The sequence below is a fragment of the Primulina huaijiensis genome, chromosome 14 (genome assembly GCF_012295235.1).
Source record: "Primulina huaijiensis isolate GDHJ02 chromosome 14, ASM1229523v2, whole genome shotgun sequence".
In the NCBI taxonomy this organism is placed as follows: Eukaryota; Viridiplantae; Streptophyta; class Magnoliopsida; order Lamiales; family Gesneriaceae; genus Primulina; species Primulina huaijiensis.
In genome coordinates, this window is record NC_133319.1 from 1086604 (window position 1) to 1138989 (window position 52386).

Sequence of the window (52386 nt, forward strand, 5' to 3'; positions counted from 1 at the left end):
TAAGAAGTCGAATTCAACTCGTTCACAAAGTTGGGCCGCGCTACCTGTCTCACAAAAAGTTCACATTCATATTTACTTCATGTATGAGAAAAAGAGGGATACTTTCTAACGATTGAAGGAGTCGTGTTTTGATATAATTTGGAATTTAATGCAATTGCATCGACGGCTACTTGTCTCAGATGAATTATTTGTTACTGTGTGTTATTTGGACAACTGAAAATAAAATGTCGGATAATGTCCCAAAATGGTATTAAATTGGATAAAAAAAAATTCATATACCCCATTATATAAAAACAAATAAAATAAAATAAAATAAAATGTTGGATAAAAGTACAAACACAGAAATAATGTAAGCGCATAAAAATACAGTCAAGACGATTGAAGTCAAGCTCAACATAGCTACATCAAGTACTGTCGAAGAAACTGACAACAAAAAACACGCAACCACACGCAAATGCTACTCAAAGCCAACTTAAGGGGCATTCTTGAGTCAATACCCGAACCACCGCCCACCACGGCCTACCAAGCAAGAAAGCAAGACGATGGTAGAGCCTGCAGGTGTTTCGACACTTGGTTCGTTCTTGACTCGATCAACCCCCCTAAATCGTGACCGGAGGATATACACATTTTAAACACCACACCGAATTAACGAAGTTCACATCGGAATCAAGGCTCGCATTGAAGGGAAGCCTTGATTTTCTGCACTGTGCACGATATGAGATTATTGACGGTCTCCACGGACTCAAGGGTGAGCTTGGACGAGGGGAGGCTATTCACCAAGATTTGAAATGCCACGGTCAGAAGTGACCCGTTCACTCTACCGGCTACGATGGCGAACCCAGAGGGAAGCAGCGCCACGTAAGCAGGATCTCCACCGTTGAGCACCACGTGCATTGCCGGGTTGTCCACTGGCGCGTACACCACAAGCGACCCCGCTGCGTCTATGCATGTCTCCTGGAGTATCAACATGTTGCTCTGGTCTGCGTTTATTGCCTGAGTGGAAATTACAGAAAACCCCTTCAGTATTACGCAGAGCTTTGTCACGGGAGTCAACTCAACAGTTGACTTTTACTTCATTGACGTCGGCGAAGGCGTTGACATTTGTTTGACAAAAAATCTACTTCTCTAATATATTATTTGTAAAGAAACTGAATTTAATACGTAGACACAAGGTGTAATAAAATATTTAACAACGTAATTCTTTTGACCGATCATGGTAATATATCCACTAAATTCTGAATATAATATTAAAACAAACCACCCAAAAAGTTGTTATTTTTAGATCAAGTTTGGGGGACTTACACTTGCACGTAGAAGGGAAACGCAGTTGCCATGATCCTGTCCTTTGGCAATGTGCGCCATTTCTTGCATTGGTCCACCATTTGAGAGGATATCCCACTCGCACCTAAACCCTACATTTCTAAGGAAATCGAACAGTCTCTGAGGCGACACCGGCAGCCACACGGAAGTCGAGGCACTAAGCACGATACCAGGTGGCTCACCAGGGTCATCGATGCTCTTCCGAGTCATGACTCGGACATCTTCGCCCACACTGTCAGTACGTAGTTTGTTCCATTTGTGAACTGTGGAAGCGCACACACCAGCGCAGAAGTTGGTGGTCATGCGCTGTGCTAGCTTCAGCATGCTCCTCCGCCCCGCACCACTTACTGCTGCATGTGGAATTAATGTCACATTCATTACAAGAAACATGTTAGGCCGTTGTACAAGATAATCTTAAAAAACAAGTACGTGGTTTCCAAATTATCTAATAATATAAAATATAAATAATCGGTTGACTTTAATAATTTTGGTAATATTAATATAGGCTTTTATAATTTGGTTTTAAAAATAAAAGTTAAAGAAATGAGATTATCATAAAGATATGATGATTAAAAAGTATTTTGTTTTGATAATTTTCTAAATAAGAACAATCAATTACAGAGTAAAAGTTTAGCTTCTTTCAAATCTGTATCTTACTTTTATATCGCAATAAATATTTGATAGAAATTTATCGTGCCAGCTTACCAGCTTGATCCCTAGAGGGAGCGGCGGAAGACATGAGGATGGCGAGACACTCGCATTGGCGTTGCAGGGTGGCGACCCAACGTTGCGAACCAAAGCCCATCCCGGCGCTGATGAAAGTCCGATAAAGCTGGTGAACAGCGCTCTCATCATATTCAGTATGCTCCACCCATGTAACCTACACAATAGCAAGCCATTAATCTACTACGCTTAATTTCTTGAAACATAAATAAACTGACTTGGCATGAGTGGCATTATTTTATTTTTAACTGTCACAATCCCAAGAATCACAATATAAAACGAGAAATTATAAATAAAAACTTTATATTTTTTTCTTTTCGCTGGATGCAAATGCAACTGTCCCGTCCCGCCTCTAGTTGTAACTAATTGGGTCCACCAATACATATAACAGAAGCCTATATGTAGATAGGGTACACAAAATTATGACAAATTTAGAGGCACGAGGCTGAGAGATCCGGACAAGGGTTTGATTGATTAGAGAAACAAGTACATTACGGAGCTGGAAACAGGTAATAGACAGTTCCATAAATAAATTATTACAGCCTTTAATACAAAATCATATGATATTAATGTAACCCAAGACGTAAAAATAGCAGGAGGCTTATATTATTTATCAACTATTGTTTATATCAAGTGTTGGGATTTACCTCAATTATCCCATGTGGATCTACTTCATTTTAATATAATCTTACGAGAGCCCAGGTCAAAAATAATCATTAAACTAACTAGATTAAACAAACAATAGTCATGCCACAAGGGAAACATCTCATTGTATTTAACTTTGACCTAAACATGGGAGCTAAATACACACACCATTAAGATTTGACGAGTCAAGCTATTCGTGAGTAAAAGTCGTTATTTCTTGAATCTCAAATAACAATGAAGACATGGTCTCTTGAATCAAGAAAATGCACGATTTGTTAATGGGGGTAGAGGTATTCAAAATTTATTGTTCTCAACTAAGTCCCAAAGGTGCAGTTGTTTCAACAAACTTATTTAACACAATAAGGTGAGAGGTACCAACCTATGTGAGGCTCAATAAATGTCAAGATAACAAGTATTGAGCTGTGTGCAATAAGTAACAAGCCAACAAAATAAGCCATACATGCATGTACTAGGAGAAAGAAATAATTACCTTAGAATAGCCATTGGGCATATCCTGCACCACACATCCAGAGGGAAGTCTCCGGCAGTTCTGCATCTGCGAATTTTCTCCGACGGTGTCGATCGAAACATCAACAACCGCCCACACACCCTCGGCGTGTTGCTTGCAGAACCGAAGAAAGTTGACCTCTCGAACCGGAACTAATGGTGACAGAACTTGGACTTCAGCTTGCATCTAATACATAATAATGAAGTAACAAAATTTCAAGAATCAGTCATTCGGATGCACAAAGGAAGCATAAAAATGGTGTGCCAACCAGAATGAACGTTACCAGTTGAAGAGCACCGTTCCTTGTTCCGCCCATACCGTTTGATATAACATCCAACGTCGTGGTCCTGGCGACTATACAAGGAAACATCTCTGCCCATTTGTTCTATCAGATATGAGGAAACCTCAATTACTCACAAATCGAGAAACATGAACCATATATCATAACATCATCGTAAAGAAAAAGTTTTCAACTCCAAAAAATTACATCGGTTACTTTCAAGCTAAGTGATGCATTATGGACATTTTAACAAGAGTGCTCACCGAGTCCATTAACGTCTCAACTAGAGCCAAACTGTTTATGATCACCAAACCGGTCTCCCTCGAGGCCTCAGATACAAAACCAGTCGGTTTCATGCCAATGCAAGGAGTAAAAGTTCTTAAATATTCCTCATGATTGAGCACTTCCCTCCCACCTTCCAATGTTCTAACCCAAAGGGGCTCATCTGATTGAGCCTTTTTCACCAATTCATCCATAGCAGCCAAAGCAAGCTCCAAGTACATTGATCTCTCCAAAGATCTTTCGATTGGGGCAACATTCATACTTGCTTTAGCTGAAGGCACTGAAGGGAAAGGGTTCGAAATCCCAACACAAAAATCAGGGGAGCCTAATGGTAGCGACGAAGGCACGGCATTTAAGACACCAAAACCATTGTTCCCAACTCCAAGTTCCAAACTAGAATTAGGCATTGGCGGCACCATGGACACAGTCATAGAAGAAATGGGACGGCCTAAAAACTTTCCGGCAAGCACACATACACGATCCAGTTCATCCTTTAGCCTAGCATTTTCGATTCTGAGGTGTTGCTCCTCCAGGGATATGTCACCAATTATAGCCGGACCGCCACAGTTGGTGCACATTGGGTTTCTCATTGCGTCCCTTATCGACATGTTTTCGGCGCGGAGCTTGTCGTTCTCTTGCCTGAGCAGCGAATTGTCATGGCGTTCGAGTTGTGTCTGGTCGAATCAAGAACTCAAATTTCAATCAAACCTAATTGGAAACAAAGAGACTCCAAAAAATACACATCGAATTAAAGAGGCGAAGAGGCTTTTCCTGATACCTTCATTTGAGTTCTTCTATTCTGAAACCAAAACTTGACTTGTCTAGAATCCAAGCAAAGCCGTTTGCTGAGCTCCGTTCTTTGCTTTTCATCAGGGTGAGGACACTCCTTGAAGAGACTGAAGAGACATCCGAAAACAAAAGATCAATAAAAAATACATACAAAAGCAACATCAAAAGCGATAAATAATCGATACCCCTCAAGTTCTTGGATTTGCTGAGGAGTGTGTCGGTGGTATCTTTTCTTCCTCGGCGGTTTGTCCGCGGCATCTTGTTCATCTCCGGAGGCTCCCTCCATATTATCACTCCCAGATCTACTTTCGTGCTCTTCATCTCTAATTTTCCTGACATTACCAAATTCAAAAGTTTCCCCCATTCTCGCCACCGCTCCTTGACTAGCTCCGGCACCTGTTTCCTGCCCAACAAAAACAATAGCCCAGGCCAAGAAAACCATTAAAAAGATATAAAACCTTCCCCACTAGTATATACAATTACATAAACGAAAAAAGAGTGTACAAGGGCTAGAGAGAGGCCGGCAGAATTGAACACTGGCTTGGCGGGGAGAGAATGAGACAGAAGGCGGGGCTGAGCAACGGCACCAGTGGGCATGCTGTTGATATTGCTTGTTAAAGTGATGGTTTTAATATTGGTGCTGTCGCTATAGGGTATGTCCGCTGCAATTCTTGCACCGCCACCACCACAAGAATTGTTATCGAGAAAATCTCCAAAATTCATGAATTAATACGCGCTTTAATTAGTCTCTTTTCTTTTTTATTCCCCTCACTCACTCTTTCTAGTTTTGGCTCTTGCCTTTTCACCTCCCTATATTCCTTCTGGAGTGGCTCTTCACTTCTCTCACCACAAGATTCAGAAGCAGCATTAAAACTACCGAGAAACTTGGTATATCAGGCGGCAGGACTTCAGTTGTTCCAAACGTAATTAATACAATGTTTTATTTTTCAAAATCAAACACCAAAAACACGAGAAATCTGCTTGGACAATAATCACAAGCAGAAGAGGGACAAAAAAGAGATGAAAAATAAAGGAGAGGTAGAGGAGACACAAGGCCTAAATCCAAATGTCTCCAACTCCCTCTCTCATAAAATCAAGCCTTCTGCTTTGATATGAACCAAAAAAACTGAGAGAAAGAGAGACAAAAAAAGGCAAGCGAAAAAACTTTCTGTTTCGTCGCTTACCCCTTCCTTCTCTATCCCCTCCCTCTTCTCCCCCAACCCAAATCTCTCAAAAAATCCAAACTTTTTTAAGAGAAAAACGGGGGGTCCCTTTGCCTCAAGAAAACCCTAGTCTGGAGGACCTCTCTTTCTTTTCTATTCATTCATATATCTGCATGCTTGACTTGCAAAAAGATAGTTGTCATGTCCTAAAAAAGCAGAAAAACAAAAGAAATAGAGAGAAAAAACCGTGAATGGCTAAAAAGGTTCGTATAATTTCCTCGCTGAGAGAGGAGAGAGGGGGAAAACGCCAACAAAAAAAGCAAGAAAATTGAAGAAAACGAAGATAATACCGCTACACTATGTGGAGTATTCGAAGTCCACATATACATGCGCCTAAAAACGCAGAGAAAAAGGCGCAGTTGACTCTCTCGCATACAGACAGTAGAAATGGACTTTTCTGATTTCTCTCCTTTGAAAAAAATTTTCTTTGTCCCCTTTTGAGTACCTCTTTACGTTGTAAAACAGTAAAAGTACGCGAAATTGAACAAGATATTTTATTTTTACAGTTTGTCCAGGCTTCAAAATGTTGTGTAAATTTCGTCCTTCGTCCCCCTTCCCCACTCATACGCATTTAGTGCACCTGTTTGGCCCACGGATTTATTACAGACAGATAACAATATTGCACAACATTTTGAAGCCTAGACAAACTATAAAAACAAAAATATAAGATAGATATATGTGTGTGTATATATATATATGTATATGTGTAGTTTAATTTTATTAAAAATGACTGGAGTAATATATGCACGTAAATTTGTGGAGCAAAAACAATTGGTTTTATTATTAAATTAAAGACTATAAAATAGAATGTTTTTTCCATAACTAATGATTTTTGGAAGTAATTTAGAGTCTATTTGTGAAGTTTTTATTGTTTGTGGAGAATTTATCCCTGGGATAAAATGTATACAATTGTGAAATAATTTGATTTTTTGGATCCATTTTTATGGTTGAAAATTGAAATTAGGGCTAGTCTGGGTGAGATACACTTGACAATTAAGTGTATATAAAAATCTGTTTCGCTCTTGGTTTATCGCTACCTTCTTTCGAACAAATGTTTTACCTTTTTTTCCCCACCAGCTTTCTTACTCAGTGCTGATATGATTGTAGTAGTATAGAAGTGAACGGTTCCACAATTCTATCAACAAAATCATATATAATAAAATTTATAAATGATTCCAAAATAATAAGCTAGTATATATATGCTAATTATATATTCGAATCGAATGAATCCCAATCGAATGAATCCCAATCATAGATACATATAGTGTAAACATTTGATATAGTAAAGGTATTACTCCATGATAGGACTTACTGATCGTTATAAAATCAGTTGTTTTCACAAAATCTATAACTCGAGTAAATAAGCATAGTTAATGAACTAAATCAATCCAGAACCGATCTGAATTCTGTCCGATTATGCCTACACAGTTCTATCAACAATACCATAATTAATAAATGATCCCATATTAATAAGGTGTTGTGTGTGTGTGTGCGCGCGCGCGCGCGTATTATATATTCGAATCCCGATCATAGATACATATGTTGTGAATAGTTGACTTTTGTAACTGTTGTAAAATCGGATCTGTAATGTGGGTAATATTTCAACGACAGGATCTCACTAACCGTTATAAAATCAATTGATCTCCTCAAATATATAACCCATGTAAATAAGCATGGTTAACAGATTGAACCAATACGCAATCGATCTGAATTCAGACCGATCACGGTTCCACAATTCTATCTGTAATGATGGTAATATCCCCACGTCAAGATCTCACTAACCGTTACAAAATCAATCGATCTCCGCTAAATCTGTAGGTCATGTAAATAAACATGGGTAACGGATTGAATCAATACGAAAATGATCCGAATTCGGTTCAATAATTCTATCAACAATACCATAATTAAATTTATCAGTGATTCCAAATTAACAAACTAGTATATATATGCTAATTATATATTCGAATCGAATCTCGATCATAGATACACGTGTTGTAAATAGTTGAATTCAATTACAGTTTATAAAATCACATTTGTAGTGATGGTAACACCCTCACAACATGATCCCTCTAACATTTATAAATCACTTGATCTCTTCTAAATCTATATTAATTAACGTAAATAAACATCGTTAACATATTGAATCAATCTGAAATCGATCCGCATGCCCAATTCAACCTGAAACCTATATAATTGGTTATGAGTTGAATCAAATTCAACATCAATAATAAATTGTATTATATTAAATTGCTTCAAAATGAATCAGAACTATGTTAATCTGGTATCAAAACTGGTTCCGGATCGATTTCACATAGTTATATTAGATGACATGTGTACTTTCTTTTTCTCATGGGGGGTAATGCCCTCTAGTCTTCCTAAAAATGTTAAAAACATATGGATTAAGTTCCAACAGGCTAATCCACATTTTGATGGAATGACCGCCATGATCCAATTCGCTATAAATTATAATGTTCCCTGGATTATAAGATGGGAATATGGACTTCAAGACATGAATAAAGAGAAGTTTGAAATTAATTTTTCCTCTACTATCTTAATCAGAAAAATTTTAATAAAATGGTGGGGCAAAGAGGACTTTTTCGGAGAAGGAAAAGTCTATGATAGACAGGGGGTAATAGCTCTTGGACCGGCCAGAGAAACTATGAGAAAAATGAATCATGATACCCCAACTCAGACCACATTATTCAAAGAACTTTTCCAACATTTGGATAAAGATACCATTACTTCTATGTTTTCAGAAGTATTCGGTGAAAAATCAAATTTATCTACACAAGCATCTTCCTCCTCAAAAGGAAAAGAGAAAATGGAAGAAGACACAACTATGACAGAAAATGATGATCAAGATCAAGATGCCCAGGACCCATATGATTGGGATGATCTTTTCGCATTACTAAATGCATAAGCCAGTAGAGAATGAGCTGGATATCACCACCGATTAAAAGTCTTTTGTCAAAAAGGTTTATATTATTGGGTTACATTATTGTGTTTGTAACCTTATCTTTTATTGTAAGTGTCTTTATTGTATTTGTTTAATAGTGGGTGTACTGTTTGCTTTTTATGTCTATAAGAGGAGTGGTTGCCCTCTGTGAACCACACACCGAAAACCCTTTAGCTTCTCTCTAAATAAAAGAAGTTTGCGAGCAATCTCTTAATCTCTTCAAGTTCTAGTTTCATCTTTCCGATTCCAGAATTTCAATATGTAAGTATATGTCTTACGATTACATTTATGATCCTCCCTTCGATTATATCATGCCATCTGCAAATTATTTTATAATTTAAAAAAAGAAAATTAAATTAATAAAAACTCAAATTGAAGTTCTTGAAAATCGTTTAAAAGATCCAGAAGTAAATCCTGTTTATAAACAGTGGTTTGTTTATCCACATCTGGAAAGATCCAGAATTACCTTAAAAGCTTACGAAAAACAGAGCTCACAGTTAGCTGCTTAAAGGAGAAGATTTGAAGATCTCCTGTTAAACTTTAAATTAAGGTTGATTAGTTATAATAAGCCTTAAAGGCTACTTTGTGCTTCGTTGTAGTTATAATAAGCCTTAAAGGCTACTTTGTGTTTCATTGTAGTGGTATCAGAGCCATTGTAATTGAAGAAATTATTCTATAAAGATTTTATTTTTATTATAGATATGAATTTCTTTATTCTGCAAAGAAATTAGTAGTTATACCCGGGAGAAATCCTTAAGTCAGGTTCCGTAAATCCTGTAAGGCCAAAGAGCAAGGTAGGTGTAAATCCTTGACAGTATCTACTAAAATTCTGATGGATAAATTAATAAGATCTTTTACTAATAATAAATCTTCAAGTAGTAATACTAAAAAATAAAAATAAAAAATTGATTATTTCCGAAAATTTCGAAAAAAATATTCAAACTGGAAAATACCAGCATCTTCTAATATGAAGATTTATAGATCTAATGGATTTAATTTTAAATCTGATTATATAATTAAAACTATAGAAGAAGCGATTCCTTTAAAAGGAGGATACGACTCATTTAGTCTATTATCTCAAAATCTTGTTAATATTCACAAGCAATCTTACAAATTTATGCATCTGGAAATGATACAAGTAGGTTTAAAACCTCTTACCAGATTAGGCTTAAATACTTCAGCTTTAATCCTAGTGCGAGATCAAAGACATAATAAATTCGAAGATTCCTTATAAGGAATAATAGAGTCCTCATTATGCGAAGGACCAATACATTTTAGTTGTTTTTCTAATTTTCCGATTTCTCTTTCTGATCCAAATATCATGAAAGCCCTCACTCTAAATATAAAGACTGAAGGTTTTGACATAATAGATGGTACAGAAAATGTTGTTCTATTATATAGAATTTGTTATAAAGTTATGAATTCAACAATATCTAATTTTAGAATCAATACTAATCAAATTAGTTCAAAAAGAGGAGAAACTACTCTTTTTATAAATGATATTACTAAAAGCAATATCATGATTCCTAGAACAATTAATTGGAGTCAAGTTACTTTACCAGAAATCTGGAAAATGGAGAATATAGCTCATTCTCTAAAAGAAGAATCTAGAAAACTAGAAAGTATAATTCAATATGTTGATGGAGATGTTGAAATAAAATTTTCATCACAAAGACATCTACGAATTAAACTTCCTGAAGAAAGTAGAAATTTTACTTCTTCTATATCTGATTTTGAAAAAATTAGTATATCTGATATTCAAAAGACAAATGATAATGTTTCTCATCCTGAATACAAAGTTGATATTCCTCAATCAAGTACTTCTCGATTTCAACAAAGTTATTCTGTTAATAATAGAAAATCTAACTCTCCTACTTTTTCTGATATGGGATATAATGTTATGATTATTAATAATAACGATTCTATTCAGAAAAGTTTAGAAAAGATTAAAAATCTAAATAAGAAAAAATGGTTTTTAAGTTGTTTAAATTCAAAACAACAAACTTTATATTCTTCAAGATATTTAGATTGGGTTAAAGAAACTAACTCAAATTTAGATATTTTCAAATGGTTAGAAAATTTATATTTTCCAGTAAGAAATAAAATATTTTCAAATTTTACAGATGAGTCTTTCATAAACACTCTTGAATCAACATATAAATTATATGTTCATGAAACTGGAGAAGAATATTTTGATATTCATCCTCCATTCACTACTTTACAAATTAAAAAAGGTAATAAAGAAATTTACGCTGCTCCTATAAAATCAGAACTAGGACAGAGTAATTTTGATCATATAATTCAACATAATAATTTTACTAATCTTACTTTACTTTTAATATACAAATACAAATTACTTTTTATCTTTCGGTAATATGAACGTGCCGATGAAAATGAAACCACCCCGAATAAGAACCGAAGAAAACGGCCGTATCTATGAATAGGTCCTAATTGGGCTGCGCATTAGGTTTACTGGGACTAACATTTTACCCAACCTAAGGTGAGCTAACACTGCACGTTAGGACATAGACTAATTCGATTTTTTGTTAGTTAATTAACTAATTAATTTACTATAAATCACATGCTAAATTTTTATTACAAAAAATAGTTAAATAAACTGAATAATTGCATAAAGATGTTTATTTTTATTATTTCAAATTGCATAAATATATTGTTCCAAAATAAATGGTGATTCTATGTTATATTCTAAAAAAACTATTTTTATGCAATCAAAGCATATAATCATATCACATATAAATTTTTTATGTTGAACTAATTAAACTATTTTTCTAGAAAGAATTGAATTAAAATTAAATCAAACTTCATTAAAGTGATGTTAAGCAGCATGCGATTAGTAGGGACGTAGATATGGGTTGAGTCTGTTGGGTTGATCAACCCTGCCAAATAATTTAAGTGAATTGTGTTGAAATTTTACTAATTTATTTAAAGACGAGCCTAAACAGGCCGACCCATGTGGGTTGCAGGTTGATCCACCAGCTAAGAAGGAAAAAAAAGATATATATGTTTTTTTTGGTAGTAAAAGTTGTGAATTCATTGTATTTATTACTTTGGCTAACAAGTAGAATTATAAAATCAAGAACTACATTTATTAAGGTTTTTATAGAAAATTTTATTTTAAAATGATCAGATTCAATGAATTATACACATGCTGGCCGCTTAACCTGCAGCCCGCATTGGGTTGAATTGGACTGAGGATTTCTCAACCTGTCAAGACGGCTTGCCTGGGCGGCCAGCCCGCCAAATTATGATTTTGTTGAGCCGGCCGGCCCACCCACCACGAGTTGCCCCGTCAGATAATTAGTCACACAGAAAAAGAAGTAATATAATATAGTTTCTAGCTAAAATTAAGAGATCATGCATTAAAAGATGTTCTATAACATTTAATAATAGTTATACAATCCCCTAGTTAATTAGTACCTTAACGCAAAATATTTATAACTAGTTTTTTTTATATTACAACTACAAATATTAATATCCAATTAAATGTATCGATTTAATACATTTTTATCGGTTATATATTTAATACTTACAAGTTAAATGCATGATTTGTATTGTTGGTTTTAAATTATTTGACTCGATATTTTTAATTATTTTTCAGCTTTCATTTCTTGCACCATTAGTACACTCACTTGATCATATTAATTACTCGATAAAATTCAAATGATTGAAAACTTCCAGATTTAAGATCCTATAAATTAAAACTTATTAATGTCCCATAAATAATCCCGAATTAATTAAGATTCGATATATGTAAAATATTAAAAATAATATATACAGTAACTTTTGCGATTAATGAATTATAATTTATTAACTAGAGCTTATCGACAACTCTCTTAATATATGACCTAATGCAATAGCTTGATTCGTAAAAAAAATTAATGTTCTAATATTGTTTTCTAAATAGCATTTCGTAATTTATTTAACTTACAATAAAAATATGAAATATTATTAAAAATAAATCTAAAAAGTGTTTGCAAATTGTATATTTAAAACGCAATTGCGCGACAATATATATAAATTTTTTTAGAGATGTATTTCTTTGGCATAGGAAATTGCATTTTTGGTATTTTATGTTCGTTTTTTTTTTTTGGTGATTTTAAGAATCTGTATTATCAAATTTCAGTTTTAACCTTATATCTTATTATTATTATTTTTGGCTATTTTAGCCCATTTTCATTGGAAGCATTTGTGTCATATAAACACCACGTCAGAAGAGAACTAAAATTGAAAAAAATAAAATAAAGACAATGGACTAAGACTGAACTTGACAACATAAAAAACCAAAATCACAAATAGAAAACGTACATGACAAAAATGCAATTTTCTTACTTTTGGCATACTTAAAATTTTAATGCGTACACGTTGAAGACTTATGACTTGTTCGATTGATGTCTAAGTTAATTCCGCACTACTTTTCAAACCGTTGATTATTTATCTAAATTTTGGTCTAAATTCAATCAATTTACATGACCTTATCGATCACTGAAGTGTACAACTCCAGTTAATATAAAGATTATTTGTCTGCTTTTTTTTTTTTTTTTTTTTTTTTNTTTTTTTTTTTTTTTTTTTTTTTTTTTTTTTTTTTTAATTTGTTTACTTGCAATCTAATATATTATGAGCGTAGAAAATTCATTTTTTTAATATACAAAAATACTTACATATCAAAACTTTAAAAAATTCCTCATTTGATTAACATTACTCATTCTTACAATTTTTGGAGTGCCCAAGTTTCTTCAACTAATTAATACCCAAGTTAGTGGTTGCTGTCAACCCCATTTCCCCGGAAGTTTCATGTATTGATTTAAAAGTGCTTGAGAGTAAACCCTAATCAATAATTCTGTATGCATTGACTAGATGAGATAGTTTTATATCGGGAAAACAATTTTTTTCTCTATATTATCTCGTTCAATTTGGTGCTTTTCGTTTATTAAGTTTTCAAAGTTTGTTTTTGATACATTATCTTTTAATTTTCAACTATTTTGATCCAATTGCTTACGTGACAGTGTAAAATAGACGAAAGTTAAAAGGATTTCAAATTGTTATTGCGATTTTCAAATGCATCGATTATGTTTCGATGGAAAATATTTGATTCAGAATAAATGATTTGATTTGAGTAATTGATTTGAACAAGAGATTTTAAATTAAAAGAGACTATGTTGGATAAAAAGAAATCCTTTACAACTAGTACTACTAAACTGAAAAGTGATGGATTTAAAACTCCCTCGACTAAATATAGGCAAATAGCCATGATTTATTGAAATCCATTATTTCAAATGAAAGCTTATTTCTTCGGCCTATTATATTGTACACTATTAGGATGACATATATACTTGAGACTAGGGGTGTTCAAACTTCGGATAAACCGAAAAAACCGAAAATCCAAATCGAAAAAACCGAACACCGAACCGAAAGCCGAATTTTGTAATCCGGATATAAATGTTAAAACCGAAGTTCATTTGGTTCGGTTTCGGATTATATATGTCAAAACCGAACAAACCGAAAAAACCGAAATTTCATTAAATTAATAAATTTTTTATATTTTTATTTATATTATATATTTTGATATGATATTTAGTGAATGAAAAACTATTTTGAACAAATTTTAGTTAATTGTTGTTTGTTTAATTAATTTAGACATTATATTTAAATATTTTACTAAGAAAACATGCAGAAAGTTAACATATTATATTTTACAATATATTTATATTATTAATTTAAATAATTATACCAAAACCGAATTAACCGACCGAAATAACCGAACCGTTTTGGTAGAAAACCGAACCGAACCGAAGAAAAATGGTTCGGATATCGGATTATATATTTCTAAAACCGAAAACCGAAAAAAAAAACAGAAAACCGAACCGAACCGACCGATGAACACCCCTACTTTCTACAAATCGATTTTTTTTTAAAAATAATTTGAAATGGTAACTAACGACCACAAAAGCTAATTAATGCATGAATCATGTGGCAAGACATACGTTTTAGCCGCACGCATAATTATTTATGAATATATATCAAGAGAACCATATGTGTATATATACATATAGAATACGCCGAAACACGCCATAAACGATCGAGAATCATCCTTATTTGAGATCCAAAAATCCAATAATTAAACTGAACTTGGTTTTAAGTTAGAACCAAATAATTTAGCTCCATTTGCGATTTAAAGAACATGGTTCAAATCGTTCGAAAGCGAACGGATCGGATTGAACCATACCGAATTGAAATCACAAATAACGTACGAACGACTCTAGTTTTTACACTAAATGACGTTGTTTTAATTCCATTCCTATGGATGTATCATGCATGCTGACTTTAATAGATATTTTAACTTTGGTTGGACTTAATTATAAACGACATAATATAATAAAAATTAATTATTTACAATCGGCTTCGTCTTTGATTTATCTTATTGTATAATGGAAAATTGACTAATTTTTTTTTATTGAGATTTGAGAAGAAAAAGAGGAGCAGTCGTAGTTCAATTTTGGGTTAAAAAGATAAATAATTCAATAATTTAAAAACCCAAATCTCCACCAGATAGAAACTATGTATATTGTATTTGTAGTACACCTTGGCTTATAAATTCCTCGTGAAACTTTACTCCTTTCTGTGCTATAATAAACTCTCACTAATCTGCATCTTAACAACCTAATAAATTGTATAAACTTCTATCGTATTCGGTTCCTGATTATAAGTAGCAATCTTTGTGGGATTTCTTGCGGCCTCGTAGAATATACGTAGTCGTACGTTTTCGAGATTTTGTATGAATGGGTTCGTTGTTGCTTCCATTAATATTAGTTATTCTTGTCATGCTACCTCTTCGTGCTGCACGAAGTTCCAGTAACAGCGGCGCAGTTGATTTTCAAGTCGGTGCTATTCTTGATTCTAATTCTCCCGTGGGGCGTATAGGTAGGAGCTGCCTATCCATGGCTTTTGCAGACTTTTATTCGGTTCATAAAGACTATAAAACTAGGCTGGTTCTCCATTTCAGAGATTCAAATGAAAGTGTCGTTGGTGCAGCTGCTGCTGGTAAGTTTTTATAGTCAAACCTATTTTTTTGAGTCATCATTTTAGAATACATCTCGAATATATATGTTGTACTAGGGATGACTGGCCATGGTGTGGCAGCTTGTTTTCTCGGATCTCAACTCAACGATCATATATATGGTTACAAACAATTTCGCGCATTTAGAACAAATCTGAGTATCTAACTAATGCGTTTCTCTATTTTTATGCGCTATTCCCTTCTCAGCTCTTGATCTTCTGCAACATGTTAGCGTGGATGCCATTATTGGTCCTCAAAAATCGGCACAGGTCAACTTTGTGATGAATCTAGGAGAAAGAGCCCATGTACCGCTCATTTCTTTTACTGCAACGAGCCCTTCTCTTGTTCCGCGAGCTCCTTTTTTGGTTCAGACATCACAAAGCGATGCTTATCAAGTCCAGGCTATTGCTTCGATCATTGAGGCCTTTAAATGGAACCAAGTTGTCGTTATTAATGAAGACACGGATTATGGTAATGACATTGTCCCTCATCTGTCCAATGCTTTAAACGATGTCAATGCTCGAATTTTATATCGAAGCGTGGTTCCAGAATCAGCGTCCGATGATTTCATAAGCGAATAACTGTACAAAATGATGGGTATGCATACTCGAGTGTTCGTGGTGCACGCGTCTCAGCCACTTGGAATAAGGCTGTTTCTAAAGTTAAGAGAATTAGGAATGATCAGTCCTGGATATGCTTGGATTATCACGAGTGGACTAACGGAACTATTTCATTTGATGGATTTCGAAGTTGTTGATTCCATGCAAGGTTTTCTTGGGGTTAAACCTTTAGTACTCCCCAATTCGGATTTGAAAGTCGCTGAGACAAGTATATTTGGTCTTTGGGCGTATGATACTTTGTGGGCTCTAGCTATTGCAGCGGAAAGCGTTGGAAGCTCAAAACAAAATCTGGTTAAGAACAAAAACCATGACAATGCTGCTAATCCATTTGCTTTTGAAAGTTCGAACACGGGTCCTAAACTTCTCGAAGCATTGTTAGAAACAAGGTTTACTGGTCTTGCTGGAGAGTTTAAGCTCGTAAAGAGACAGTTGGAACCGACAACGTATCAGATAGTTAATTTTGATGGCAATCATGAGAGACAGGTAGCCACCTGGAAACCATCTGTTGAAAATCATAAGAAAGGAAACTTGAATAAAACCAATTCTAACTTTACTTCAAAGGTAAAGTTCAGAAGTACTATCATATGGCCTGGGAATTTAACGGTTGCTCCGAAGGGATGGCAAATCCCAGTAAGTGGCAAACACCTGCGAGTCGGGGTGCCGCAAAAACCAGGATTTAACGAATTCTTGAGAGTGGAAAACGATCCTACAACTAATGCAGTGCAAGTTAGCGGATACTATAAACACGTGTTTGAGTCTGTCATGGCCGCGTTACCATATGCTGTAATTCTTGAATATATCCCCTACCGATTCTTCAATACAAATGGTTCAGCAGCCGAGAATTATGACGATCTCGTGTATCAAGTATATTTACAGGTGATTTTTGTCCTAAACTTTGAGTTTTCTACTAAGAATTGTAATTATTGTACTCAAGGTTTCGTTTCATCTTTGTTTTTTCTTTTTTCCGGGGATGATAGGAAAAATTCGACGCTGCCTTGGGGGATATTACAATTACTTATAACCGATCATTATATGCAGCATTCACCATGCCATATGCAGAAGGAGGAGTGAATTGTGTAGTCCCGATTATGTATGAAGATCAGAATAACGAGTTTACCATTTTTAAGCTTCTGAGTAAACAATTGTGGATAACCGCTGCTGTCTTTTATCTTTCTAATGCTCTGGCCATTTGGATCCTTGGAAGCAGGATTGTCTCTGACGCCAGGGAATCACCTGGTCAGCATCCTGGCATGATTTGCTACTTCCCATGTTTTCCTGGTGAAATATTTCCCTCTTTTTTAACATTGTCCTTGGTCTAATTTCTCAATTCTTTCACGTGATGATGGGTTTATTGCGAATGTAGGACAAGGACTCGATGCCAATTTACTTTGTCTGATTTTGGTGGCATGGTCTTCTGTATCGAGCCTGCTGAGCTCGACTTTTACCGCCAGCTTATCATCAACACTAGTCGCACAGAAGCTTCGACCTACTGTGCCAGATGTGAATCCACTTATAGCGAAGGGATACCCCGTTGGGTGCCAAGAAGGGTCGTTTGTGCTTGGTTTGTTGAAAAATTTAGGCTTCCACGAATCAAATATAAGGAATTATAGTTCTATAGATGACGTTAATTTATCATTGGGAAGTAAAAATCGAAGCATATCAGCATATTGTGATGTTGTGCCCCACATTAGGTTCTTGTTGTTGAAATACTGTGGCAGATACATGACGATTGAGCCAACTTATCGAACCGAAGGCTTCGGTTTTGTAAGCATCTCTGGCTCAAGAAGATTCGTTTAGAGTTTGCATCAACATATTGTTCACATCTTGTTTTTGTTTGTCATGGGCAGGCGTTTCCCATTGGTTCCCCCTTAGTTTCTGATGTCTCGCGTGCCATAATTCAATTGACAGAAAATGGGACCATTCGGGATATCGAGAAAAACTTGACTGGTAATGCAAGATGTTCTGATCCAGATACTAGCCCCCCCGCCCCAACTACAATCACAGCGAAAACCTTTGCGGTGCCTTTTGTTTTCTCAGGTTTTGTTACATTGGCATGCCTGCTAGTTTCAGAACTCGTGAATCTACAACATAAGAAGGGAGTTTTGCTTCAGAAGATGTCAGGTTTTAAGGCTAATGTCAACTCAAGAATTCATGCATTTCACTTTGCTCTGAAGCGAAGCAACTCTAAACTTGTTCCAATACTGCAAAATCAAGAGGTTGCACTTCAAGTTGTTAACGAAGATGGTGTTTGTGCCATAAAAAGTGCTGCTCATCCATAATCTTCACCAATTTCTTGTATTACTCAAAAGAAAGTTTCCTTTTCGCTAATGCACGAAGAAAGTGAAGGAAACAACAATATTCGTGTACTGAAACTAGCTTTTATTCCTGAAGCTATGAAACATATAAACAACATCACTCGAATAAAATGGCCTAGATATATTGTCCTGTCTAGTTGTTAAGCAAACAATGGCCTAGATTGTCCTGTCTAGCTGTTTATGCGGCAGAAAGCTCAAACCTTGACATTTAGGCCACTGCATAACTAAAAGATAGAAGTTGTGTCGTTATCATCACCAATTACTTCGTACATATATAACAGTAAGTGCTTGGTTATATTAATCTTTACACCAAAAATCTTTACACAAATCTATATATAGCAATATGCATGGGGAATCAGCATGCTGCCCATCTTATGTCGCAAAATACGAATGAAACTTTATTTATTTTTTCCAAGTTGAGTTAATCTTATAGATTATGTATGATTCATTACACAATGTATATAACATGTCTGAGACCTATTTTATCATTATATAATAGGTAAATCCATTTGTTCTTATTCAATCTTTCCTTGCTATATACAATGGGCTCTATTAACAATTTAGATGCCCATTTTCTGTAACTCAACCACATTCTAGATGCCTCCTCTCATGCAAGTGGCTTAATAGTTTCTTTTTTTTATTTAAATTTTATAAAAACTCATGTAAGGTTGTCTCGTGATCAATTTTATGAAACAGATCGTCGACCTCAATCAACTCATGAAAAAGTAACTTATATTTTTCATGACAAAAGTACAACTTTCATGATACGTATGAATCATGTTCTTCCGTTTCATAGGTACAGTCTATGAGACTGCTTCCTATTCTTTAAATTTTTGAATAAATGGCTTTAATAGTTGAGATGAGAACTAAGACCGAGGCAATGGCATCGGAGACCGACTCTGAATCCTATCCAAAAGTCTTAATTAACTTGTTAGAAATCTTGACTGGCTTAAGCACTCATGAAAGCAACTTTCGAATCCCGGCCAGATGAGAACTAAGCATCGGAGACCGACTCTGAATCCTATCCAAAAGTCTTTAACTTGTTAGAAATCTTGACTGGCTTAAGCACTGAAAGCAACTTTCAAATCCCAATTTATTGTAAGGAGGAAACTACAAATTACGCGCTTAAAATTGCTGATAGATACGCCTAATTTCTTGTGATGGAGCAGAATCAATAAGTTTCAAAGTTGTGGTTTTTTTTAATTAATTTGATTTATATTAAAATTGAGATGATATCGTAATCATAGAATTAGCGAGTGACTTCAATTTAAGATAAGCAATATTCCAGAAAATAATTTAAAAGTGGCGGTCACATGAGACACCAGAATTAATTAATGACACACATCTCATATAATAGATAATAGATAATTGGAAAGAAGGATTATTCTTGCAAGACAAAAATTTGTGTGAGACGGTCTCACGAGTCGTATTTGTGAGACGGATCTCTTATTTGGGTCATCCATGAAAAATGATTACTTTTTATGCTAATATTATTACTTTTTATTGTGAATATGAGTAGGGTTGACTCGTCACATGAGAGTCACTTTTCTTGCAATTGTGATATGTTGCTGCCAATCCCAATTGCTGGGAAGTTTCTTATCTTTTAAAATATTTTGATTTGATTAATTGATATCTTAATTGCCGTCAACGTCATTTTCTCAACTTGGGGTGTAGTTTGACTAGGGTTAGGGTTGACTTTAACTAAGCTTAATGTGTGTATATATATAATTGTGTATTTTAGGAATTTTATTCATTGTCTATATTTTTATACATAGATTTATATGAGTTTTAAATAATCTAATATTTGAATTTATTTTATATCTATATGATTATCTTAATTTATATATTTACTCAATCTAATTCTACATTTTGTATGTATTTGTGTTGATCTAATTATATTTACATAAATATTTTGAATAAACTAAAAATATATAAATATTAAATAATAAACAAATTAAGAGATGGTTATTAAAGTAAAAAAAAATATTTAAATGAATAATGTCATCTATACTTTCAGTTTATTTACTTTTCACATTAATATGCAACAATTGAGATTATTTTAAAATTATTTTCACAAATATTCAAGCAAAATATCTTCGTCTAATTGTTATGCTTCGGGTTCAGGTCTGTATAAGAACGAATGCACAACAGTATTCAAGTTAGTTTTATAAATAGTTTAACTCAATTGTTATAGGATCGGAGTCAAATACCCGATAAAGTCATCCGGTGAGATGGTTTATCTTGCCACAAAGTCAGAATTATATCTAAAAGAAATTTAAAGTAAAAGAAACCAATTATTAAACTCTACGGAAATCGAACTCCGATGACCCAGAAAACTAAATAAACCAATTATAAAATTATTTTCCGTTATATTTCCTATTTTAGGAGCTAGGTTTTTATCCTTGTTGAGAAGTGACGGAATTATAAAAATATAAATAATTTACGCGTATTCAACGTTTGATTCTTCTTAATTTTATTTAGACAGACCGACCGAACCAAATTTAATAATTTGCTTTTATATGCCGTGAGATCCAAGCAGATAATATCAAATTAAAATGGATGTCTAACATAGTTGAATCAATCCCCCTTGGCTCGTTAAATAAATTTATAAGTCGTGGACGTGACATAGGTAGCTACTTTAAAATTTCACCAATTGGAATTCTAAATTTTTTTTTTTCTGTTTGAAATGGTAAAGTATAATTTGAGAAGAAGAATGAGTTCTGAGAAATAAAAAGGGACAAAAAGGGAAAATTCCAAGTTATACCAGCTTCGGTTTTTTTTGTAGATATTTTAAAAAGAGAGAAAACTGGTTTTTTTTTTTTGGTCTCGTATGTTTGTATTTTGAATTTTTTTTGTTATTTATGTTGCCGATTTTTACTTTTAGTCCGTCAAATCTTTGTTTTTTGGGTATTTTTTTTAGTCATTTTATGATGCAATGATGCTGATGTGATACCATTGAAGCACATGTGTGAGGCTGATGTCTTTAGTGTCACGTTAGTATTTTTGATGAAAAATATTAAAATTACCGAAAATCGAAAGATACATGATTGAAATTGAAATGTAATAATATAAGTGAGCAAAATTGCAAAATGATTTTCCCTAAAACTCTTTTGCATGAATCGATACATAAAAGTTGGAAATCACCCAAGTCTGCCTTGGTTATGAACTACGAGACATATATGTCCTAGTTTCAAAATTTTATGTTACATCCCTTCTATGATCTATCTTATTCAGTTCCTGAAAAGTAGCAACCTTTTTTTTTTTTTGTGGGATTTATGGTATAAATACAATTAGTAGTTGCTTAATTCCCGAGGTTTAGTGGCAAGATTGTTTTGCATGAATGGATTCGTTGTTACTTAAATTGTTCATTATAAGTCTTCTCATACTTCCTCTTCGTGCTGCACAAAGTTCCAGCAACAGCAGCACAGTTGATTTTCACGTTGGTGTCATTCTTGATTTGAATTCTACCGTGGGGCGTATAGGTGAGAGATGCATATCCATGGCTCTTACCGATTTTTATTCGGTTCACAAAGACTTTAAGACTAGGCTGGTTCTCCATTTCAAAGACTCAAATGAAAGTGTCGTTGATGCTGCTGCTGCTGGTAAGTTTCAGCCATCGCATTAAAAATCTTGAATCTTGAACTACAGTGGATTGATTTCTTGGATCTTAAATCCACGATCATATATATATATATATATGGTTTTAACTTTTAAATACGCTCACACATTTAGAACGGTCTAACTAATGTGCTTTGTACCTTTATCCGAACCCTTCTCAGCTATTGATCTTCTGCAACATGTTAGAGTGGATGCCGTTATTGGTCCACAAAACTCGGCACAGGTCAACTTTGTGATGAATCTCGGAGATAGAGCTCGTGTGCCCATTATTTCTTTTTCTGCTACGAGTCCTTCTCTTGTTCCTCGAGCTCCTTTTTTCGTTCAGACATCACAAAGCGATGCTTATCAAGTCCAGGCTATTGCTTCGATCATTGAGGCCTTTAAATGGAACCAAGTTGTCGTTATTAATGAAGACACGGATTATGGTAATGGCATCGTCCCTTATCTGTCGAATGCCTTGAACGATGTCCATGCTCGAATTTCGTATCGAAGCGTGATTCCGAAATCAGCGTCTGATGATTTCATAAGCCAAGAACTGTACAAAATGATGGGTATGCAGACTCGAGTGTTTGTGGTGCACGCGTCTCAGTTTCTTGGAACAAGGCTGTTTCTAAAGTTGAGAGAATTAGGAATGATCAGTCCTGGATATGCTTGGATTGTCACGAGTGGGCTAACAGAATTATTTCATTTGATGGATTTCGAAGTTGTTGAATCCATGCAAGGGTTTCTTGGGGTTAAACCTTTAGTCCCCAAGTCTAAAGAACTGCGATCTTTTTCTGGTAGATGGATCAGGACGTTCGGGGAAAATTCGGATTTGAAAGTAACTGAGACGAGTATATTTGGGCTTTGGGCGTATGATACTTTGTGGGCTCTTGCTATGGCAGCGGAAAGCGTTGGAAGCATTAAACCAAATCTGGTTAAGAAAAAAAACAGTGGCAATTATGCTAATCCTTTTGCTATAGACAGTTCAGACACGGGTCCTAAACTTCGCGAAGCATTGTTAGAAACAAGGTTTACTGGTCTTGCTGGAGAATTTAAGCTCGTAAAGGGACAGTTGGAGCAGACATCGTATCAGATAGTTAATTTTGATGGAAATCATGAGAGACAAGTGGCCACCTGGAGACCGTATGTTGAAAATCATACGAAAGCAAACTTGAATAAAACCAATTCTAACTTTACTTCAAAGGTAAAGTTCAGGAGTATCATATGGCCTGGGGATTTAACGGTTGCTCCGAAAGGATGGCAAATGCCAGTAAGTGGTAAACACCTGCGAGTCGGGGTACCACTAAAACCAGGTTTTAACGAATTCTTGAAAGTGGATTTTAATCCTACAACTAATACAGTGCAAGTTAGCGGATACCATAAACACGTGTTTGAGTCTGTCATGGCCTCGTTACCATATGCTGTAATTCTCGAATATGTCCCCTACCAATTCTTCAATACAAATGGTTCAGCAGCCGGGAATTATAATGATCTCGTGTATCAAGTATCTAAGCAGGTGATATTTGTTTTAAACTTTGAGTTTCCTAAGTAGAATTAAAATTGACTTGCTCGCGGTTTGTCTCTCCTTTTTTTGCCGGGTTCATATTTAGGAGCAATTTGATGCTGCGATGGGAGATATTACTGTTACATATGAAAGATCGATAAACGCAGACTTCACCATGCCATATGCTGAAGGAGGTGTGAGCTGTATAGTCCCTATTGCTTATGAACACGCGAATAACGAGTTTACAATTTTTACCCTCCTGAGTAAACAACTGTGGATGACTGCTGCTGTCTTCTATCTTGCTGGTGCTCTAGCTGTCTGGATTCTTGGAAGAAGAATCCTCTCTAATGACAGGGATGTAAGAAAATAGTGACCCGTAAAATAAACGTGTTGAAAATTTGTACATGGCAGCCTCAAATTTTGAAAATTGAGATGCGTATACAAATTTGATTCGAATCTCGAGCTCCCAAAACACTCGGTGATGGTTTGAGTGTGCCTATAAATACCGAAGGCATTGAGGTCCCTAAACACACAATCTCATACAGCAAATACACCATCTAAAGGAGTGTTGGAGTGTTTAGAAGGCTTCAATCTAAAGGAAATCAGAAAGCTTCAACAAATTTTCAATGGCCGGAGGTAATTCTCGATTCGCTTCCGCATATTATTTATCATGTTTATATACGTAAAAACATGATTTTGATAAAAATCGCTAATATTTGGTATCAGAGCAGTGATATCTCAACCTTGAAAATTTTGTTTTCATTTTCTGAAAATTCGATATCGGGAAAGTTTTACGTAAAAAATTTGAAGTTGAAAATCAGATAAAATTATATTAAGAAACTTACCTGAGAATTGTGTTCTTGGTTGCACCTTGAAATTCTTCCTTGAAATCTTAAATAATGGAGAATTTTTTCGGGAGGAAAATATTTTGAAGAAGGTGCTACTGGTTTTCTGAAAATTGGAGAGGTTGTAGACGAAGAGATATACAANTTTTTATTATTATTTTTAAAATAAAATAATAAATAAATAAATGATAATGATTAATGTGTTATTAAGTTATATGTATAATTCGATATACATATAGCATTTGGTTAAATAATTTGTACACATTAAAATAATTTCAAATTCAATGGCCGGAGTAAATTAATATTCACATTATGTTCATATTAAATTATATTGAGTTGTTTATAATTTGAAATGAACATATCAAGTAAGATGTGAATATAATATTATAAAATATTTCAGATGTTCACAAATAAACAAATAATCCTCACTTTATCACTACTCTGATAAAAGAGAAAAACTGATGAGGAGCTCACATTTTCACGTAAATGTGATCCTCACTTTATCACTACTCTGATTGAAGAGAAAAACTGATGGGGAAAGTATTTGTTCATAATAAGTAAAAATGTGAATATAAAGTTATTTAATGAAAAATTTTGGCTTATAAAGATTCACATAAATGTGGATAATTAAGTTGAATAATAATTATAAGGTGACGTAAGAAAACATGATCTAAGGGAGTTCTTCATAGATCGGTTTAAACTGCCTTGACTAGCCACTGGTCTCCCTGAGGAACGTTGCTCTGTCTAGGAGTTGGGTATTTAAAGGGCCTTAGCACTACCTATCTTTCCTGGGAGCACTCTTGGAAAATGTTGATTGCAAAATAATTATTATATAAAGCATTTAAGTAAAGCCAAAATTTTGTCCAGTGAACCGTATAATTTTAAATAATTGAGGAATAGCCACAGCATCCTTAATTATGAAAAATTATGCATTAAGTGGATTTGGATTACATAATGGACCTCAATTGTAATTAATTATATAAACATAATAAAATTTACCCACATGGATTTTTATTATATTTATATAACTAATTAGGTTAAAATATTAAATTATATTTTTCTTAATTTACCCACAGGAATTAAGGAAAATACATTTTGATAGTTTTATCATAAAGTTACAGAAAAATCTTATTGAATTAAAATTTTAGTCCACAGGCAAATTTTATGTCACTGGATTTTTAAAACATGAATTACATTGGTAAAACATGATATTGTCTCAAAATTTTAAGCATATTATATTTTGTGCAGTTATGCAACCTGCGAGTTTTTCTGATATGAAATGTGACATTCCCGAACTAAAGGGCGACAACTATAAAATATGGAAAGAAAGAATTCTTCTTCAATTAGGGTGGATGGATATTGATTATGCTATACGGAAAGACGAACCATTTGCTATTACTGAAAACAGCATTCCGGATGATGTTGATCTTTATGAAAAATGGGAGCGATCTAATCGACTCTGCGTAATGTTCATAAAGACCAAAATCTCTGCTGGTATGCGTGGTTCTGTTGACCAACATAATAATGTCAAAGAATTACTGAAGGCTATTGATGAACAATTTCAGTCTTCAGATAAGGCACTTGCGAGCACCCTAATTATGGAATTCTCTTCATTAAGGCTCACCAGTGTGAGAGGTGTGCGAGAGCACATAATGAAAATGCGGGACATAGCGGCTCGGCTCAAGACACTTGAAGTGGAAATGTCTGAAACTTTTCTTGTGCACTACATTTTATGCACTCTTCCACAACAATATGGACCCTTCAAAATTTCCTACAATACACATAAGGATAAATGGTCAATCAATGAATTAATGACCATGTGTGTTCAAGAGGAAGGAAGGCTGTTGATGGAAACAAGTGATAATGTCTTTATGATTACACAAGGAAAGTATAAGAAACAAGCCAAAGTCAAGGGAAAAGGAAAAGAAAAAGGAATAATTCCACCTCAACCTGACATTAAGAAAGAATCCAAGTGTTTCTTCTGTAAAAAGACGGGACACATGAAGAAGGATTGCAATAAATTTAAGGACTGGCTTGAAAAGAAAGGTATTCCTACTTCATTTGTCTGTTATGAATCTAATATGGTTAATATGATTTATAACACATGGTGGATTGATTCTGGTTCTACAATCCATGTTACAAATACCTTGCAGGGTATGCAAAACCTAAGGAAGCCAATAGAAAATGAGCGGAGCATCTATTCAGGAAACAAGATGTCTTCGCATGTGGAGGCTATTGGGACTTGCTGCCTAGTGTTGAATAGTGGTTATATTTTAAAATTGGAAAAGACATTTTATGTTCCTAGTTTTTCTAGGAATTTAATTTCGGTTTCAAAACTTGTACCCCTTGGTTATTCATTTCAGTTTTTGGATAAATCAATAAATTTGTTTTATAAATCAAATCTTATTGGAAATGGTACAATGGTTGATGGTCTTTTCTCTATTTATTTACAAAATAATAACACCACTATGCATGTTCAAGGAGGTATTAAAAGATGTGTTATAAATGAAGATTCCTCTATATTATGGCATCGGAGATTGGGACACATCTCCATAGAGAGGATTAAAAGATTAGTAAATGATGGAGTACTCAGTACTTTAGATTTTACTGATTTTGAGACTTGTGTGGATTGCATTAAGGGAAAGCAGACTAATAAGTCTAAAAAGGGTGCCAAGAGGAGTACAGAAATATTAGAAATCATACATTCAGATATTTGTTGTCCAGATATGGACATGCAAAGTCCGAAATACTTCATCTCTTTCATTGATGATTACTCACGATACATGTATATCTACATGCTTCATAATAAAAACGAAGCACTTGAAGCCTTTAAGGTTTTTAAGGCTGAAGTGGAGAAGCAATGTGGAAAATATATTAAGATCGTGAGAACTGATAGAGGTGGAGAATATTACGGTAGATACACTGAGAATGGACAAGCACCTGGTCCGTTTGCGAAGTTTCTTCAAGAACATGGGATTGTTGCCCAATATACTATGCCTGGTTCTCCGGACCAAAATGGCGTAGCTGAGAGGAGAAACCGAACATTATTGGACATGGTGAGGAGCATGTTTCTTAGCTCTAAACTTCATAAATCTTTGTGGACTGAAGCTCTTAAGACAGCTGTGTATATATTAAACCGAGTTCCAACCAAGGCTGTCCCAAAGACGCCATTTGAGTTATTTAAAGGTTGGAAACCGAGTTTACAACATATACGCGTTTGGGGTTGTCCTTCTGAAATAAGAGTTTACAACCCACATGAAAAGAAACTGGACCCAAGAACTATAAGTGGATATTTCATTGGGTATGCCGAAAAATCCAAAGGGTACAGATTCTATTGTCCATCTCACAACACTAGAATTGTGGAATCAAGAAATGCAAAATTTCTTGAAAATGACTTGATTAGTGGGAGTGATCATGACATAGTTTTTGAGAATGATCACATTAATGCACAACCCTCTTATTCAATGGACAGATTGGTCGTTATTCACACCCCTCAAGACCAAATGGGTGTTAGACAACCAGTTAATGAAGTTCCACAAATTGCTGATGAAAATCCAGTAGATCAAGTTGTTAATGAAGAACAACAAGAAATTGTTGATCAACCAAACAACCTTAGGAGATCTACTAGAATAAGAAGATCAGCAATATCTAGTGATTATGTTGTGTATTTACAAGAATCGGATTTTAACATCGGAGCTGAAAATGATCCTGAAACGTTTTCACAAGCCATGAATTGTAATGAGTCAAAACTATGGTTTAATGCTATGAAAGAAGAGATGAATTCTATGGCAGTTAATGGAGTCTGGGATCTTGTTCAGTTGCCTGATGGTGTAAAAGCCATTGGATGTAAATGGGTCTTCAAAACAAAGAAAGACTCATTAGGCAACATTGAAAGGTATAAAGCAAGACTCGTTGCTAAAGGATTCACTCAACAAGAAGGAATCGATTATAAGGAGACTTTTTCTCCTGTATCTAAAAAAGATTCTCTTCGTATCATTCTAGCATTAGTTGCACATTTTGACTTAAATTTGCAACAAATGGATGTGAAAACAGCTTTTCTCAATGGAGAACTAGAGGAAGAGGTTTATATGAAACAACCTGAAGGATTCTTCTCTAGTAATGGTGAGCAATTGGTTTGTAAGCTTAAGAAATCTATATATGGATTGAAACAAGCTTCCCGTCAATGGTATTTAAAATTTCATGATGTTATCTCTTCATTCGGATTCGTTGAGAACCTCATGGATCAATGTATATACCAGAAGGTCAGTGGGAGCAAGATTTGTTTCCTTATTCTATATGTGGATGATATATTACTTGCAACCAATGATAAGGGTTTGTTATATGAGGTGAAACAATTTCTCTCTAAAAATTTTGATATGAAGGATATGGGTGATGCATCTTATGTCATTGGCATTAAGATACATAGAGATAGAATTCGAGGTATTATAGGTCTGTCTCAAGAAACCTATATCAACAAAGTTTTAGAGAGATATCGGATGAAAGATTGTTCACCAAGTATAGCTCCTGTTGTGAAAGGCGATAAATTCAATTTGAGCCAATGCCCAAAGAATGATCTAGAGCGGGAACAAATGAAAAACATTCCTTATGCTTCTGCTGTCGGAAGCTTGATGTATGCTCAGGTTTGCACTAGACCTGACATTGCATTTGTTGTTGGGATGTTGGGAAGATATCAGAGTAATCCAGGTTTAGACCATTGGAAAGCTGCAAAGAAAGTAATGAGGTACCTTCAAGGGACCAAAGATTATATGCTTATGTTCAGACGAACTGAGAATTTGGAAGTAATTGGCTACTCTGATTCAGACTACGCTGGCTGCATTGATTCAAGAAAATCCACTTCAGGATATATTTTTATGCTAGCTGGTGGAGCTGTATCTTGGAGAAGTGCAAAGCAGACATTAACTGCTACTTCCACTATGGAAGCTGAATTCGTATCTTGTTTTGAGGCAACCTCACATGGTGTATGGTTGAAGAGTTTCATTTCAGGGCTTAGAATTATGGATTCTATATCTAGGCCATTAAGAATATATTGTGACAATTCAGCTGCTGTTTTTATGGCTAAAAATAAGAAAAGTGGTAGTCGAAGCAAGCACATTGACATTAAGTATTTAGCCATAAGAGAACGTGTTAATGATAAGAAGTTACTTATCGAGCACATTAGCACTGAATTGATGATTGCGGATCCTTTGACTAAGGGCATGCCACCATTGAAATTTAAGGATCATACAGAAAGAATGGGACTTGGTTCCTTTATGTAATTTTGTTATAAGAACAAATTAATGAAACTAAGATGTGATATTTTCTCATATTTGTTGTGCGCATATTCATTAATTCGAGAAATATCAATAAAGTAGGACCTCGAATAAACATAGGATTTATTCATTAAGTTATTTGAGAGATATAATATATTGTAATACATGGAAGATAATAATCGTTTTTAGATGACCTATCGCCATGATTCATGTATTTTAATTTCTCCTATGATAAATGAGATATACGGGTCAAGTGGGAGAATGTAAGAAAATAGTGACCCGTAAAATAAACGTGTTGAAAATTTGTACACGGCAGCCTCAAATTTTGAAAATTGAGATGCGTATACAAATTTGATTTGAATCTCGAGCTCCCAAAACACTCGGTGATGGTTTGAGTGTGCCTATAAATACCGAAGGCATTGAGGTCCCTAAACACACAATCTCATACAGCAAATACACCATCTAAAGGAGTGTTGGAGTGTTTAGAAGGCTTCAATCTAAAGGAAATCAGAAAGCTTCAACAAATTTTCAATGGCCGGAGGTAATTCTCGATTCGCTTCCGCATATTATTTATCATGTTTATATACGTAAAAACATGATTTTGATAAAAATCGCTAATAAGGGAACCACCTGGGCAGCATCCTGGCATGATTTGCTATTTCCCATGTTTTCCTGGTGAAAACATATATTTCCCTCTTTTCTAGCATTGCACTTTTGTCTTAATTCTCGCGTCTTTCATCTGATGAAGGGTTTATTTCGAATGTAGGTCAAGGACTCGATGCCAATTTGCTTTGTCTAATTTTGGTGGCATGGTCTTCTGTCGCATGCCTGCTGAACTCAACTCTTACTGCCAGCTTATCATCAACACTCGTAGTACAGAGTCTTCGACCTACTGTGCCAGATGTGAATCAACTTATCGCGAAGAGATACCATGTTGGGTACCAAGAAGGATCGTTTTTGTTTGCTTTCATGAAAAATTTAGGATTCCTCGAATCAAATATACGGAATTATAGTTCTATAGACAACTGTGAAGCTGATTTAACATTGGGAAGTGAAAATGGAGGCATCTCAGCTTATTGTGATGTTGTGCCCCACATTAGGCTCTTATTGTCGAAAACCTGTGGAAAATACATGACAATTGAACCAACTTATCGAACTGAAGGTTTCGCTTTTGTAAGCATGTGTCGACTCAAGAAGCTACGTTTACAGTTTGCATAAACATATTGTTCTCATCTTGTTTTTGTTTGTCGTGTGCAGGCATTTCCCAGAGGTTCCCCCTTAGCTTCTGATGTCTCACGTGCCATAATTAAGTTGACCGAAAACAACGCCATTCAAGAGATTGAGAAACAGTGGAATAGAAATGCAACATGTTTGGTTCCAGATAGAATCCCTGGCTCCCCAACTACAGTCACAGTGAAAACCTTTGCGGTGCTTTTTATTTTCTCAGGTTTTGTTACATTGGCATGCCTGCTAGTTTCAGAACTCGTTGATCTACATAAGAAGGGAGTTTTGCTTCAGAAGATGTCGGGTTTTAAGGCTAATGCCAACTCAAGAATTCATGCATTTCGCAGTGCCCTGAAGCGAAGCAACTCTAAACTTGTTCCAATACTGCAAAAACAAGAAGTTGCACTCCAAGTAGTTACTGAAGATGGTGTTTGTGCAATAAAAAGTGACGCTCAACAATAATCTTCACATTTTCTTGCAGAAAAGACGGTTAATTATGAATTTCGATGAAAAGTTGTGAGTTGAAACAAAATTTAGGGATGTGTATGTAATTTATGTAAATAAGATCCTCGTATTACTCAAAACTAAGTTTTCTTTTTGCTAAAGAACAAAAAAAGTGAGGGAAGCAACATCGTTCATATTCTGTAACTAGCTTTCTTTCCTGAAACTATGTACAATATAAAGCCATCACTCGAATAAAACAAATCTCAGAAAACAATCTGTACAAAATCGAGACAAAAAATAACATGACTCTGGTGCTTATACAAATTCTGCTCCTCAAAAAGCGAGTCCTTGAATGATATTGCCGGAAAGAAATAATTACCCAGATTGTCCAGCGACAATGTTTACGCGGTCATAACAATGAAAACATGTATTTTGGTTGCTGTAACAATAAGGATCGGCCTTGCATTGGTACAACTAGCCACTCAGATTAATAATCGGTTCTTATAATCTGTACACTAAAACATTTTGCACAATTGACCGTCAACAGAAAACATCTGTTTTCCTAAACTAACGGGACATATGAAAACAGAATCTACACACAGGCCCCCTTTTGTGTGAGTACAATCGATCTGAGTCAAAGAAAATTTGATCTTTGTCAATGAATCGTGATCCTTCACAAAAAAATCACCAACGTGGTAATGTAACCAGTTTCCTATGTTATCCAATATGCACCGGGATTCAGCACGCTGCCCATCATGTGTTGTCAACTTAAAATGTGCAGGTTTTTTGTTCCATCCATGAACATTATCAGAGTTACATACTCGACGGCCCAATCTCTTGCATATTCTTCCAAGTTGGAGTCGGAAGAACATGCTGTAAGTTCCGGCTGGAAGTTTGAACTCGAGGTCTCCATCTACTTGCAGCCACCACATCTGTTGTAAGTAGGCAAAAGTTTGAAATCTACATAAAGAGAAATGAAAGAAATTAGTTAATGAAGACAACCCGTATGGAAGAATCCATTTCCTAGAACCAAATATTTGGAAAAAAATAAATCGAATCATTCTTGAGTAAAGTTCCATGCTATCATACACACTTGACAGGAAAAACCCACCTAGACTCATCAGTCGGGATGTGATTCCAATACCGCCGATCATCAATCCCGGTAATCGCCATTGCTTTCGTAGAAATCGCCAAACAGACCCCTCCTGTTTTCTTGTCAACCCAAACTTCCTGATTTCACAAAAAACACAAGTTACTACCGATTCACATCCCAAAACCCCTCAAGAAACTTAGTCCACAAGAAATCACCCACCTTCGTGCCACCATCAATGGGATTCGGCCTGCATAGTCTGATGTAAATATCCATCTTACTGTTTCCTTGATCAGGCGTCAATTTGCTGAGAATAAAGGGGTAAGTGGATGGCAATTTTTGGTCCCATATAAAGTCAGCTGAGGACGCCTCTCGGAAAGCTCGATTCAGTCCGGCCAGCTTGATGATCTCCGGGGGGTCCAAGTAGCAAAGGATCAGGGCCATGCATGACTCCGGGATGTCCTCCAATTCGGTCCTCCGTAGTGGCCCCGGCCCGTTTTCCTCACCCGATAAAGCAGACGCATTGGCGCCCATTTCTTAGATTCGGATTGATGGAAGATTTTCAAGAATTGGTCTTCCAGAGAAAAATGAGAAAGGGATCAAGAAAAGAACTGAGCTTTTATATATTATTTACGGGGAATCAAATCACTACGGTTTCTTCCTGCAGTTCCCAAGTTTGATCCTTTCATTTCTTTCTTCTTCTTTTTTCTAAATACGTGCACCAAAGGCTGCCATCGAGCCTGACCCCATAGGCCTAAAACAGCCATAATTATTCGATTGTTATTAAAAATAAAGAAAAAAATTAATAGTTCAAATGCCATAAATTTTTTAGAAAAATTAAGATACAAAAATTCAACAAGAATACAATAATGAATCAAGTCCAAGTAAAATATAATCGCTTTCAATTAGATACGATACTCAAATTCAATATAAATCGAACTGAAGCGTAGATTCAACAGAGTTATTAGAACAACTCCAACCAATTTAACAGAATTTAAATAATAAAATATCTCACCAAACTTATTTTTGAAAGGAAAACAAATCTATTAAAAAAAACTCGAAAAGTCATGATTTACAATATCACAGTAAAAGAAAATATCAAATAATCATGATACTAAAATTTAGATGAAAAGTCTTGAAAAAGAAAATTTAAAATATTCGAGACTATAAATTAATATTCAATAGAAAAACAACCTCTTTTACGAAAATGTTATTGATTTTTTATTTGTCAACGTATATTAACTATTTACTTTGAGAATTTGTCCAATTTAGACAAACGAAGTAAAAATATTTATTTATTTAAATCGAAAATTTATGGAGAAAATGGGAGTGAACCGCAGAGAATGTCAACGCAGAGGGGCGGAATCAGTGTGTGTTTGGAATGCTGACATGGAAGTTGAAATGTTCTTATCCAGTATAGTATGACGTGGGTCATACTGTCACGCGCAATGAGTGAACGTGCATTCGTTTCTCAGGTGAGAGCATTAAAAGGTGCTGCCACGCTCTCATATGCAAGTAGAAATTAATGGGTCCAAAGTGACGTGCAATAAAAGTTGTCAAAAAATTCTAAAATTAGTAGTCCAGTTGGCTAACGTTGAAAAAGGAAAATATTTAAATAAATAAAGTCACACTCTTTCGTTTCTTTTAATGGCTATATTCTTCTATATCCTTTTTTTAAATATGGCATTTAATACCTAAATTATTTATCTAATAATGTTTTGTAATAACATTTCAAATCAATAATGTTAACTATTGGTTGTTATATTCCTTGTTTGATACCACGACAATGACTAGATTTATCGGTTTATTTCATCCTATCCATGTGGGCATTGTCCTCATGATAGGATGGATGGTCGAGATTTGCCCATACATATGTAGGACCCACTTTTTTTTTTGAAAATTGTATGTGTGGCAAGATCTTATCCGTTGAAATGAAGTGAGGGTAGTGCCTACATAGGTAGGATCTCATCTACCACATTTATCTAACCAAACATCCGATACAGTCGATTAAATTCATGTCTAAAACCAATAGAATCTTCGAGCTTCATCCTTATTATTAGGACAAAAGATCTTTGACATCCGTGGCCTCAAAATCAAGCATATTAATTATTGGTTGTTATATTCCTTGTTTGATACAATGACGATGACGAAATTTGTCTAATTATTAACCAAACATTTAATTTGGATTCATTTCTAAGACCATTAAAGTCTTGGAGCTTCACCCTCATCATTAGGACAAAAATCCTGGAAATCACAAAAGCTCGGTTTCTTACGTATTCTAATAATCCTAATCAATGACCATGAATTGAAGAACCTAATATCAATATCAAATCAAAATTTTAAGAGTATGTCTCTTGTGAGACGGTCTCACGAATCTTTATCTGTGAGACGAGTCAACCTTACCGATATTTACAATAAAAAATAATACTCTTAGCATAAAAAATATACTTTTTTTATAGATGACTCAAATAAGAGATCTGTCTCACAAAATACGATCCGTGAGATCGTCTTACACAAGTTTTTGCCAAATTTTAGTTAATATGAAAACATTTACGGCTAGATAGGACAAAAGTACCTAGGATATTGAACAACAAAAATTCTTTATTTATGGAAATAACAATGTTTTAAATGGTGTAAATAAAATACATCGAATTGGGAATATTAAAGAAAATATATATATATATATATGTATATATATATATGTATATATATAATTAAAATTGTGAAATATATCGTGCCAAGCCACGATGATAAGCATGAATATAAAATCAGCATTTAATATCGTCTTTATCCAAATTTTGTGGTCGGCGAATTTAGGAGAATAATATATGATTAATTTTTTTTAAAAAAATGGTGCTATTTTCCTTTTTTCTTATTTAATAATGCACTTTTTCTCTCCATTTGGAAAAGGGGTATGTTATTAATTTAACCACCGAAGTGATCAACGTTTCGGACCTCCAAATCACTAATTTTTTTTGGAACAAAATAAATTGGAAACACAAAAGAGAATTAAACAAAAAGTTAAGCTTAATTAGGGTAGATGAGATCCTACTTATGTGGGCACTACACTCATTTCATTTCAACGGGTAAGATCTTGCCACACATACAATTTCTCAAAAAAAATAGGTCCTATATATGCATGGACAAACTTTGGTCATCTATTCTATCACGAGGTAATGCTCGGATAGGATGAAATAAATCCTTAATTAGTGGACTTGAATATTGTGAAGGCGACAATAAACTAAGTAGTCGGCATTAAATATAAATATAATAAAGAAGTTTTCCATCGTGGAGCTGAGTCAGATGAAATTCAAGGCCACAAGTGGAATTTAATGTCTCTCATATAAAACCTGAACAATTTGTATGTTTGTGGGATACAAAGGAACAATCATTCTTACATTTTTTATGCTACCTAACTAATATATATAATTTTGATATAATATTTATTAATCGTGTTCACTTATTTATCTATCATTGAAGTGACATTCACCTAATTAATGTACAGTTTTCACATTAAGTCATCAGATGTGAGCACAGTTGGTGGACAACATATCATAATTGATACATAATTTTGTTATGTTATTCACCAACTATGCCCAACAGATGACCTACTGNATATGATTTTTTTAAAATACTATTTCCTCCGAATGTTTCAATCCCAACGGCAATTAAAACTGGAATTGAATCATTTTCTAGATATTTTAATCCCAATGGCAATTAAAATATTATTTCCTCCGAGTGTTGAACAATGCTCAAGATATAAGTTAAAGTTGTTTACGTATACTTAAGAGAAGATTAATTTAAGATTCGAACTCTGTTTCCAATTTCAATCTTATTTCTAAGAAGCCATAAATCCTCAATTACAACTTCGTTTTAAATTTTTTTTAAAAAAAAATTCCTAAAAAAGGTATTTCAATTTCCATTTTTGAGAGAGGATTTCAAGTACGATTTGAATTGAATAAAATTGTGGATGGATCTATATACCTAAGAGCACACCGCATTGCAATAGTATGAGTGTGCATATTTTTCTTATGGTACTCAAAACCGTTGGTTAAATACACTGTATTGTGCATTTTCTTGGCTAATTATATAACCAAAACAGCTTGCATACATACTTTATCTTTAAGCCAATGTAACTTGATCTCAATTCCGATGTATATGCTTGAATTTTATCTGCCAGCTTCCTTTATTATGCACACAGAAGTTGACATTTAGCATTCGAGTATACATATGATTTTTTTGTCTGCTGACAAACTCAAGCCATCCTTCATGTAGTCTTCGACTTCGGTGGCGATGGAAGTAGCTGCCCAGTACCATGAAAGAGTTTGGTTAGCATAATTAGGGACAAGAAATGATATTTGATGAGAAAGTGGAACCTATGAATGCTCATGAAGCATGGAAAGGACAGGTAATCAATACCTGATAGCAGGAGATAAGAGAGCTCACGAATCCGACAGCGCCTGAGACACGAGGCGTGACTTTGTTGGGTGTCAGTTTAAGCAAGCCAACTGCAACCACTATATCCAAGGCTGCTTTAACAAAGGCTAGAGATCTCTCGTTCGACTCTTGAACCTTGCTTTTATACTGCTCGTTCTGCGATGAAGATGCAAAAGAGAAAGGAAGGTAACAAGAAATATGATAGATTGCCAGATGATTAGAAGTTGTTACAGAACGACAGTGAGACCATAGAGCCCCGAAAAGAGAATATAATCTAAATGACTGGTGTGTTAAATGACATGTAACAGTCGCTAACCTTATATTTATTAGTGTTCTTCAGTTCCTTCTCTAGATTCTTCATTGATATCGAAAGCCTTCCAATTTCACCAATCTGGAGAAATAAGCACACCACATAAATTCATTATTCATATATCTAAAAATTGGACGGGGCGGTTGTTAAGTATAACTACCGAACTAGAGATGGAAGGTAGTCATCATACCTCAACTAAAGTGCTGCAGATGGAAGAGCCCAACCAACAAAAAAGAGAGATCCTTCCGATTAACTCAGTACGTTCTTTGTTCTGCATGTGAAAACCTGTTGCTTACACAAAAAACTTTCCTAAGAATGTCAACAATACGAAGTTTATTCCATACCTTGTAAATGCCTGACCTGCCGAGCCACACAAACTGATCAAGAAACAGGAAAGTTGACAAAAGCGCATTTTTTGACTGGAGCAGACACCAAGAAAAACGTTAAGACACACAAAAAATAAAGAAGGATTCAGCAAACAAAAGTAGTTGAGTAAATACCTTCCCCAACAAAATCAAAGGAATTGGAGTTCCTGGAGCACTTGGACTAATGAGAGCATGGAGATCATTGATAAACTATAAAACATAGAGAGAGAGAGAGAAACTTGGTCAAGACCATAGACATTACATGTTTGAGCTTGCTGCGTAGACATGATTGGAATTCGGAACAAATATGAATAAACAGAAAAACTTAAGTTACAGTTAAAGAAGCAGAAATGAAAACACAATAAAAAGTTCTTGCCCTTAGAAAACCTATTTATGTGCTGACCTTGAACAAACGAAAAACTTTTCGAGCCAAGGCGACTGATTTCTCAACATTTTGTGCTGTTCCTGGCTCCCCGTTACTCAAGAACCTCGAAACATACTGTATTGACCTGCATAGCTTATCCCTGGTTTCCGCTTTGTTCAGATACAAAACAGCAAGAGCAAGTTCTGCTCTGGTGACATCCAATGCACTCATGTTTTATCTCGATGAACCTAAAAGATCCAGCTACCAACTCAATTAATATACATTTGGCAGTACCTTGCGAGAGAGATTTGAATGACACCACGTAAGCAGTTAAGCAATTTTACTCCAACGAAAATTAAAAAAAAAGCTAGACGAATCGCAGGTATGAGACAAACTACTGGAACCTATCTTCAGAGCAATTATTTGGACATTAAAAGATTATTCATTGGCGCCACAATCACTAAATAAACAATCCCTTTTGTAGAACATCCAATCATTTTTTTTATCAAATTATCAGCCACAATTTTTCGTCCAGATGATAAAACATTTCAGTCTTTCCGTTTTCCATTTCAATTTTTAAGACATATATCATCATTTTAGTAAAGGAAAAACTATGCTAATCCCAATATATAGTCCTCAATATAAGAGGTCAAATATAGGGAAGAAAAGACAATACTTTACAGTAGTCTGAGCAGAAGTTTTGGTGTCAGACTTTGAAGTATGATAACAATTTAGCGCAACCATTCGGAAAAATCAAGCTGCATGTGTAAAATCTTAAACAAATAACTGGATATTCGACAACTTTGTCAGCAAGAGGAAAATTGGATTCCCCAACTCTTCAATGAGCTACTCTATAAAACTTGATTCAACAGTATATTAATCAATTGTACAACAACAAAAAAACCACCCAAATATCAGAAGCCCAATATCAGTAAATTTATCTATAGCAACAACAAAAAAACCACCCAAATATCAGAAGCCCAATATCAGTAAATTTATCTATAGCCAAACAGTAAAAGATTCAAGCATCAGATTACATATAAACAGTTACAGGGGTGATCATTACCGTGACCTGGGACGAGCCCTTTTGTCTGGAAATTCAAAATATGTTTTTCTGGAAATTTTGTATTATGGCAAAAGCAGTGAACCATATCATTGCGGTGATATTAGATAGAGGCCGAGTAGATAAAAGGCGTGTTTGGTCCTCTGTTTTTTCAATTTTTTTCTTTATTTCATTTATATTTAAAAAAAAACAAGAAAAAGTACAAATTAATTCAGAAATTATCGACTTAAATGGAAATTTCGGTTGCGGATAGGATTTCAAGGCTCCAATTTGGTGCCCATGTACTTTATTCCAGTCCACTATAATTCTAAAATTATTATTAAAAACCCAATCTCCTTCAATCATATACTTTAAGCATTTTCTTATTTTCCCTTTTTCTCATACATAATGATTTAAAAGCCCTCTTTATCCGACAAAAATTACTTTTTTCATTGATCAACCAAAGTAAATTTTGTATAAATTATCATCAATAGATGTATAACTCTTGTCAACAAAGAAATCAAGAGCAAATGAATACAATAAAGAGACACCAGGCGAAGATCAGGGAGCATTGGAGAAAAGGAGGGTTTAGTGAGATCACAAGAGGTTTTGATTTGATCCCAGGGCTAAACGGGAGCCACGCCATTTTTTATACGACACAACGTATCAGACGACAGTGAAAAAAACATGCAGACATGTATTTGTACATTGGGGACAACAGTCATTTTCCCCAGAACGCCAGTGGTCACTGGTAGCCGGAGGTGGTCAAATTGGAACAAACAACAGCATCACCATAGGAGACATGACTGAATCATGAACTTCAGACACAATGAGTAACTATTCAATTCGATAAACCACACTACAAAACAAATGTTATTTCATCTCCAATACCGGCTACATACTACATTCAACCAGAATACCGTCCACTCTCACACAGAAATTTCAGCTGAAGTCTCCGAATAAATCAAATAGGTTCTTCATTCTTGAGATGGAGATCTTTCACGAGGAGGCGAACGGCTGAATGATCAATGAAAGAACAAAGGCATTATTATTGACCAACATCTAGATTACGAGAACAATGAATCCAATGTTCAAAACAATAAATAAAGGGAAAATACAAACCTTCGATACTTGTCCTTGGCTGGGCGTTCTGCCCTGCCATAATCAGGACTCTCCCTCCGTTCAGATCTAGGATTTGGAACAGATCCATGTCCGTAATCAGGGCTATCCCTGTCCCTGCGATAGTCATTTGGGGAATGTCCCCGACCATAGTTTCTTCTATCAGGGGACAAATCTCGACCTCTTCTATCAGGGCTGTATCCATTTCTCTTGTCATCATCATCTCGAATGGCATACTCAACAGAAATTACTCGATCCATGAATTTACTGCATCAAAGTCGGATGATCCCAAGTGAGAATCTCAAGCAGAGTGTTTTTTGGGCACATCCCCAGGTGTGACAGCATTTATATTGCTTCATGACATGAATTGTGAAATAGTTTAAGCACGTGAAATCACACCAATGAATTATATTATCAACAAAAGACCAATATTGGGATTTTAATTTTCTTTCCACAACACCATCAAAGTTAATTTTTCTCCCTAACATTTCAACCATCGTGTAAAGGGAAATTAGTATGTATATTAACTGCAAAACACGAACCTAAAGAAGAATGCGAGTATTAAAGCAAAATTGCAGCAAACATCAAACCCACATGAAAAAAAGACCCGGACCCACAGAAATGCAACATTGCTTCAAGCTACTAGCATAATCAACAAAAAATCATTTCACACACGAACCTCATATGAGTAGCTTCTAATGCTCGTGTGGCATCTTCCTGCAATTCATAATGCACAAATGCAAAATTCCTTCTGATTCTTACATTTGATACCCTTCCATAATGTTCAAAATGCCTTTCGAGATCGCTTGTCCTGGTATGAATGGGATCAAAGTTGATGACAAACAAAGTTTTTGAAGGTTTTGTGTTGATTGAAGGTTTTCTCAAGCTATCAGAGGACCTCCTGCCACCTCGTTCTTGCTACAGTTCAAACTCAATAAAGTCATTAGGATATTATGCTAATGAAATAGAAAAACGAAAACTCGATCAGATATAACTCAAATTGAAGTAGATCTACGGAGTACATCATCACAACCTCGAGGGGCGTCCTAATACCTTAGTCCACTCGACGCGAAGTCGGTGTCCTTTTCTACCAAACTCTGTCCTGTCGAGTTTTCGTACTGCATCCTCTGCATCTCGCTCATCTTCCATATAGACAAAAGCAAAGCCTATAAAATCAAAAGAAAGTAAAAAGAGAGAAGAGAAGTGAAAAGCCAAACCAGAATGATGCTCAATAGGCAGAGAGATAAAAAAATATTACATTCATCAAAAGGTGACGGTAATATGCCTCCGGTTGGATACAACTAATTACAACATACTGTAACTAAACAAATGTTACCACCCAAAACCCCTGCAAATGAGAGAGAGAGAGCAGGGGAAAATTTTTATGAAGGAAACACAACACCTGCCACAGGATCCGGAATGAACATGAAATCTATGTTGAAACATATCGGAAACTGAAGATTGGGCAAATTCATGAGGAATGCAAAAGGCAAAGGTCTCAGGAAAGTGTGGGATGGTATGACAATGGCAGATCATATTGGTTCTTTTGAACAAACACAATAACATGTATCTTGGGCACAAGCCAGAAAATAAACGGAGAAAACCATCCATCATCCAGGAAGATCATGGAATATCCAAACAATCCTGCATCAAAGAAACTATTGAGCTTCGGGCCTTCACTACAGCAAAAATGCCCTTTTAGAAAAATAAACACATCAAATATTCATATAATATTTATTTTAAAAAAATATGTTTATCCTTTGAGGTATCAGTATAGGGATTTCTTCAAAGATAATGGGAATTTAATCAACAAACACTGTCCTATCCGTAAAGCTTCCTTGTCCAGCCACCAAAAAGCAAGGCTTTAGAAGGTAAAAATGCCAGGCTATTTTTTCCTTTCAGCCAACGTGGGAAGCATAAGATACCAATGCATACCAACAAATTCAGTTCATTAATCATCGTCCATCATTCTTGCTACATGAATTCAGTGTTATGGAAAAATCTTCTCAACAAGAGTTGCCAACAGAACATGAACAACATTTACTACTATCAGTTAAAACCAAACAGTGTGGCCAGAACAATTTGCCCCCTCAAATTTTTCACCAGTTAAGTTCCAGTGGTGCAGACCACCAAGTACAGCTGCAGACTGAGTTTGTAAAGCAGTCTGTTTTTAAAACATTATATGTAAATTCCTAAAATCTTTGGGTAGAAATAAATGCAAACTCACCAGATTTCATATCCACCCTATCAACCTTCCCATATCTTCTGAAAAGGCGTTCAACATCGGACTGGTGAGCATCAAACTCCAGATTCCCACAAAATATGCCCCTCATCATGCTGAAAGCTTTTTAAAAAAAGTGAGCTTTTCATCATAAGTTCGAACAAGAAATAACAGTTGTTCCAAAAAAAGGGGAAAACAAAAACTTTATATTGATGATGCATCGAGAAAAATTCAATTAATCAATTCGCACTCCTTCACTTGCAAAACTATAAAAAAATATATTAAAAATATCCAATCTACAACTCCACAGAGTCGAGATCCGAAAACTTGTTGTGTAATTTAATTTGGAACGGCCGAAAAAGGACGTTCAAATCTTCTAAGTCCAGCTCTTCAGATCAAATTCATGGATACAGACAGCAGGAGTTCTACTCTGAGCAACATTGCTCAATAACGAGTTTAAAAAAAATTGTGAAAAATCATGTCAGTCCCGAATTCTAGCAACTAAGAGCTCCACCACTCCCCTCCCATAAGAAAAATAACATATAAAACATTAACGATATAAATACAAAAGAACCCTCGAACCAAGAAATTAAAATGGCAGCACCAAATGAACAATTCATCAAAATTCTCCTCCAGAACGGGAAAAAAACATAATTTTGTTTAACGACAACCTGAGATCTGTACACATACCAACAATACAAAAGATTTTCAACTTAAAGATCTGATCTTTCGACTCAAATAATCCGAGAAGAACTGACCATGGAGAAATGAATCAGTCAGAAAAACCTCTACTCTACACATAAATTCAAAGAAAATGGTAGCGGATAGTACGTACCTTAGGTGCTTTCTGCAACAGACGGTCGCGCCGCCCGAAACCCCAGGGTTAAGGTTAAGGACTGTGGAGTTGCATGGGTTTAAACGACAGCGTTTGGCGACTCAATCGGGTCAGCCCACGTTACGTTGAATTTTAGGTCCTGCAACGGGTCGGGCTATATAATTTAAATTTAATGTATTCGATTCANCATATGTTCTACTTGTTTATCACATTAATCGATTGGGTAAGATGTTTTGTTGGTGTCGAGATATTTAAAGAAGCGTTTGTAATCATTAAAAATAAGTGATTATTAGCTTTTAGCTTAAAAAATAAGTTCGTTGTATTTCTTAAATTCAGATTCTACGTTAGCTTTTGTTTAATTTGATTGAAATACAAGAGGTGGTTGAATGTTGATTTAGTTATGGCGAAAGTAATTCTTGTAAAAATTTAATATTATAATTATTTATTTATCAAACACTGCATATATATTTTTTTAATAATAAAATTTGTTTCGAAAGCACTCCCTAAATGCCTCTAAACACATTACAAATATTCAATTTAATTAGTGGAATATATAGTGTATTAGGTTGCGTTTTGATTGGTGGATTTCAAATTCATAAATTTCAAAATGTTTTTTTGCTGTTTAGAGAAGTAAGATAATAAACTTCAAATCCATCATTTACATGTTTATATATTATTTCATGTTAATATGACGATTTATTTTAAATTCACTCAACAATAATATCATTTGAAATTCATTTTTTTTGCATTACTAATATATAAATAAATAAGTTGTAGATTTAAAATTTGATCTGTTTTTTCATCGTAAAAAATCAAATTAATCGAAATCTATAGATTTCAAATCCATATCCAAAGTTAACCTTTAGTTTTTGTACCCACAGATGTTTGAGTGTACATAATTTTAGTGATTAAAATGGTTTGTTTGTTTAATTGAATGGTGGCTCAAAAGGTTGTATTTGGTTGCAAGCCATTGGATGGATCAGAATGAAAGCTTTATTCTACCATAATTGGTTGGTGGTGTGGCGGTGATGATGCTTTGTAGTTTGTACAGTGTTTTTCACCTAAATTTTTTTTTAAAAATATGTCATATAATTTTTGCAACAAAGTTAATTGGTTAATGACTAATGACATGTATTTCCAATTAATTAGTGCCACAATAATTAGAGTCTAGAGACAAATACGTCTCTTCCACTCTTAAACGAGCAAATTTCAAGAAAATGGACAAAAATTCTTCTTTAATTATAATAAAAAAACGTATTATTATTATTATAATATATAATTGAAATTTTTGGGTGGATCGAAGAGAAACAAACAACAAAAAAGACAAATACTTTGTTTCGAAATCCCACAAACAGTTCCATCTCCAATAGCTAAAAAAAAACTAAAAAATTGGTTAACCCCACAATTAATTTATTAATCTTAATTAACGTTCCAAAATCCATTCTTCGTATGTATTGTAAATTACTAAAATAAGAAGACCTCTTCTTGCTAACTTGTCTCTATTGTCTCACTGATTCCTTTATTTGTTTAAGCTCTTTAATTTGGATCTTCTTAAATAATAAAGTTCAAACTTTTGCTGAGCACTTGATGCTTCTTCGAGTTCTGATTCAATTATTGGCATACGTAATTATATAAGATACATGATAAATATTTAAATCAAGGTAAATTATTATATAGTATTATATTGGAATAATTAATTTCAATTTTTTATTATAATATATAATAGCGGAATTAATATCTTCTGTCTAGCTATGTTCCTTGTTAGCCAACTACCCACTAATCCAAATTTGTGCATAATGATCTTTGTCTGATTATTGATTTTGCTATTCAAAAGCCAATTAAGATGATAGGGACTGAGATTAATTTAATTAAGCACAAGAAAAATGGTATATTAGGAATTAGGATAGGTACAAAAAACAAATAATTGAGAAGATTTACGCATCATTTTTAAATAAATTAGAACATATCGTCATTATTTTACGCATGCATTTATAAATAAATAGTAAAGTTTATATTAAAATAGAAAATCCGAGATTTTATATTAATGTTCATGATGGCTTATTACATATATAGAGACCAATTAGTATGAATGCAGAGCACAAGGGTTTTCAAATTTAACACATACTTCAAAAAGCCTTTGAAATATTATGGATGGATGTGACATAGCCAAAACTAAAGTAGCCACGGCGAAGATTGCGAAATCGAATACATCACAACGTCGATTCATCGGCGTAAGGCAGAGGCCGTCCGGCAGATGGGTGGCGGAGATCAAAGATTCGTCTCAACGAGTCCGGCTATGGCTCGGGACATACGACACACCCGAAGAAGCCGCACGAGCCTATGATGAGGCTGCTCGTGCCATCCGAGGAGAAAACGCACGTACCAACTTCGTGTCAACGGATTCCAAGAGGAACCAACCCTATCCCACCAATGCAAACGAGAGAGACGAGGCTGATACCAAATATGGGCTTAGTTTCTCTTCGTTGAAGGCCAAATTCAGCAAGAATCTGCAGAGTGTCATGGCCAGAAACTCGGCGAATAGAAGTAGGGTAAGCGATCACTTCACTTTTGCTAGTATTTTTCACGTCAAGGGATATAATCAGTGCCAAGAAAACCCTTCTGACATCAAGAGAATCATCGATCGTAATATGGTGAAACCGAGTGTGATCGTGCCTCATGTTAGCGATGACAAAGCTTATGGGGAGAGCTCTAGCGGACCGAATTACCGCAGAGAACCGTATTTCGGATTCGGGTTGGATTCAAAGGGATCGGAAGTGGGAGAAGTCTGTAATAGTCTAGGGGATCAAATGGTTGGGTGGATTACAAGTTGTGGGGTTGGGAATGATGATCAGTGCTGTAGAAGTAAAAGATTCAAGGTTTCTTCTTCTGTCATTGTTCCACCAACATTCAGCACCGAGTCTCCGATCCATGGTGATTGAGATAAAAAATAAAAAAAAAATTTTAACACGTTCCAGCTCAAATGAATTCCTCTTCTGATCCCTTCATTTAATAGACCTGGTTTCTGCCTAAGGCTTAGAAGCCATTTTCAATATTTTGTGGTCCAAGAAATTAAGAAGTCTGAATCCTCAAACAAGAAAATATGCGCAAATTTGTAGTGTTATTTTAGTATGGTATAAATCCATCAGAAAAATGTAAAAGAAGCTTACAATTCACATGAATGTTATAGCAACATGTCTCTCTAGCTTTCTGATCAAGGCTGCGTTGAATTTTAATGAAAATAATAAAAATATGATTTATAAACTAATTAATTAACTTTAACTTGCATTGTCCACATGATTGTTAATTGTAATGATAATTAAAAATTATAATTTGGAGTTCTCTGATAACATTATTTACGCTGTAAATTATCCGACTCAGTACTATAACTGGATCACATAAAATGAAAAATGGTGCATGGACAGAAGTTATCGGATTCTAATCAAGAACTCCAAAGCCGGCCATGAAATGAAAGTTATATATTATCGTTGTGAATTAGACGTAATTTATTTTTGCATCATATATCATTATATCATGTGTTGCTGATAATAATTATAATATAACCACACGTAATGGAGAAACGATTTCATGAATATATAGATGATATATGAATAGATATGAATGATATATTTATTTTTCAAGGATATTTTATGGACGAGGGGTACTAGTGGTAAGCAATCGATTTTTTAAGGACAGGATGCAATTAATTAATTAAACTAGTAAAAATAATCAATTACTCGGAATTTGATCGACTGACGTAATAAAGTTAAATAAATTTTTGCTTCCTTCCAAAAACAAAGTAAAAGGGCAAAAAATAAAAGAATTATAGCCTTTTCTTAATTGTCACCCCACAGGTGGCGGACATTTCCTAATGTGGATAAATTTGAACCAATAGAGAGCCGGCAGGCGGCGGCAGGGAGAACCAACGCGAGTTTTTGCCGAGTGAGTAAACATATTCACAGGAGTACTAAAATGATCGTGGTACCAGCGAGACCCATCTCTTTCTCATCCTGCTTCACTTCTCTGTCTCCGCCGTCTCTTCGTTTTCGATTCTACTAGACTGAGCACAAACTGCTGACCAGTAAGTGCGGTAACCAAGAAAGGAAAATAAATTTCTTTTGTTCGTGCGTTTTTGAAAAACTATCTGCTGGACTAAGTTTTTATCATTGAATTCAGTTTCCTTTTTTCGTTCGAGACTGTCCCTAGTTGGTAATGCTGGTTGTGTTCTGGGCTGAGTTAGAATCGATAAGAATGGTTAAAAAAATACATCAAATATTTTTTATTTGACATCAATATTTTCTTACATGTGAAAGAGAATAAAGTTCATATTATATATATTAAACTATATTTAAGCAAAAAAGATAAACAAATTTTTTAATTTCTTATCATTTTAAAATATTGGACATCATTTTGTTTAATTTTTTTATTTAAATTTATTTCAGTGTCTGATATAAATTTATTTCCACTACATATGTTTTTTAAAAATCCATCGATGTCAAATAAATAATTTTCGGTAATTTATTTGTTTCTCGGGAAAAAAAAAAAAATCACACCTAACTTACAAAAAATAAAATTGCAATGTTCCCTTAAAGAGCAAAATTTTACTAAAAAAGCGAAACGAACACGTGTAAACTAACGAAGAAATTTTTTGTCAACTTTAAAACAAATTATAAATTTTAATAAAATCATTATTGCCATAAATACAATATTAGTGATGGAAATTGGAATCAACGCTCTTTCTGAATTCCATTGATTTGCTAAATTACTCTCTTCCCCCGAAAACAAATGCTTAGAAAGACTCCAAACTGTTTCACCTTCGTTCCCCAACATTCTTGAAGGAACACGTTTACTTACACATGATATGTACGTACGTACGAAATGACGATTCTGTTTTGTTAACTCAGTTGGAACCGATTTAATTCTCTTATATTCGATTTCAACATGCATACTCATTGAAATCAGTCCACAATTATTAATTTGAATTGAAGCGGATTCAATGTTAAAAACCCATTTTTTTTGTTTTTGAAATCGGTTTTTGTTCTTCTCGACAAAGAGGAGTGAAGGAGAATCTTCGAGAAAGAAAAAAGGAAAAAAGATGAAGAATGAAGAGCTGGCGAGGTCCTTGTTCGGAATCTCACTCAGTGGACGGCCCAGATGGCAGCAGTTTCTCATGTGTTGTTCTGGGTTTTTTTTTGGGTACCTTGTTAATGGTATCTGTGAGGTAAGTGATCAATTCTCTCTCGCTCTCTGTTTTTTTTTCCCGTAAAATTATTGGTACCAATAGAAAGATGGTTTTAATGCTAGTTTTTTGCAAAAAGATTGCCAAAATGGAAATAACGGAAGTTTATTTTTTGTATGGTTTGGTTTCTTGTGTTTTTTTTTTCTTGAATAATTGCGGCGGTCATGAATTTTGAAGGGTTCATTCCTTTCTGCAAGTTTTTATTTTTGTATATGCTTAGTGTTATTTTTCCAATGTTTTTGGGTTGATCAAAGGTTTGATTTTGTTTGATTTCAGGGCATTCCACTGTCATCATTAATGTGGTTGCTATCTTCAATTGTTGTTTTCAGATATTCCCAAGTATAAAATATGACTAAGCATGTATCGATATCAAGAATTTAATGAATAACGATAGAGAATTGGAGTTTTTACTGCAACCTTTCACCTGCATCGTCCAGTAATTTCCTGGCTGTTATTTAGCTCATCCTCTTCTGAAAATATATTTGTGCCGGTGGGAATTGCTATAGAATTTTGGATTTGAGAGATGTTACACTGAGTTATATTGTTCGATCAGATTTTTGTTGGGGCTGCATATGGTGAGAAGAAAATCATGAAATTTTTTGGGTGATTTGCGGTAGAGGCATCTGCCTATACCGTACCCACTACAGTCCTCACGGTGGGAAGCAAATCCTCGGTGTGGCTCTGTTCTGTTTAGCTAGTTGCTGTTCATTTAGGCATAAGGTTAAGCGATGAAACACACATATGTTAAGTTTGTACTCACGTTCCTCGGCTTTTCTGCAGCTTGGAGTTTTCCACAAAAACTTATCTGATCATTCCACTTAGTGTTCTTGCTTCTTGGCCAAAGTCTTTCTTTTATTTGGATTTTGGAGTAAAGTTTTGTTTTCTCCTCTTGATTTCAGGAGTATGTTTACAACAGACTCCAATTCAGGTAAGACTCAATTTAGGACTATAATAATACTTGATTATGAATATTGTCGGCAGTTTTATAGACTTCTTTTGACTAACCGGTGATTGGTTTAATTTTAGTTATGGATGGTACTTCACCTTTGTGCAAGGTTGGGTTTACATTTTGTTGATTTATCTGCAAGGATTCACCACCAAGAAAATGGTGAATCCATGGAAGACTTATGTGAAGCTCTCTGCCGTGCTTATGGGTTCCAATGGACTTACGAAAGGTTCTCTCGCTTTTCTCAATTATCCGGCACAAATCATGTTCAAATCAACTAAGGTGAAAAATAACTATTTTTCTATGACTTGAAGAAACATTTTTTTATGGCTTAAATTGGGGCTGTGTTGTCCGAGATTATTGGAAGATTGAGCTGTCTAATGAAATTGACTGTTTTTTGCTGAAACGTTGGTCTATCTCTGTTTTATCATCGTTGATGTGCTATTTTTTTGTTAATTTTTATCATTTCCACTCGGTCGTCATCCACTATTTACGAATTCCAGGTTATACCGGTGATGATAATGGGCTCTTTCATCCCCGGACTTAGACGAAAGTATCCGCCTCGTGAATATTTATCTGCTGTACTTTTGGTAGTTGGCCTGATTCTTTTCACCTTAGCAGACGCCCAAACGTCTCCCAACTTCAGTGTGATTGGTGTCTTGATGGTATCTGGCGCATTGATTATGGACTCATTTCTTGGGAATTTACAAGAAGCTATCTTCACCATGAATCCTGAAACAACACAGGTAAGGTACATTGTAAATGTAATTCTTTTTCCTTTTTTGGTGGTCACGCATGATTGTCGACCATAAAAAATCATTTATATTTTCTTATATATCCCATCTTATAATAGACAGAAATGCTCTTCTGCTCAACCCTCGTTGGCATGCCTTTCTTGATCCCACCGATGCTGGTCACAGGAGAACTATTTAAGGCTTGGACTGCGTGCTCAGAAGTATGGATTATTTAACTACTGACTAATTTTCCTGAACAAAGACATCTATTCAAGTTAAATGATATTTATTTACATTTATATTTGTTTTCAATACAGCATCCTTTTGTATATGGAGTTCTTGTGTTTGAAGCCATGGCCACTTTTATTGGACAAGTGTCCGTCCTTTCTCTCATTGCTCTGTTTGGTGCTGCCACCACTGCCATGGTACGTAAAAGTCGCGCTTCTTTACTTTCAATTTGCAACTCTCACGGTCTGTTGATCTATCCACCATGAGCAACTGTTGACATGCGTATCACAGGCAGCTGACAGGGTTCTCAGTCTAAATATTTTGGAACATTATCATATTTTTTCCAAAAGTAGTTGCTTTCGACCTCGCCAAATACATTTGTATCACCATTTCTTGAACAGTTCAGCACACCCATTAACTAAAGAATCACACTAAAAGGCAGTCCCAATGTGGGCGAGCAAATGTCCTCTCTTATAAATTTTATAAAGAAAGGTCAGATTCCTATGAAATTACATTTCAAAATACAATAAATTAAAGTATATGTTGTGAAAAAGTAAAAATTTACGGTAAAAAGTAAAAATCTCAAACTCTCAAAATTATCACACTACACACTTTATAATATTTTTCTCTCAACTCAATTGTGATTTTCTTCACAAATGAGAGATCTATTTATAGAAAATTTTTACAAATAATCCAAAAATAAATTACATCATTACCTTCATCATCACACACAAATTTCAATATTCAACACCTAATTTTACCTAATTTTCAACATTCAAATATTCAACATTCAAATACATTTTAATATTATTTTTCAACACTCCCCCTTGTGATGATGATCATAATGATTGTCTTCATTACGTGTTTTTATACTGCCTCGTTAAAAACCTTACTAGGAAAAACCCATTGGGATAAAAACCATAGTAAGGGAAAAAGAGTGCAGTCACGTAAACTCCCCCTCATGTTGACACGAACAATTCTTCACAAATTTCGTAGATTGCGCATCCCAATATTATATATGTGCTTTCTGAATATTGTCGTAGGAAGTGCCTTTGTGAAGAGATCTGATGAGTTTTCACTTGATTGAATGTGACGAACATCAATACATTTATTCTTCTCAAGCTCCTTGGTGAATGCGAAGAACTTAGGAGGAATATGTTTAGTTCTGTCGCTTTTTATGTATCCTTCTTTCATTTGAGCAACACATGCAGCATTATCTTCATATAGTATCACAGGCTTCTCGTCGAATGATAATCCGCATGAGATTTGGATATGTTGAGTCATTGATTTTAACCACACACATTCACGGCTTGCTTCATGTAGTGCAATAATCTCGGCATGATTTGATGAAGTTGTTACAAGTGTTTGTTTCTGTGAACGCCAAGAAATTGCAGTGCCTCCACGAGTAAATACATATCCAGTTTGAGAACGTGCTTTGTGTGGATCAGATAAGTATCCAGCATCGGCATAACCAATTATACTTGGATTAGCATCTTTTGAATACAAAAGTCCCAAGTCTGTCGTTCCTCGTAGATAACGGAATATATGTTTAATTCCGTTCCAATGTCTCTTTGTTGGATATGTGCTAAATCTTGCCAATAAATTTACGGCAAAAGATATATCAGGCCTTGTACAATTTGTAAGATACATAAGGGCACCGATAGCACTTAGATATGGTACTTCTGGACCAAGAATATCTTCATCATCTTCACATGGACGGAATGGATCCTTTTCTATGTTTAATGATCTAACAACCATTGGAGTACTTAAAGGATTTGATTTGTCCATATTAAAACGTTTAAGGATCTTTTCTGTATAATTTGTCTGGTGAACAAA

General features: G+C 34.8%; 5 protein-coding genes and 2 pseudogenes across 13 annotated transcripts; 3 read left to right on the top strand and 4 right to left on the bottom strand.

The window, feature by feature from the left end:
- Positions 1-295: 295 nt before the first annotated feature.
- Positions 296-6083, bottom strand: LOC140957168 (homeobox-leucine zipper protein ANTHOCYANINLESS 2-like). Of its 2 annotated transcripts, none has more exons than XM_073414299.1 (9): positions 5052-6083; positions 4733-4950; positions 4537-4654; positions 3740-4432; positions 3480-3581; positions 3179-3382; positions 2026-2200; positions 1303-1667; positions 296-993 (listed from the first exon to the last, which is right to left on the bottom strand). In XM_073414299.1, the coding sequence occupies exons 1-9, from the start codon at positions 5268-5270 to the stop codon at positions 667-669; spliced, it is 2421 nt and encodes an 806-aa protein (XP_073270400.1). In that variant the 5' UTR covers positions 5271-6083; the 3' UTR covers positions 296-666. The 2 variants fall into 2 exon arrangements, with proteins under 2 accessions (XP_073270400.1, XP_073270399.1); XM_073414298.1 differs by having other exon boundaries at positions 1303-1670; positions 5052-6078.
- A 9313-nt stretch (positions 6084-15396) lies between these two features.
- Positions 15397-18805, top strand: LOC140957228 (glutamate receptor 2.3-like; annotated as a pseudogene).
- A 3043-nt stretch (positions 18806-21848) lies between these two features.
- Positions 21849-31799, top strand: LOC140957230 (glutamate receptor 2.8-like; annotated as a pseudogene).
- An 18-nt stretch (positions 31800-31817) lies between these two features.
- On the bottom strand, positions 31818-33548 carry LOC140957229 (F-box protein PP2-A13-like). Its single transcript, XM_073414362.1, has 3 exons — positions 32936-33548; positions 32735-32853; positions 31818-32583 (listed from the first exon to the last, which is right to left on the bottom strand). Exons 1-3 carry the CDS (start codon positions 33245-33247, stop codon positions 32139-32141), a joined length of 876 nt encoding a protein of 291 aa, XP_073270463.1. The 5' UTR covers positions 33248-33548; the 3' UTR covers positions 31818-32138.
- Positions 33549-36713: 3165 nt separating this feature from the next.
- On the bottom strand, positions 36714-39393 carry LOC140956896 (peroxisomal membrane protein 11D-like). Its single transcript, XM_073413827.1, has 8 exons — positions 39256-39393; positions 38229-38437; positions 37961-38035; positions 37805-37879; positions 37651-37731; positions 37467-37541; positions 37133-37306; positions 36714-37016 (listed from the first exon to the last, which is right to left on the bottom strand). The coding sequence occupies exons 2-8, from the start codon at positions 38418-38420 to the stop codon at positions 36981-36983; spliced, it is 708 nt and encodes a 235-aa protein (XP_073269928.1). The 5' UTR covers positions 38421-38437; positions 39256-39393; the 3' UTR covers positions 36714-36980.
- Positions 39394-39910: 517 nt separating this feature from the next.
- On the bottom strand, positions 39911-43531 carry LOC140956895 (serine/arginine-rich splicing factor RS40-like). Of its 6 annotated transcripts, XM_073413825.1 has the most exons (7): positions 43262-43279; positions 42578-42687; positions 41753-41994; positions 41404-41516; positions 41030-41268; positions 40354-40617; positions 39911-40248 (listed from the first exon to the last, which is right to left on the bottom strand). In XM_073413825.1, exons 3-7 carry the CDS (start codon positions 41823-41825, stop codon positions 40209-40211), a joined length of 729 nt encoding a protein of 242 aa, XP_073269926.1. In that variant the 5' UTR covers positions 41826-41994; positions 42578-42687; positions 43262-43279; the 3' UTR covers positions 39911-40208. The 6 variants fall into 6 exon arrangements, with proteins under 6 accessions (XP_073269926.1, XP_073269922.1, XP_073269924.1 ...); XM_073413821.1 differs by lacking the exons at positions 41753-41994; positions 43262-43279 and adding an exon at positions 43407-43531; XM_073413823.1 differs by lacking the exons at positions 41753-41994; positions 43262-43279 and adding an exon at positions 43407-43503 and having other exon boundaries at positions 42578-42694.
- Positions 43532-48147: 4616 nt separating this feature from the next.
- LOC140957391 (UDP-galactose/UDP-glucose transporter 2-like) lies at positions 48148-51157 on the top strand. 3 transcript variants are annotated; one of them, XR_012171616.1, is made up of 6 exons: positions 48148-48624; positions 49542-49570; positions 49669-49870; positions 50092-50334; positions 50446-50543; positions 50640-50806. XR_012171616.1 is itself a non-coding variant. In XM_073414623.1 (6 exons), the coding sequence occupies exons 1-6, from the start codon at positions 48499-48501 to the stop codon at positions 50814-50816; spliced, it is 879 nt and encodes a 292-aa protein (XP_073270724.1). In that variant the 5' UTR covers positions 48148-48498; the 3' UTR covers positions 50817-51157. The 3 variants fall into 3 exon arrangements, 2 of the variants coding, with proteins under 2 accessions (XP_073270724.1, XP_073270725.1); XM_073414623.1 differs by having other exon boundaries at positions 50442-50543; positions 50640-51157; XM_073414624.1 differs by having other exon boundaries at positions 49698-49870; positions 50442-50543; positions 50640-51157.
- The last annotated feature ends 1229 nt before the right edge of the window (positions 51158-52386 follow it).

Excerpts from the sequence above, each read along its gene's own strand:
- LOC140956895 (XM_073413821.1), bottom strand. The coding sequence starts at position 42,686 with ATGATGAGGGGCATATTTTGTGGGAATCTGGAGTTTGATGCTCACCAG. Across the intron at positions 40,618-41,029 it reads TTAGAAGCTACTCATATGAG|TAAATTCATGGATCGAGTAA; the intron begins GTTCGTGTGTGA and ends ACTTTGATGCAG. Across the intron at positions 40,249-40,353 it reads GCCAAGGACAAGTATCGAAG|CCGTTCGCCTCCTCGTGAAA; the intron begins GTTTGTATTTTC and ends TTGATCATTCAG.
- LOC140957168 (XM_073414298.1), bottom strand. The coding sequence starts at position 5,270 with ATGAATTTTGGAGATTTTCTCGATAACAATTCTTGTGGTGGTGGCGGT. Across the intron at positions 4,655-4,732 it reads CAAATCCAAGAACTTGAGGG|TCTCTTCAAGGAGTGTCCTC; the intron begins GTATCGATTATT and ends ATGTCTCTTCAG. Across the intron at positions 2,201-3,178 it reads TGCCCAATGGCTATTCTAAG|GTTACATGGGTGGAGCATAC; the intron begins GTAATTATTTCT and ends GCTATTGTGTAG.
- LOC140957229 (XM_073414362.1), bottom strand. The coding sequence starts at position 33,247 with ATGGGCGCCAATGCGTCTGCTTTATCGGGTGAGGAAAACGGGCCGGGG. Across the intron at positions 32,854-32,935 it reads CCATTGATGGTGGCACGAAG|GAAGTTTGGGTTGACAAGAA; the intron begins GTGGGTGATTTC and ends TTGTGAAATCAG. Across the intron at positions 32,584-32,734 it reads ATCCCGACTGATGAGTCTAG|ATTTCAAACTTTTGCCTACT; the intron begins GTGGGTTTTTCC and ends CTCTTTATGTAG.
- LOC140956896 (XM_073413827.1), bottom strand. The coding sequence starts at position 38,420 with ATGAGTGCATTGGATGTCACCAGAGCAGAACTTGCTCTTGCTGTTTTG. Across the intron at positions 38,036-38,228 it reads AAGTTTTTCGTTTGTTCAAG|TTTATCAATGATCTCCATGC; the intron begins GTCAGCACATAA and ends TATGTTTTATAG. Across the intron at positions 37,732-37,804 it reads GCAGGTCAGGCATTTACAAG|AACAAAGAACGTACTGAGTT; the intron begins GTATGGAATAAA and ends TTTCACATGCAG.
- LOC140957391 (XM_073414623.1), top strand. The coding sequence starts at position 48,499 with ATGAAGAATGAAGAGCTGGCGAGGTCCTTGTTCGGAATCTCACTCAGT. Across the intron at positions 49,571-49,668 it reads TACAACAGACTCCAATTCAG|TTATGGATGGTACTTCACCT; the intron begins GTAAGACTCAAT and ends GTTTAATTTTAG. Across the intron at positions 49,871-50,091 it reads TCATGTTCAAATCAACTAAG|GTTATACCGGTGATGATAAT; the intron begins GTGAAAAATAAC and ends TACGAATTCCAG.